Source organism: Somniosus microcephalus, chromosome 6, assembly GCF_052327205.1.
Source record: "Somniosus microcephalus isolate GS21.2 chromosome 6, FLI_Smic_1.0, whole genome shotgun sequence".
Taxonomy (NCBI): Eukaryota; Metazoa; Chordata; class Chondrichthyes; order Squaliformes; family Somniosidae; genus Somniosus; species Somniosus microcephalus.
Genome location: NC_140992.1, coordinates 42,660,812 through 42,732,900, shown reverse-complemented (window position 1 = coordinate 42,732,900; position 72,089 = coordinate 42,660,812). Strand labels below are relative to the sequence as shown.

General features: G+C 47.9%; 1 protein-coding gene across 1 annotated transcript; it reads left to right on the top strand.

Annotated features, from left to right (window-relative positions):
• Positions 1-15,379: 15,379 nt before the first annotated feature.
• Positions 15,380-53,270, top strand: LOC147115645 (NACHT, LRR and PYD domains-containing protein 12-like). The gene is made up of 9 exons (XM_085990077.1): positions 15,380-17,175; positions 19,169-19,255; positions 20,078-20,248; positions 27,214-27,384; positions 36,402-36,518; positions 38,666-38,836; positions 40,365-40,535; positions 47,808-47,975; positions 50,492-53,270. The coding sequence occupies exons 1-9, from the start codon at positions 15,554-15,556 to the stop codon at positions 50,598-50,600; spliced, it is 2,787 nt and encodes a 928-aa protein (XP_085846203.1). The 5' UTR covers positions 15,380-15,553; the 3' UTR covers positions 50,601-53,270.
• The last annotated feature ends 18,819 nt before the right edge of the window (positions 53,271-72,089 follow it).

Sequence of the window (72,089 nt, the reverse complement as noted above, 5' to 3'; positions counted from 1 at the left end):
AGCATAAGGAAATACTTTTGAACTCAACTTGCCTTGCTTCTTCGAAGAAATTTTACTTCAGGATATTTCTTCTGCAGCTTAGAAGAAGGTATTTTTTAAATGTTGTTATGATGTATGGTGAATTTGGATCATTGTAAAAGACAAATCAAGATAGTGCATGAATGTATGAATCAAACTTCTTAATGCATATGCATGTAACTAATAGAATTGTATGAGTTACAGTTTGGTGACCAGGAAGATGAATTCACAGAATCACAGAAACCCCACAGTGCAGATAGAGGCTATTTCAGCCCATCGAGCCTGCACCGACACATATCCCACCCGATCCCCGTAACCCCTACACCAACACATATCCCACCCTATCTCCGTAACCCCACGTATTTAATCCCCCTAACACTAAGGGTCAATATATCATAGCCAATCAACCTAAACCCGCACATCTTTGGACTGTGGGAGGAAACCGGAGCACCCGGAGGAAACCCACGCAAACACGGGGAGAATGTGCAAACTCCACACAGACAGTCTTAGCAGGCTTAGAAATGAAACTGTTTGAAGATTAGTGGGTGAATGCTTAATGACCCTGAAATTCCATGGGGTTCTACTCGTCTCCGGGAGTACAATTTTACAATTTTTTACAATTTAAATCGCTTTATTGGCATGATAAGTTACATCTTATGTTGCCAAAGCATCAAAATACATTTATGGTTTACCACATAAACGCAGTTCTATTCATACAGTGTATAAACAGGTATATCCCTGAGTGTATAAATATACATTCGCATTGTTTATATATATTTTTTTCTTAGTTTACTGGTTGTCCCTCTGTTCATGGCAAGCTGTAACATAGTGCGCCGCCAGTGTTATACAGCTTCTCTCCTCTCCCAGTAGGAATGGGAGTTTTTGGTTGTCATTCAGATTTCTGAAATCAGGGCATATTTGTGAGAATTTTTGGTAGAAATTCTCCCTGATGCCCTGATATTTTCCACAAGCTGTGAGGAAGTGCATCTCTGTCTCCACCACTCCCTGACTGCAGTGAGAGCATATCCTGTCCTCTCTTGGCAGCCTGGTCTGCCTGTGTCTGCCTTTTTCGATCGCTAGGCTATGTTCGCTAAGTCTGTACCTTGTCAAGGTTCTTCTCAGTTTGTTATCCTTTACCATGGTCAGGTAATCAGCTATGTTGTATTGTCTGTTTAGGGCCAAGTAGCAATTGAGTTTGCTTTGGGTTTTTGTTGTTTCTGCCCAATATGTCAGATATTTTTCCTTTTGCTTAGCGACGATTGTGTTGGGTCGAATTCTTTGTGTTACCCTGTCACTGTCCTGGGGCTGGTTATTGTTAGTATTGTTAGTAGTTACTTCACTGAGTCCCAGGACTAGTTGACTGAGGGTATTCTTCTTTATGGTCAGCTCTTGGCATTTCAGGGCGTCGTAGTGATAGCATTGGGGATTGCTCATTTGTAGGTGATTCCAAAATTTGGTGGCTCTTTTTTGGATAGTGATTATTAATGGATATTGGCCTAGTTCCGCCCTGCATGCATTGTTTACTGTTTTCCTTTGAGTCCGGAGGATACTTTTACAGAATTCTGCATGTAGGATCTCAATTGGGTGTTTGTCCCATTTTGCAAATTCTTGTTGAGTTAGCGGTCCCCATACCTCACTGCCATAGAGTGCAATTGGTTCAATTACTGATTTGAAAATTTTGAGCCAAATGCTAATTGGGATTTCTATTTGGATTGATTTTTTGATGGCATAGAAAGCCCTTCTTGCTTTCTCTTTCAGTTCATTCACAGCCAGTTTGAAGTTTCCCGTAGAACTGATTTTTAAGCCCAAGTATGTGTAGTTAGTGGTTTGTTCAATTTTGGTTGTTCCTACTGTGAAATTTATTTTGGGTCCCTGATGTTTGGATCTTTGCTGGAACACAAGGACTTTGGTTTTTTGGGGATTTATTGTCAGGGCCCAAGTCTGGCAGTACGACTCCAGCAGGTCCAGGTTTTGCTGTAGCCCCTCTTTAGTAGGTGACAGCAGAACCAGGTCGTCTGCATAGAGGAGGAATTTAACCTTGGATTCATATAGGGTGAGGCCGGGTGCTGTAGATTGTTCAAGTAGTTTTGCCAATCCATTTATGTAAATATTAAAGAGTGTCGGTGAGATTGGCGAGCCCTGCGTCACCCCCCGCCCCTGTGGGAAGTATTTTGTTTGTTTGTCTCCAATTTTAACTGCACATTTGTTGTTTGTATACATTGATTTAATTACATCATATGTTTTCCCTCCTACCCCACTTTCGATAAGTTTCAGGAATAAACCGTCATGCCAGATGGAGTCGAAAGCCTTCTGGAAATCTACAAAGCATGCGTAGATTTTGCTTTTGTTATTGTGAACGTGTTTGTCAATTAGGGTCTGTAGGGTGAAGATATGATCGGATGTTCTATAGTTTGGCAGGAATCCAATTTGGCTTTTACTCAAGACATTGTGCTCCTCAAGGAAGTTTATAAGTCTTTTGTTTATGATGCTACAGAATACCTTCCCCAGGTTACTGTTTACACAGATGCCTCGATAGTTGTTTGGGTCGATTTTGTCCCCACTTTTGTATATGGGCGTTATGAGTCCTTTGTTCCAGATATCAGGGAAATAACCGACACTCAGAACCAAGTTGAAGAGTTTTAGGATAGCCAGTTTCTGGTGAGTAACTGGTGAGAGGTTGGCAGAACTGCCTCAGTTATGGCAGGAGACCAGTGGAACTCCCACAGGAGTTCAGGGCTAATGGCCTAGAAATGGAGTTTGGGGCGGCCAGCTTGCTCGCGCCCAGAAATTACCGCTGCGCGCGGAGCCACTTGCGCCCGCCGGAAATTCAGTTTCAGCGCCCCAAGTCGAAGCCGGCCGCAAATCAAGGGTTTCGGCGCCCCCGCTTGGGGCGCTGAAACTGAATATCGGCGCGCTAAGTGCCGCAGCGCCACCCGCTGCGGAGCGGCAGGCTGCGGTACTGCAGGCCTTCCTCCCTCTCTTAAGGGGGAGGTGCCTGCAACAGCGAGATCGCCGCTCGCTAGTGCCGGCAAATGAGCCCGGCACCACGGAGAAGTGCCGGGCTCCCGGAAAACAGCCGGCAATGCCGCGGGGGGGGGGGGGTGGAGGAGGCCGGGGAAGGAGGTGCGGGCAGGCGGCCACCGAAAAAGCGGCCGGCCGCACCTCCGCCTTAACTCGCCCCACTACCGCATCAGTTCGGCCCCGTTTTCTGGTCGCTGTTTGCGGCCGCCGCGGAAGAGGTGGCCGCAACTCAATATGGCAGTCGGGCCGGTAGCGGGGCACTGCGCACACCGATGACGTCATCGGTGGCGGCGCAGCGCTACTGGCTAACGCCGCCATTACCGCAGCGCTGAATATCGGGGAAAGCTCAGCAAGTGGCGCAAAAGCCCTCTTTGGGCGAAAACTGGGTGCAAAGCCTACTGAATTTCTAGCCCAATGTGTTTGAGGCATTTTTGCCAACCTAGAAATCTAGCAAATCCTGACAAACAGCTTCAAAAAAGCAGACACGTACCTTAAAAATCTGCTGGCCCCAATTATAAGCCTGTGTATGACGTGTGGAAACAAGAAGTTATGTAGGCTTTGTAACTTATGTTTTAGTGGTAAACTGGCAAAACCTAGGCAGACAGTAGAGAAAAAAACAGACAGGGCTGGATTTTCCCAGCGGAGGCAGGTTCGTGGCGGGAGAGCTGGTTGGCAGGTTCCTGTCCTGCTCTCGGCTGCAGCCGCTCTGTCGAAAGGATTTTTTTTTGATTGAGCTTGTTAAGCCCGCCCTGCGGGGTTCCCGGCCAATTAAAAGGAAGTGGGTCGAATGACATCATCAGCTGGTTTCCTTAAAGGGACCATGGCCACATTCATTTTCACAGTTGTGCTGTCAGTGTTCTACAGCATTGAGGTGTTGCAAACACTGACAAGCACTGCACTAAGGTGCAGGGCTGCACTCAGGCTCTCGCATGACTCCCTCCATATGCTTATGGAGGGAGTCACAGCATGCAGGGAGGCTCTCTTCCCTTCTCATGGGCAGAAGAGACCTCTCCAGGACACCAACGCAGCCTGGTTGCAATTTGCACAGGAGGACAAAAGCAGGTATGTCGTCAGGAGGACCAGGCTGCAGTAGATCACGAAACGTTACTGCAAAGCCACACTCAACCTCATCCTGCTGTGCCACTCATCAAATCCCCATCACTCTGCCTTCCCTACCCTACTCCTGCACATCCTTACTCACACCAACTTACTTTGTACCTCCACCTATCCCTCTCTATCTACATTATCACTTCCCCATCTCAATAGCCACCCCTCACACTCACCCTCATCCTAGTGCAATCATACCAACTAACAACACACAAGGGTAGGCGCTTGGGTGTCTTATGCAAGGTTCATATAAATTTTCTGTTAACGTGTCAAACATTGAAATCTTTATTTTCAACACTTTGGCCCCGATTTTCTGCCAGCCGTCGGGCGGCTTTCCAGGCGGCCGGGGACCAAAAATTGCCAAAAAAGCAGGTTGAGACCCCACCCCGCCTGATTCCCCACCCCGTCCGACTTTCGGACTGCCGTTTCCCCGCGACCCTAATCAGTCCTGACCGCCGCTGGCGGGACTGGCCGTCGGAACACTAATAACCTTGTTTAAGTCGATTTTCAGGGGCCGTTGCGATTTTGGGGCTTTCCCCACATCAAACACGCCTGCGGGGAACCCCGCTGATGAAACCTGGCATGAAGCTTGCCGGCTTGCTTGCAGTCAGCTGCAGGTTATTCGGAAAAGCTGCGATTTAAAGGGGCAGCACTTGTATGTTGAAGGACCTTGTTGCTGAAGGCTTGGGGCTACTTCTTCAAGGCTTAGGCACAGCTGTGGAAGGTTGGAGCCTCACAAACTTCTCCAATATGGTCTCCTGGGAAGCCCCTCTCGCCACCCTCACTCAGCGCTTCCTCAGCGGAGGCATCTACGAGAAGCATGGGACGCCTTTTTTTCCTTCCCTTCTGGCCATTAGAGGATCTCCAGCAGCAGAGGCGGCAGCAGCAGAACAAGGAACAGCATGATGAGCACCAGGAGCACCAGGCTGCTGCTCACTCACCTGAAGCTGCACAGGCCAGAAGGGGCCAGCGCTTGGAAGTGGCTTGAGAGCACCTTGCTGTCCTTTAGGGGGCCATGGGGACCCGTTTCTGCACTGGCAGTCCTACTCAGAAGGACTTCCATGAAGATCTGGTTTCTCTGTTCAATAGATGGCCAACGCTCCTCAAGAGATGTCATTCTCTTATGAGCACTCACCATGTTTTCCGTACCCTGGCGAGTTATCTCCTCCATGGAGGTTGCCAACCTTTCCATGGTGATGCATTCATGTGCCAATGACTCCACAAAGGCTCTGCTCATGGTCGCTATGGACTCCTCCATTCGCTCCACACTCGCAGCGACCCTGGAGACAAAACCTGCCAGAGACTCCTGCATCTGTGCATGGAGATCCATCACCACTTCTCTTACGAATGGACCCAGAGGCAGAGGGTCGACATGCAACGCAGCTGAGCTGAGCTGGCAGAGTCCTGCGCCCTCCGACGAGGACTCTCCACTACTGTCCGTCTCCAGAATCTGCTGAGGCTCACTTGTGAGCTGTGAAACACCAGGTGACAACACTACTCTATGTCCCGAAGGTCCCCCCGAGGCGTGAGTGTCTGCGCTGGTGCTGGGTGCGCTTACTTTCTGCTGACGCTGTGCCTTCAGATGTTGGAGCTTCCTCTGAGGAGTCTGGCTGCACAGCCTCTTCCTCCTCCAAAGTGAGGACGGAGGCTCTGGATGGTACTGTGGGGGAGTAAAGGAAGGAGTTAGAGATGTGATGCCAAGGTGACATGCACATTCGAGTTGACATCTGCTGACACCTGCATCCATGCAGCCTTGGTCTCAGTGGGAGGCCTCTTCCTGCCTGACCTAGGGAAGAGGACCTCCCTGTGGGTCCTAACCCCATCCAATAATGCCTGCAGTGAAGCTTCGTCGAATTTGGAGGCAGCTCGGGGTCTGACATTAGCCACAGCTGCTGCAGGCTCCTCTGCCATCCTGTATGGTTCATTTGGAAGCCTTCAGAGGATGCAGTGCTTGCTATGGACCTTGAAAGCACCACAAATGATGACATCATACTGTGGGGCTTTCTGACTAGAAATGGACAATTAGCAAGGCTGCCTACATGCTGGGAATTAATTGGCCACTTGAGGGAAAATTGCGTGGAGCTGGCTGACACATTTTTTTGTGTGTCAGAATCCCACATTCGGGGGAATCCGACCATTTCCCACACAAGCCACAAAATCGGGCCCTTTGTCTTATTGTACAGATCTGTGCTCACCTTTGGAAGTGTCTTAGTGAGTTGCAGTGAATGGTGAGACATAACGATAACCCCTCCCCCGTAACGATAATGAGTGTGAAAGGAATGGCTTGGTCATTGTAGGGATGCTTTATGGTGCTGGTGTGGGGTGGTGTTAACCTGGCACATCATGTGGCAGCCAGGGTGTACAGCGTCAAGTGAAGTAAATCTGGCCATGGTGATGCCATCGCTGGCCTCCCGGGCAGCAATGTGGTCAGGTGCTGATGCCCTGTGTCCTATGCAGCATCAGGTGATTGCGGAGAAGGTTGGTGTTGTTGCTGGTGTGCCTGGTGATGTTGGTGTTGGTGCTGATTGTGGAGGGATTCAGAGGGTCAAGGTGAGATAGTTTCAAGAGCACCGATGTTGCTGAAATAGATGGCAGTTGAAGTTGAGATGACAGAAGTAATCTATCTATGGTGAGAAAGCTTGCTCCAAGGAGGTGACAGTGGATAGAGAGTTTACTCCAAACACTTCCAAACTGCATACAGCTCAAAAGTGTCTTCCAAGTCCAAGATCCAAGTTCCAGCTCAAGCTTCTGACATTGGAAAGTGACCAGCTGTGAAATGACAGCTTTCATACCACTTTTGCACCTGTCAGCTATTCGCAGCAATGGGGAGACATAGAAATCCCGACATACTTACCTGACATGACCTCCGAACAACGGGAACCCTTAAAAATGTGGGAAAATAGAAAAAGTCTGGCAAAATAGTAGTTAACAAGCAGTTAAATGCCTCTCCTGCCGCTTGGTGTCGGGCCTGTTCTGAAGTCGCAGACCCGAGACTTTGGAAACTGACATGGAGGCGGGTTCACGGCGGCTTCCCAACCCGCCATCAATCATTTTGAATTTAACAGCTGACCCACCTCTGAACCCGCCTTCTGAGCGCCGGCAAAATCACAGCCACGGTTTGCTGTTCTACAGCTTAAAAGCCCTCAAATTCCATGGGAGGTTCCGCCTCTTCACTAAATGCCATATTTGGGATTGATACATCCACCCAAATGAAGGGATGATGTAGGAAATTTAAAAGTTGAAGGCACAATATTCATGGTGCTTTCTTTGTGGGGGGCGCAATGGGGGGAAGGTCAGAGCCATGCTGCCCTAAAAATGTCTGAATTTTTACATCAACAATGATACATTCTGGTTGATTTTAAGCGCTTTTATATTACACACTTTATGGGCTAGAAATTGAGCCACATAGCACCTGGAAACCTACTAAGGCTCCAAAATGGCAGGCAGGAAGCGCACACACACTTCCAGGTGGAAATGAGATGCTTGCCATATTGGGTAAGGACAAACAAGAGGCGCCCTTTGCATATGCAAATAAGGGGCCTAACTCCTGCTTCAGGCCCCCCGCTACAACATTGGTTTGCCCTGAGGCAGCCAATGCCATCGCAGGCTGTACTCAGGGAAACCAGCCCTACAGAACACCTGCAACAAAGATGGTAGGCAACTTACCTAAACGTGGAGCCAGGAGGAGCAGGAGTGTTGCTCCCCACCCCACATTAAAGGACCTGATCATCGGCGCTTCCACCCCCCACCCTTCCGCCCCCTTGGTCCCCAACTGCCCGATCTCCTCCTCCCCCCGCACAACTCCTGATCTCAAAATCCCCGGCCCTGAGATTCCCAACTGCCCTATCTCCCTCGTCCCCCTGGGCCCTGACTCCTGATCTCCTTCCAACGGCCCCCGTGATCCCAACCCAGGCTCCGATCTCTGACCCAAGCCCCGCTCTTGAAGCCCGCTACTGCCTCCCCAGGTTTCCAATTCACCCCTTCTCACCCTCGGCCACTGATCCCTCCCCTCCCAAGGTCCACGAACAACACTCCCTCAGCTCCGATCACCCCCCAAGGCCCATGATCTGCCCCCGAGCTCTCTCTAACATGATCATATATTCCCTCCCCCGCGATCACCGATCCCTCTCCCGCTTCCGTTTCTCCCCCCCCCCCCCGACCTTCACTTACCTGTGGACCATTGCGGCACTGGGAACATCCTGATCGTCCCTCAATCTTCGCCGGAGGATTTATCCCGCCACATCACCTTCATGCTAATGAGGTTTGAGGCCCAATATCCGGAGCTCCTCGGGCCTCTCCATTCTGCCGCAGGGTATTTACCTTGTAACAAAGAAGACTGAGAGTGAGAGGGAATAAAATTAAACTATGACATGTTTGGACAAATTGGATACAAGTAAGCTTTTCTACCCTGTACAGAATTTAAGCAAATGTACATTGTATTTTCAAATTAAAGACAACAAAAGAACATAGGAAATGCTGGAGGAAATAATTTACTAAAAGGGTGATAAGTATGTGGAACAGGTTACCAGTACAACTGGTGGCACAAGAAACATGGAAGATAGGAGCAGGAGTAGGCCATTCGACCCCTCGAGCCTGCTCCGCCATTTAATGAGATCATGGCTGATCATCCAAATTCAGTACCCAGTCCCTGCTTTCTCCCCGTATCCCTTGATCCCTTTAGCCTTAAGAAATATATCTAACTCCTTCTTGAATATATTTAATGAATTGGCCTCAACTGCCTTCTGTGGTAGAGAATTCCACAGGTTCACCACTCTCTGGGTGAAGAAATTCCTCCTCACCTCAGTCCTAAATGGCTTACCCCTTATCCTTAGACTGTGACCCCTGGTTCTGGACTCCCCCGCCATCGGGAACATCCTTCCTGCATCTAGTCTGTCTAGTCCTGTTAGAATTTTATAAGTTTCAATGAGATCCCCTCTCATTCTTCTAAACTCTAGCGAATACAAGCCCAATCGACCCAATCTCTCTTCATACATCATTCCTGCCATCCCAGGTATCAGTCTGGTGAATCTTCGCTGCACTCCCTCCATGGCAACAACATCCTTCCTCAGATAAGGCGACCAAAACTGCACACAATACTCAAGGTGTGGTCTCACCAAGGCCCTGTACAACTGCAGCAAGACATCCTTGCTCATGTACTTGAATCCTCTTGCTACGAAGGCCAACATACCATTTGCCTTCTTAACCGCCTGCTGCACCTGCATGCTTACCTTCAGCGACTGGTGCACAAGGACACCCAGGTCTCGTTGCACTTCCCCTTTTCCCAATCTATTGCCGTTCAGATAATAATCTGCCTTTCTGTTTTTGCCACCAAAGTGGATAACCTCGCATTTATCCACGTTATATTGCATCTGCCATGCATCTGCCCAATCACCCAACCTGTCCAAATCATACTGAAGTTTTTCTGCATCCTCCTCACAGCACACACGCCCACCCAGCTTTGTGTCGTCTGCAAACTTGGAGATATTACATCTAGTTCCCTCGTCTAGATCATTAATATATATTGTGAATAACTGGGGTCTTAGCACTGATCCCTATGGTACTCCACTAGTCACTGCCTGCCACTCGGAAAAAGACCCATTTATTCCAACCTTAATGGGTTTCAAGAAGTATCTAGACAGGTTCCTGTCAACAAATGGGATTCAGGTTTATTAGAAATGTGCCATGGGAATACTGTGAATGGGTGGGGCTAGATGGACTGAAGGTCTTCTCCTGCTTGAAATGAGACATTTGGAATCCACCTGTGGCAAACGCCTTTGGACATTTCCCACTGTGCCAGATTAGGGAAAGGACCGGTAGGCCCAGATAATTGTAGGAAGATTCAGACCTCTGTCACCATTATTATCAGGTGTTGCTGGGTCTGTCAGCCTTTTCTTGGGGTCTGTGAATGGTGGAGGCTGTATTCTGGCGATGGGAGGCTGAGTGCCCTTGGTCTTCATGATCAGCCCTGGGTTGTGGGACAGGCCTGGTACCAGGCCACAATTGCCTGGAGTTGGCTGCCTGAGATTGGGAAAGCTGAGTCAATGCTGCTGCTTGGTGAGCTGCAGGATTCTGAGAGGTGTAGATGGTTTCTTATCTGTATCTTCGTCTGCTTCAAATGTTTATCTACTCTTCTCCTAAAAGGCGCAACTGTCCCTGCCTCAACCACCGCCTGTGCAAAGCACTCCATGCACCAACAACTCTCCAAGTAAAGAAATTTCTCCTCATCTCTCTCCTCATCTCTCTCCTCAGACTCGGTGATAATTTTAAATTGATGACCCTTTGTTACTGACTCTCTAACCACCTTATCATAATGCCTCATGTTTAAATTTCTTCTTAGTCTTCTCCACTTCAGTGGAAATAATTCCGATATCTTTAATTGTTTGGAAAAAATGGCAGCTCAACAGCAATGAAGACAAGTTTCCCAGGTCAACAGTACTGTTGCTCTTTGGCCACTAGATGGCAAATTTCTACCATGCCAGAAAAGTTACAATTAACATATCAAAATGTCACAGGCATTTTCAAAATTTGTGCCTTCTGATTAGATAATAGTCAACCTTGGTCTATTTCCTAGAAATAAAGAATAATAGAACAGCACTGTATCATAACCTTGGGATGTCCCATAGAGCTTGACACAAAATAATGATCAATACATAGAATGGACTTCCTGATTAAGTAGTGAAGGTGAAAGCCCTTGAACCATTTACACAAAAAATGGATGCGGCAATGAGGGGGCTTTCTGGATGGATGAATTAAGATGGGCTGAAAGGCCTTTCCAATTTGTAAGAATATTCCCGATTGAAGCCAATAGAAAGGAAAATCGGGTCGGACGTACAACGGGAGGCCGATTCAATCTGTCAGTTTTACGCTCCTGCTGCAGTTAAAAAACACCCCCTATATCTTTGAACGTTTACTATGATTCGTGAAGACAATTTGGGAGTAAATTGCTGAGTGTGTGTTGCTGCTGGGGACTTCAACTGCTGACAATCCACATCTAAATATTGCAGGTCCATTGAAAAGGAGCTGGCAGTGGCCCAGGTACCCCACCAGTAGCACGTGCTCAGAAAATGAGCCCATGCATTTCTTATCTTCTAGACAACAAGGACAACCACAGTGAAAAAGATTTTTGAAGTGAATTATTGGCTCTGGTCTACAGATCTGTTTTTTTCAACATCATGGAGAAAGGTAGGTGTAAAAAGTTGTATGATGTTAAAGAGGAATGAATTATAAGTAGAAAAGTAAAACGATGCAGCAAGTTACATGCAATAATTCCTATCTTCAGTGTTGTGTGGAAATGTTTCTGATGAGGTTTCAATAAAATTTAGGTTCAAATTGCCTTCTAAAGGTTTTCTCTTTGCATGGGGATATCAGGAGAAATTTGTTTAGCGCCGGAGACTGGCACGGAATAGGCGCCTGAAGGCACCAGCCCGAGGCTTGCTGGAAATTGGGCTTCAGGGTACACCCCCATAAAACCGGCGAGCTGCCGATACCAATCGGTCATCTCAATGCCGGTCGCCGATCATGACCGTAAGAAATTCTGCTGGGCCCGACACCGAGCCGACCTCCATGTAAACCCTGGGAGGGCGGCATTGGGGGCAGGAGGAGGGGGGTGGTGAGGTCACGATCGGACGAGGGGGGTTTGAGGTCACGATCGGATCGGGGTGAGCGGCAAGGTCACGATCGGAGTGGGGGGTGTGAGGTCACAATCGGACGAGGGGGATGTGAGGTCACGATCGGACGAGGGGGAGTGTGAGGTCACGATCGGACGAGGGGGGTGTGAGGTCATGATCGGACGAGGGGGGTGTGAGGTCACGATCGGACGAGGGGGGTGTGAGGTCACGATCGGATGGGGGTGGGCGGCGAGGTCACGATCGGAGTGGGGGCGAGCAGTGGCCAGCAGTAGCCCGTGCTTTTAATGTGGAGTCAGGAGGAGCACTTCTGCTGCTCCCAGCTCCATACTCAGGTGAGTATTTGGCTCACTAGATGTCACTTGGCCACTGCAGGCATAGTTGTACATACTGGTAGAGTACTGTTACTTGCTTCAGGATCGGGGTGTTTTGACATTGCTGTTTCGCCAACACAGAGGCATCAGAGGAATTGGGAGGAAGGTGACAATATTTGGCATCTGCCCTCTATCTACAGGTCAGGAGGCAAACCTGGGATTATATCATCAATGTGACCAATGTTGTGTTCATCACCCATAAAGCCTGGCAAGAAGTCAGGAAATGTTTCCATGATGCGGGAAAACAAAGGCAAAAACTGTCCTTTGAACATCAGGAACAGAAGACCATGGATGAGGGCCACAAAATAGATAGTCGCCGCATATACTATTTATTAAAAAAGCAATTAATTGATTGAATTAAAAACAGAAAATGCTGTAAATACTCAGCAGGTCAGGCAGCATCTGTGGAAAGAGGAACAGAGTTAACGTTTCAGGGCGATGACCTCTCATCAGAATGATGAAGGGTCATCGACCTGAAACATTGGGGGTGATTTTATCAGTGGGGTGATGGAGGCGGGACTGCTGCTTGTCGTGTTTTAGTCCTGCCTCCATCGACGTTCGGCCAACCCATGCTATTTTCCCTTGATTGACCTTGTTAAGCTCACCCAGCGGGCTTAGCAGGCCAATTAAGGGAAAGCCGGTGACAGAAAATGTCAGAGTATGACGTTTCATCTGTTAAAAAATTTTGACAGATGAATTGTCATCGTTTGACAGCTTTGAGAAACTGTCAAACACTGACAATCTCTGTTCTTTGGTGAGTCCTTGAACTCAAGACTCACCAAACCGCTTTCCTGAGCAGAAATTAGATGGCTGTTACATCGGAGAATGCAACAGCTATTCTGTCATCTCTGCTGTGGAGATGAGGCAGCTCCGCAGCCTAAAGGGATGAAGCCTGGAGGAAGAAGCAAAGGTAAGTAATCTTATTAAAACACTTTAGACTCACTTGACACACTTGCCTTTCCACACTTGCACTCATCACTCACCTGCACACTGGACATTTCGGCCCCTCTGACCCCCGCAGACCCACGGCTCGCCTCACTGACTCTGGTGAGGTTCTAAGCCGTTGGGGAGCCCACACTTTAGGGCTCAAAATAGGGATTAGCCAAAAAACTGCCTTGTTAACTACCTGTTAACAGGCAGTTAATTGGCACTAATCCCCTTCCCGCCTCGAGGAGACAGGACCCGGCACGGGTCGGGTACCCGCCTCCTGGGAAGATGGCACGGAGGCGGGTTGGGGGCGGAATGGGTACCCGCTCTCAGATTCTGCCATTTTCCCAGCAGTCCCGCTTCCATACCCACCTCCCCAGGGCTGGGAAAATCGCCCTCATTAACTCTGTTTCTCTCTCCACAGATGCTGCCTGACCTGCTGAGTATTTACAGCATTTTCTGTTTTTATTTCATGTTTCCAGCATCCACAGTAATTTACTTTTAAATTAATTGATTGAAATGGTTTGCTTTTGTCCTCGTTGATACATGTCCAATTTCTTTAAGTCTTGCATTTTTATTTTAAATGTTAAGGTGATGAAATTCCGCACTTTGTGGCACCTATTGAAGAAGATGAAAGTGTTTTAGTGAATCCACTTGAAGAGTCTATGAACAATCTTCTAGATGACAACCAGGGCTCGAATAACAATGTGGCCAATATGATAAATGGGGGTAAGAATATTTATGTAATACCTGAATATTATACTATAACTATGCCTTGAAAATAGTTATAATAATGAGAGAGAGAAGAGAATATAGTTGGAAATATGTGAGGCCATTTAGAATAGTGTATGTTAATGATAATATCTCATTGACCTGTGTACAAATTTCTTAAATGTAAGAAGATAAAAGCCAACACCATGGGCATCTACTGAAGCTTTTTACCTCAGTACAAAGAATCTATAAATAATCTTCTAGACCATAATCATGCCCTTTAGTACAATTTTTGTTCTCTTTAAAGCTCTGGTTTGTCCATTCAAATCTTAGCTGTCTTAAACAGCAGCTAGACATTTTGAAGTACAAATGGGGTCTTACAAGGATCAACAAGCACAAATAGAAAGGGAGAACAGTCAGTGCACCTGGATTTTTTGTTTCTTTTAGGTTTGCAATCAGCTGTGCTTCAGAGCATATTTATTGTGCCAGATGATGCTTTATACCGCTTGCAAAATAGAATTTTGACAGGTGAAAGTTAATTGCTTAGTGGGTGTCAGTTAGTAGACATATGGGGCCGATTTTCCCGAACCTGTCGGGAAGAAGGCGGGACTTCCCCTTTCGGGTTTTTGACCCGCCTACATCGACGTCCGGCCAATCCGCGCGATTTTCCCTTGATTGACCTTGTTGAGCCCGCCCAGCGGGCTCAGCAGGCCAATTAAGGGCCACCCGGCAACAGGTGACGTCACAGACTGCAATCTCATCTGTCAAGAGTTCTTGACAGATGAAATATCAGCGTTTCACAGCTGTTTGAAGCTGTGAAACACTGACAGTCTGAGTTCTGACATGAGTCTTTCTGCACCGACTCAGTTAGAACTCTTACCGGCACTCAAAGCTGAAGGCTGTCACTTTTCACAGATCACAGCCGTTCAGCTTTAAGCGCCGGCTGAGTGATGGGCTCCCAACGGCTACAGGAAGAAAGGCTGTTAAGGTAAGTACAGGTAAGTAAAAGTTCTTTACACACTTCACACACACTTATCTTTGCACTCATGCACCCATCACTCACCTGAGCGCCGACATCACGACCCCTCCAACTCCTTCAACCCGACGGCCCGCCTGCTCTAACCTGGCGTGGTTTGGAGCTGTCGGGAATCCCACACGAAACCCCTCAAAATAGGGATTAGGTTAAGAACTGCCTGTTAACTACCTGTTAACAGGCAGTTAATTGGCACTAATCCCTTCCCGCCTGGTTTCGGCAGGTCCCAGTGCGGGGCGGGTACCCGCCGCCCCTGAAACTTATGTGGGGCGGGGTTTTGGGCAGGATGGTGTCGGGACCCCCGAATTCGGGATTCCCCCCCCCCCCCCCACACGCCTGAAACCCCGCCTGATGGCTCCAGGAAAATCTAGCCCATTGTCATTTCAATTGGCTGATTATTTGCAAGACTTCTGATTGGATAAGATGTTATATAATATAATCAAAGTAGATGAACACCTGGAGGTTACAATTTGAAGTTTCAAGATGCGAACACTTTGAGACACATAAATAAGAATGATTATCTACCTGGAATTATACAACTTCTTATTTCTATTATAGGGGATGTTCTTTATGATCTCCGAAAAACCCACATCAATGTATTGAAAGAAAGGTGTGTGTACGTAAGAGAATATACAGCTGAGCCATCAAAAGGCCCCGCATCCAACAAGTTTACAGATCTATGGATTGTTGAAAGCAATGCATACTCTTTGCAGCATGAAGGCTCAAAACCTGTGGGCATGGGTCAGAATGCCACATCAGTCCATCCCCTCAGCTATACGGAGATTTTTAAACCTGCAACTGGAGAGGAAAAACCTCACAGAACCACCATTACAAAGGGAATAGCTGGGATTGGAAAAACAGTGTGTGTAGAGAAGTTAATTCATGACTGGGCTGCTGGTTCTGTACTGTCAGAATTTGATTTCATATTCATGTTCCCGTTCTGTAAGCTCAATATGCTGCCAGAAAAGACAAGAAGCCTGGTGCAACTTCTCCAGCATTACTATCCACACATACAGCCTTGTGAAGAGATTTTGACAAGCAAGTCAATCAAATCCTTGTATATATTTGATGGACTAGATGAAAGCAGACAAGGCCTAGATTTTGAAAACCAATTAGCTTGCTACGATGAGAATGAATCAATGTCACTTGGGTCTTTACTCACAAATCTCATCAGAGGCAACATTCATCCTTCTGCTTCAGTTTGGATAACTACCCGACCAGCAGCCATGGGGCAAATACCTCTCTGTTACATTGACAAACTGACTGAAATACAAGGGTTCTGCGAGCATGAGAAGAAAGAATATTTTCACAAGAAATATGAAAATAGGCACCTGGCAGAAAAAATGATTTCAGTAATGACCAAAGAAAGGAGCTTATCCCCACTATGCTACCTGCCCATTTTCTGCTGTGTTTTATCGACCATTTTGGAGGATGCACTTAAATCATTTCAACACTATGGGCTCGGTGATTACATACCAGTAGCAGCCACGTCAGTCTACACCAAATTCCTAGTACATATCTTTTCCCACCAACAACAAAAACTGGAATATCTAAGAGGCATGAAGCAAACCATTGCTGAATTGTTGCAGTCAAAGCAAAAAGCTATCATCGGGTTGGGGAAACTGGCTTTTGATCTGCTGAGAAGCCAGACACTGATATTCTATGAGAATGATTTAAAAACACACAATGTTGATGCTTCCCTGGCCGAGGGTGGACTTTGCAAAGAGCTTCTTGTGGGAAATGCAAATGGTTCGAAGAAAGCCTTCTGTTTTGTTGATGGGGCACTGCAGGAATACTTTGCTGCTTTGTATGTTTTTCTCTCCTTTAACAACAGCAAATATAATCCTTTAATGACTGCGTCTAAAGCAAAGACATTATGGCGATTTGAAAAACCCAGCTATTTCCATGTCTGTAAACAGGCCTGTAAAGAAACAATCGAAAGTTCCAGTGGTCACTTCGACCTGTTTCTCAGATTCCTTTGTGGATTAGGGACAAAAATAAACCAGCAAAGCTTGAAAGGACTGATGACAGGTTGTGAAATAAATCGTGATGATACAACAAAAATTATTCAATTTTTGAAAAAGAAATTGCAAGAAGACATTCCTCCAGAAAAATGCATTACTCTTCTACAGTGTTTAAATGAATTAGAAGATAATTCACTTGTGGTGCAGACCAGAGAGATCATAGCTGCTGGTACTGTAACTTCTCGGACTCTTTCACCTGCGGAATACTCAGCACTGGCCCTTGTTTTGCAAATGTCAGGTGGAGATATGGAGACATTAGATTTATCACAACACAAAATATCTACAATTGGTCTCCAGAGACTGGTGCCAGTTCTACATTGTTTTACAAGTTTAATGTAAGGACTTCTGCTTCCCTTAAAAAAACATTTAATTTAACAATCATTTATAAAGCAGTAATTTATAACTAAAAGAGGGAACTTATTTGGGTACTTTTCAGCCTTTGATTTATATGGGCTTAAATAAGGATAACAGGTTTGCTGTTGTATGTAGTATAAATCGCCAAATACACAGATTTAAAATTACATTTTAATTGTAATGTATCTGTTTTTAAAATTATGTGAATCATTTATTATATCTGTGAATAAATACATTTCTCGATTTCTTCTAGCTGTCAACCCCAGAATAGTGAAGAGACGAATTTAATAACACATCTAAATGTCTAAAAACGGAAGTAAAGGGAACTGGATGGCGCAGTGGATTTTTGACTGCCCTTCCTGGGACCAAGATTCCAATCCAGTCTACATGGATGCAATAAAAGCCTCCCCTCTCTCTTAGTTGTAAGGGTCCTAGACAAATTTAGTTTGAGTAGCCTGAACACAATTGATAATGGCTGCTGTCCCACAGCAAAAAACTGCCCCTAATTCAGTCCAAATTGGCACCCTCACTCAGAGAGGCCACAAGGATGGGTGGTGGAGGAAATGAAAATATCACATTTGTGCAGGAGGAGGGTACGTCATTAGAACAACGTAGATGGAGTTTTATTATATAATTAATACTATATCTATGGCTTCTTCAGTGCAGTGCTGAGGGAGCGCTGCACCGCCGGAGGTACCGTCTTTTGGAAGAGGTTTTAAACTGAGGCCCCATCTGCCCTTTCAGATGGATGTAAAAGATCCCATGGCACTATTCGAAGAAGAGCATGGGAGTTATCCCCAGTGTCCTGGCCAATACTTACCACTCAACCGACATCACTAAAACAGATTAGCCGGTCATTATCACATTGCTGTTTGTGGAACTTTGCTGTGCACTAATTAGCTGCCGTGTTTCCTACGTTACAACAGTGACTACATTTCAAAAGTACTTCGTTGGTTGTAAAGCACCTTAGGATGTCCTGAAGTCATGAAAGGCACTATATAAATGCAAGTCTTTCTTTCTGTCTTGATGCTGACAATGTGTGCCAAATGGAAAAGTGTTCCACTCTTCAGTAACCAACCAGTAAAATCCCTCACTTAATAAACACTAAAAACACAAATTAAAAAGCAAATGGTACAGAACTGATACCTTTACAAGTAGAATTCATCTTTCTACCACACACGAAGACATCATTTTCGTGGAATATTTCTCTATTTCATGCACTTGATATCATGGTTGAGAGAAGATAAGAGTGAAGGGATTCACAATAGCATCCTTAGAACCATTAGGTAATTATTTAGATGTTCATGTTCAGATACCTTCAAAACCTCACTCTGCCTGATCTGAGTGATGCTAGTTTGCTCCCTCTAGTTCTCTGACATTGGATTATTGCTCCACCATCAAAAGCTGATCACTCACTCATTATGCCTGTGTACTCTAGAATTCTCTTCCAAACCCACTTTTCCTTGGTATCTTTCTCCCTGTCCTGAAAAACCTTCTAAACTTTAACTTTCCTACCACTTATTTAGTCATTACTCATTTGACTTTGTACGAGGATAAACATATAGAAATTGTTTTTGTAGTTACCATTTAAGGAGAACATTTGCATCTAACATTTATTAATTTAAGCTTCATTTAAATGTGCACTGCAAAGCAGTGGCATAAAATCTGTGTCCCACTTGTGGCATTTACCAAAATTCATGAGTGACAAAGCAATTCTTGTGAGTTATCACGTCAGCCAATCATGAGGTATGGATTATATCCCACAGATCCTCACCAGGAAAAACAGAATCAGATTAGTGAGAATTCTCAGTAGCACTATTATAGGTTCTATATTATTAACACAGGATGAGAAATAATCTTTCTTTACAGAGTCAAACAACTGTTCTTTTCTACTAGAGATATGTATATCTTAATATAGGATAAATAAATGTTGCATTTTGGTTCCAAATTTTTTTGCAATCTGTTTCCATTTAGGATGATTAGATCGAATATAGGAGATTCTGGAGCCAAAATATTGTCTCAAATGATGAAAAGTCCAGACTGTAAATTGCAAAATCTGGAGTAAGTAGTGAAAACCCTGTGCTTAATACTGTATACAACTTGTCCACTATTCAACTTGTACTGGTGTATTAAATGAGTCATGTACTGCGAGTTAAAACATGCCGGCTGTGTTACCTAGGCAATAAGCTCTGAAAGTGGAAAGTAAGTTATGAAATAAAAAACAGTTTCTTTGGAAATGCTTATTTTTCAGGCATATAGCCTAAGAATATTAGATGGTCAGATACTTTTGTTGAAATTACTGATGTTGTTGTTGAGTATATTCAAGGTCAATGAGTATATTCAAGGCTGAGATAGATAGATTTTTGGACTCTAGGGGAATCAAGGGATGTGGGGATCAGCCGGGAAAGTGGAATTGAGGCCAAAGATCAACCATGATCTTAATGAATGGCGGAGAAGGCGCGAGGGGCCGTATGGCCTACTCCTGCTCCTATTGCTTATGTTCTTAAGTTCTTATGTTAAGTCCAAACTGTTTCTAAAGTCCCTAGGACCTGCAACAAAGAAAAGTATCAATCTATTGTGTACTTGTGTTCAGTCATCAAGTAAATGAGGCCTGACCAGTGTCGCCCACATTCTAAGTACAAATAAAATAAAAATGCTCCATTGGTCAGTACGTTGTACAGATATAACAGCATGCCATTTACACTTGTGGCAAAAAGCAGCAATACTGGGGTTAACAAGCAGGAAATTATCCTCCTAAAACTTTCACTAGCCCAATGACCTCCTGAATGGCACACCAAAAAGCAATTTCTAGACTACAGAATTTGAAATGAACTGTTCAGGATATATAACTTCAGCAAAGTTTGTTCTTTCCAAATTATATAGGTTGGAAAGAAATGATCTGACGCATAGATGTTGTGAGGCACTAGCCTTCATGCTGAGCAGTAACAGGATGCTGACAAATCTGAACCTGAGTAGTAACAATCTAGGAGATAGAGGGATATGTTTATTGTCTACAGCACTGAAGGAGCCTCAATGCAGAATACAGAAACTGAAGTAAGTGAAATATTCTGCACGTGTGATTTCAAATGCTTTTACATACAGAAAAATATGAGATTGTTAGTGGTACTGACAGAGTTCTGTACTGTAACTCCCTTCTGGCCAAGCCTCTGACAGCCCAAGTTCCTCTTCTCAGTCCCATGAGTATTGGCTAAACCAGCCTGTCCCTGTTTTCTGACTCGATTCTTACTTCATTTAAAACCAATGTAATTTCCCCTCTTCTTAAAGAATCTGGTCTAAATCCACTTATCCACTCCAAGTAGCACCCTATCCCTAACCTTGCCTTTCCTCCTAAAGTCTTGAAATGTAGTGCCTTGCAACTACTATCCCATCTCTCTCACCATGCCCTGTTTGAACTCTCCAATTAGACTTCCTGATGCCCACAACACTGACCGGGGGAGAAATTCCCATAGAGGGCCATTTGGGCGTTAAGTCAAAAATGTTTGAAAAGTTAGCGCCAGGCGCTAACCTTTTCAAACATTTGAGAAATTCGCATTTTTTGCTCCAAGAGGGAAGTGGAGCGCTAAATCAAGCGGTTAGCACCGTGGGGGGTGGGGGTGGTGGGGGGAAGCCTCCAGAGGCACTAACGATGGGAATTTCACCCCCTAAGACTGTACTTGTCAAAATCACCGACAGTATCCTTGTGATTGTGACCATGGCTTGCTACCCATCCTCAACCTTTAACATCATTGACCATTCCGTTCTCTTCCAATATCTCTCCTCCACAGCCCACCTACAAGGTACTGTTTTCTCCTGGTTCCACGTTTACCAATCACAGCCTAGATCTACATCTAGGCCTAGAAATTGAGTGGGGTTAGCGCCCAATTAGAGGCGCTAGAGGGCCTTGCGCCGGAATTATAGCCGCTTCGGAAATTGATTTGGGCCCTACCATCGGCGTTAGCCGGTAGCGCTGCGCCGGCACCGATGACGTCATCAGTGTGCGCAGCGTCCCGGTTGCCGTGGTAACGCGGCCGGACGCCAAAATTCAGTTGCGGCCGCCTCGCCCGTGGCAGCCGCAACCAACGATTTTTCAAAAGTTTCTTGCTGGACTTAGCGCCGGCGCATTAAGGTGGCGCGGCGGCCGGCCGCTTTCCCGGCGGCCGCCTGCCCGCACCTCCCTCCCCGGACTCCTCCACCACCCCCCCGCGGCACAGATGTGTGTGGGCCTCGAGCCCGGCACTTCTCCGAGGTGCCGGGCTCATTTCTCGTGCGATTCCACCGGCCAGCGGTCGGCTGCAGGCAGCTCCTCCTTAACAGAAGGAGGAGGCCTGCAGTACCCCAGCCTGCCGCACCGCATCGGGTGCTGCAGCGGGGGATTAGCGCCGCAATCCTGCATTCAGCGCCCATTGCGAGGCGCTGACACCCTCCATTAGCGCCCGCAGCCGTCTGGGCGCGGCGCAGCTGAATTTTTGGCGGGCGCAGCGGCAATTAACGCTGGCGCTAAATTTTGGGCGCTACAGCCCTGGCGGAGGCAAACTCAATTTCTAGGCCCTAATCTTTCTCCATCGACCACACAGCAGTTGCCATTCTCTGCAATTACCTGTCGAACATTAATTGAAACTCCTTCGATGGTTTAATATGCAAAACAGACTAGAAAGTTCCCAGATTTTACTCTGCTTTTATTTTTATATGGTTTGTTCTAATAGCATGGCAGTTACATCATAGCTATGAAAACTTCACCAAGTAGTATCATTTTTATTTCTATCGTGAAGGTTGGCTAGAAAATAAAGGTTATCAGTTTCATGAGTGGAAATGAAAATATATTACATTGAAAGTAATGGGCCTGGAATTTACAGTAAAAATAAGGGGAGGCCATCAATGCTCACCGTTATTAAGGAGTAAATCGGACAGCAACATCCAGCGTCCGCACATGTGCAACTAAATCAGGAAGTTGCTGTCCAAGTTGCCCTGCTCCTCCAGAAGCTTCACTATACCGGTATCTCACCAAGAGATGTGGCATTAAAACACATGCAACAGAATGAAGTTGGGGTACTTAGGTTATAGACACCCACTGAACTCACCAGAACAAGTTAAGGCTTGTCCATTCAAGTGTTAGTGAATTTTTAGTGGCATGCTAAGTCTTAATTACTGCCAAACAACCTCTCTGGCACTGAAAATGAACTTTTACAAGTGCGGAGCTCATTCCTTCAGATTTTAATTAATGTTGGAGATTTTTAAAAATTAGGGGCTAGATTTTCAGTTTAGGCAGTTTTGGGGCGCTAGCTTTAGCGCCCGCCCGAAGTTAGCGCCCGCCCCAAAGTAGCGCCCCGTTGCCGGGAATTCAGTGGCTTCGCCCTAAGAGGTTGGTGGAGCGCTAAAAGAGGCGTTCCACTACTCTCTTTAGGCGCTAAGCCGGCGGTCCAGAGGGATAGCGCCCAGGCGGGGCGCAGCACGGGTGCGGTCATTTTTGCACTGACAGCAGACCCCGTGGTGCCGACCAGCTCTTAAAGGGGGAAGGGACGAATTAGTCTGCTGCCACGCCCTGCACACTGCAGCCTTGCAAAGAGGCCTCAACACTACTGCTCAGCCCCAGGGAGTCATGGCAACGCCAGAGAAGGCCCGTCAGCGTGCCCTGCGCTTCTCAGAGGGTGATCTGGACATCATGCTCACAGCTCTGGAGGTGAGGCGCAAGATCTTGTTTCCAGACAGTGGGAGGAATCCAACCCACCACGACTACACCAAAGCCTGGAAGCAGATCGCCCAGAGGGTGACATTCACCGGCGAGGCCCCCAGGACCCACACACAATGCCGTAAGAAGTACAACGATCTGACCAGGATTGTGAGGGTGAGTAGCCTTTCCAGTCTCCTCCTCATTCTTGCATGTACACCTGACATGATGGGCAAAGGGACCTGAAAGTCCTTTTGGCCAGCCCTCAGCCAGCAGCATTGGGACAGTCATGAGCATCAAATGGCCATTCGGCACTCTACACTTTGGCCAAGCTATTCCACCATGGGAGGCAGTGCACACTACATCAGGGCTTCACTGCGCACTTACAGCCCGTCCTTTCTCTTGCAGGCTAAAGTAGCGTTTAATCGCCAGGCCCGTGCCAGGGGTGGCCGCGCCAAGCTGCAGGAGCTCACTCGGCTGGAGGAGCGCGTGTGTGTGCTCATGGGAGCACGTGTGATTGTCCCCACAGCGTGCGGTGTATCCGACCCTCCACTGCCCGGCAATGGTAAGGACCTCGCCTTTTGGCCCTCTCGCGTCGCACTGGCCCATCCGAGCTATCTCCTTTGCCACTGTCCCACCAATGCGCTGAATCCCACCAGTCCTAACTCCCTCGCTGACGCCGTCTCCTCACTCTGAAGCTACTCTTGTGCATTCCTGCTTTCAGCTGGTGACGACCAGGACCCTGAGGCTGCCAGTGACAGCACCTCCAACCAGGAGGAGGAGGAGGAGCAAGCCGGACCTTCGGGGGAACAGTCACGTCCCGCAGGAGAGGAGGAAATGCTCGACACCTCCTCACTGGACGAGTGCCTGGAGGAACTGTCGCAGGGCAATGCAGCTTCTGGGACCAGTGGCGTCCAGCCACCCAGCAGCCGTGCGCGTGGCCCGCGGCCTTCCCCCCAAAGGGGGGAAGGATCAGAGGGGAGTGCTGCTGCTCGGCAAACTCGCCGTCACCAACGCGGCAAGGGTCCCCTAGTTCGGCCCCCTCCTCCCCAGCGGGAGAGTCGCGACTCCAGTCCGGACACCTTCACTTCGGAGGAGGTGCGGAAGCTCGATCAGATGGCCGACGACTCGGACCGGCGCCACACGGAGCTCATGAGCGTGGTGGGGCGCATGCCTGAGGCCATCGAGTCGCTGGCGACCAGTGTGCGCGAGTTCGGGGCAGCAACTGCCGCGACTGGCCGCATGCTAACTGATGCCGTCAAGACCCTGGCGGATGTGATGCGCGCGCACACCAGGACCAGAGGGCCACTCACTGCTGCCACACGCGCTGTCTCAGGCAGGCATCGCCAGGGCAGGCGCCGCGCTGGACCATCCCAGCAAGCCGGCCGTCGGCTGATTGCTGCGGATCCTGCAGTGCGGGCCCGGCCGAGTGCCACCGCGCCACAGCACCAGCCAGCGCATCCCAGACGCCAGCTGGCCCACATTGCACCATCCGTCGCCGCCATTCCCCCTCTGGGGCGTCAAGGGCAAGCGGCTGCAGCTGATGGTGGCCAGGCTCAGGCGCGCCACTCAGGAGACGGCCCCTCGAGGCCCAAACGCCGTGTAGGCCGCCCCCCAGTGGCATCTGGCGGAAGGGCATCTGAGCCTCAGGCGCCTTCCCCCAGCCTCGCAGCAGCCACTGGGCAGAGCTTGCGAAGGAGCAGCAGGCAGGGCAGGGGAGGCAAAATGCTGGGCAAGGTCTCGCCCTCGCGGGCCACTCAGTAGAGGGTGTGGCCAGCTTTCCTTTAATATGGCGGTGGCCATCTTTATTTTGCCCATGGTTGTGCTTTTGGAGGGCTTTTTTTTTGCGTTAGGCCGACGTTGAGGCCCGGTTTCAATAAAGGTGGAGTGGCTCCTCCCCAGTTTGTGGGAGTGAGTCGTTTGTTGGGCTTTTTGTGGGGCCCGTTTATTGTTTTTGGGGATTCATGTGGGAAGGGCTTTTCATTTTTGTTTAATAAAAAATTATCTTTATTCATGCAGTCTCCATGGTTGTTCTTCTTAGTGTTTGTTGGCTTCGCCGGCTGAGGGCTTGCGGAGCGGCTGCATTCATCTTCCCTCATGGCCCCTGGCCATTCCCTGACAGGGGGCTTAGAAGTACCGTGTAATAAGGTGGCGTCGTGCGGCCCTTGGCCCTGGTCGCTCCCTCCTGGGAACGTACTCCTGCTCCTCCTCCTCCTCCTCCTCCTCCTCCTCATGCTCCTCCTGCTCCTCCTCCTGAGGTGCTGGTCCAACGTCAGGTGGCAGTGCCTGAGTCCTGCGGATAGCCAGGTTGTGTAGCATGCAGCAAACCACCACAAATTGGGAGACCCGGTCCGGCGAATACTGGAGAGCTCCTCCGGAGCGATCAAGGCAGCGGAACCGCTGCTTGAGGACCCCAATAGTTAGCTCGATGATGTTGCGGGTGGTTTGATGGCTCTCGTTGTAGGCCTCTTCAGCAGCGGTCCTGGGCGCGCGGAGCGGGGTCATGAGCCAGGTGCACAAAGGATAGCCTTTGTCCCCGAGTAGCCATCCTCTTGGGGGAGGCTGTGCCTGGAACATGTCATGCACAGTACTCTGCCGCAGGATAAAGGCATCGTGGCTGCTGCCTGGGAAGCTGGCATTGACTGCCATGATGCGCTGCTTGTGGTCACAGACCAGCTGCACATTCAGAGAATGGTAGCCCTTCCTGTTGCGATACTGCTCGCCATGCTCCAGAGGGGCCCGCAAAGCCACATGCGTACAGTCAATGGCGCCCTGCACCAAGGGGAATTCCCCGAGTCTGGAAAATCCCAATGCGCGCTGATGCTGGCTCTCCAGGGCCATGGGGAAGGAGATGAATTGGCTTCTCCTTCTGAACAGTGCTTCGGTCACCTGGCGGATGCAGCGATGCACGCCGTACTGGGAGATGTTTGCTATGTCCCCAGCAGCGTATTGGAAGGAGCCGGTGGCATAGAAGTTCAATGCCACTGTCACCTTCACTTCCACCGACAGAGACGTCCTGCACCTGAGCTTTGGCCGCAGATCTCGGCGAAGCAGGTGGCAGATCTCTGCAATCACCCCCTTCCGGAATCGGAGCCTTTTAACACATCGCGCGGCACTCATGTTTAGGTAGGAGCGCTGCTGGCGGTATAGCCTGACTGGGTAAGGCCTACGTGGCCGACGCCTGTAGCCCCCTCTGCCTCTAGCCAGGGCTGCCCCTCTCACAATACGTCTGCGAGCCCTACGGACATGGAGCTGCAGCTCCGCGTTGGCACCCCATGCAACCCCCATCAAATCCTGGCAAACACTCTAATTTCCAAATGGCCACTTGCAGCGCTGTTGCCTGAGTCCAAAAATACCTGGCTCTTGCTGCTTGAAACCAGTTAGCTATCCTCCTTGTTGTGTCTCCAGAAATGCGTTGCACAAGACTGTTTTCTGAAATAATGGATGGCCTTTATACTGGAGAGGACGTTCCCTTTAATTAGCGCCCCCCGGGGCCCGCGCTGGTTGTGTTGCGTTCCTTTTTCCAAACGCTCCGGCCGCCCGCCGCACAATGGGGCGGTCCGACTGAAGTTTGCAATCGGGGCGGCCAAAGGGCGTTGCACGAGGATGTGACGTCATTTTCTGCGCGCGCATCCGGGCGGGCGCTAAACTTTGCGCCGGCGCTAACGGGCAACTTAATTTGGGGCGGGGCGCAAACTGCGCTGCGCCCGGGCGCTACACGCATAGCGCCCGGAAATCACTTCTCTTAAGGCGCTAACTGCTGGCGCAAGCAACTGAAAATCTAGCCCTAACATTTTTAAATTAAACATTTTTCAAAACTTTTTTTTCCTGTCTCTTTTATCTTTCTCTCTTAATTCTATCTTTCTTTCCCTCTCGTTATTTATCTTTCTGTACATGATTTGGCATTGAATTAACTATTCTAACTTGCACTTCCTGGTTCAGACTCTGCGTGCCTCAGTAAGAACTTTTCAATTTGATTGGTTAAGGCGACACACCATTGCATGCCCTGTTCACACAGGTCCCAGATCCCCTGTAAAGGGCACCATGCTGTTTTTGATTTATAATAACCACAACTTCCAGTGCAAAAGCCCACAAAAATTCTGTAAGTAAGTATAAGTGTAATGAAAGGCAAGCGCCATTCCTTCGCCGATGACCGTAAAATCCAGGCCATTGAGTTTAAAACCAGAGTAAACCATCTGTTGATGGGACTGAGGCAACTTGAGTATGATTTTTATTCTGTTTAGGAGCCATGTGATTATTAAATGAACATTAAAATGATTAACCATATGACATCAATGAAGTAATTTGTATCATTTCATGTTCAAACATATTTACTGTTTTTTGATCTTTTTAGCTTGAGCAACAATAACCTTTCATCTGGAAGCTGGGAGAAACTAGTCTCTGTGCTTGTCACAAACCAATCATTGAGAGAGCTGAACGTGAGCAATAATAGAATGGGTGAAGCCGGTCTGAGAACACTGTCTACTGCACTGAAAGATCCACGTTGTAAATTACAAAAACTCGGGTATGTCATTATTGTGAATGAGCAACACATATATTCAATGATTACTCTGTAGTACCCTGGTACTATTCTCTCATTCAACCAAATATATATATAAACACACATTTCCCATACCATTGTACATGGGCGTTCAAGACCAAGTGTAACTTAGTGGGGTTAGAGGGCGAGGGGATAATTGGAGAGATGGGAGGGAGGGGATGTGAGAGAGGAGGCAGGAAGGTAAGGAGCAAAGGAGCAACTCAATGTTAACATCAAGCACCCAAAGATAATGTATAGCATGGGTGAGATGTAGGGCATAATGGCCTAGAAATTCAGTTGGTTGCGCCAGCCGTTAGCGCCTTAGGAGGAGTAGATTCCGGGCGCGAGGTGGCTTGCGCCCGGGTGAAGCACGAACTGCGCCTCGCCCCAACTTCAGTAGAGATTTAGCGGCGGCGCAAAGTCTTTGCGCGCGCTCAGCTGTGCGCGCAGATCATGACGTCATTTTCTCGTGCAACGCCCTTTGTGCGCCCCCAACCGGAACTTCAGTCGCGCCGCCCCATTGTGCGCCTGGCGCCCCTAGCGACTGTGAAGTGGAACGGTGCTCAGCCGATGCGGGGCGCGGGGGGCGCAAATTAAAGGGCACTCATCCTGCAATATAAAACGCTGCCATTTTGCAGCACACCTTCTTGCGAAACGGATCTTTGGAGAGAGACCAAGGTAGATAGCTTTCTGCTTTGGCCCAACACTCGGACAGGTACTTCTGGCTTCAGGCCACAGATTTCAAAAAGTTTTTGCCTTCATTGACATCTCATTGTTTGCCAGCATATTATGGGGGCTGCAATGGGTGTAAACGCTGGCTTTCTCAATTACATCCAAAGGGCTCAGAGACGCCATGAGAGACTGGCAGCCCTGGCTAGACGGAGAGGGGGCAACAGGCGTCGGCAAAGGAGGCCTTACCCACCCAGGGTATACCGCCAGCAGTTCTCCTATCTCCAGATGTCTGAGGAGCAGTGTGTTCGGAGGCTGTGATTCAGAAGGGACGTGGTCACAGAGATCTGCCAGCTGCTTGCCGGTGATCTGCAGCCACAGCTGAGGTGCAGGACGTCTCTGTCGGTGGCAGTGAAGGTGACGGTGGCTCTCAACTTTTATGCCACCGGCTCCATCCAAGCCGCTACTGGCGACATTGCCAATATCTCCCAGTTCGCCGTGCATTGCTGCATCCGCCAGGTGACCAATGCCCTTTTCAAAAGGAGACGTCAGTTCATCTCCTTCTCCATGGCCCTTGCCAAGCAGCAACAGCGTGCAATGGGCTTTGCAGCATTCACGGGCTTCCCCATGGTGCAGGGCGCCATTGACTGTACGCATGTGGCTTTGCGGGCACCTCTGGAGAATGCCAAGGATTACCGCAACCAGAAGGGCTACCATTTGCTGAACGTACAACTGGTGTGTGACCACAGGCAGCTCATCCTAGCTGTCAATGCCCGCTTTCCAGGCAGCAGCCACGATGCCTTCATCCTCCGACAGACTTCTGTGGCAGACATGTTCCAGGCCCAGCCTCACCCACGAGGATGGCTTATCGGGGACAAAGGCTATCCTTTGTGTACCTGGCTGATGACCCCGCTCCGTGTGCCCAGCACCCCTGCTGAAGAGCGATACAATGAGAGCCATCAATCGACCAGGAACATCATCGAACAAACAATCGGCGTCCTGAAGCAATGGTTCCGCTGTCTTGATCGTTCCGGGGGAGCACTGCAGTATTCGCCGGATCGAGTCTCCCATTTCGTCGTCGTTTGCTGCATGCTGCACAACCTGGCTATCCGCAGGACTCAGCCACTGCCACCACACATTGGAGGACCACCTGAGGAGGAGGAGCAGGAGGAGGAGGAGGAGGACCAGCACAGGAGGGAGGCACAAAGTGCAAGGGCCGCCCGTCGCCAGCTTATTGAACGTCGGTTCTAGGCCCCCTCTCAGGGACTGGCTTGTGCCAATGTCAGCAGATTAATGTCGCCGCTCCACAAGCCCTCCGCCGAGCAGGGCAACCAGGACTTAACCAAAAAACCATGCACACTGCAATTTAACAACAAAAATTTATTGAAAATCTCTGCCCTTCCCACATTACATGCTCATGTGGAGAAGCCCCCTCCAAAAACACAAAAATACCACTCTCGGCCTTACAAAAAGAAAGAAAGACACCAGTCTCGGCCTTACACAAATAAAGATATACACCAGTCTCGGCCTTACACAAATAAAGATTGACACCAGTCTCGGCCTTACACAAATAAAGATATACACCAGTCTCGGCCTTACACAAATAAAGATAGACACCAGTCTCGGCCTTACACAAAAACAGATAGACACCAGTCTCGGCCTTACACCCAAACAACTGCACAAGTGTCGGCCTTCCAACAAGCACCAGGCATTTGTGCATACCTCTACTTTTTGCCCTGCGAGGGCGATGCCTTGCGCATCCTTGCCTAGCCCCTGCCCGCCCTGCTGCTCCTCCTCAATGGGAGCCCAGTGGCTGCAGCAAGGCTGGGGGAAGGCTGCTGAGGGGCAGATGGCGAGACGCCAGATGCCCTTGGGGGTCGGCCTGCACCAGCTCTGGCCTTGGAGGGGCCGGCTGCTGACTGCTCCAACTGTGGCTGGGCGGCAGCAGTCTGTCTAGCAGCTCGTGGCAGCTGCAATGGCGGAGTGGCAGTGTCGGCTGCAGGAATGGTGGCAACCTGGCAGCTCGCAGGTGCTCGCTGGTCGCCTGACACATTGGCACTCGCACGGGCCAGCAGTGCAGCATGCGCAGCAACCAGCTGAAGGACAGATTGCTGGGCTGCTGCTGCGCGGCGAGTGCCCTGGCGAGGCCTGGCTGATCCAGCGAGGGTGGCAGCAGTTAGTGCCTGTGTGGCCCTGGTCTGTGTCCGCAATACACCAGCCAGTGAATGGACGGCACGACTGAGCACTTGGCTAGAAGCCGACTGTGCTGCCGTGAAGTCCTGCAGACTCGTGGCCTGTGCTGCCGCGATGTCCTGCAGACTCCTGGCCTGTGCTGCATTGATGTCCTGCACACTCCTGGCCTGTGCTGCATTGAATTGTTCCAGACTCCTGGCCTGTGCTGCACTGAATTGTTGCAGACTCCTGGCCTGTGCTGACCCGAATTCCTGCACACTCCTTGCCAGTGACTCTATGGAGTCAGGCATCCGTGCCACTGCAGCCATGAGCTCAGTGTGCCTGCGCTCAGCCTGGACGGCCATTTCCTCTAGGAGGCGCACCTCCTCTGCGCTGACCGTCGCAGGACTGGAGGCCGCACTCACCCTCTGGGGAGAAGTCCGCCGAGCTTCCCCACCCCTCCCGCGTTGCTGCAGGCCGCTGGGCCCCAGAGCTTCACTCTCCTCCGACCCTTCCCCCCGGCTCCCCTCCAGGGAAGACGTGTCCCCTACATCGGCATGGGCTGGCGCGGCTGAGGGTGGCACTGATGGGCCGGCTTCCTCTTCCTCCTCCTCGTCTTCCGAAGGGCTGACAGTGGCAGCTTGAGGGCCCGCCTCCTCACCTGGCGATTCACCATCTGAAAGCAGGAAGGCACAAGAGTAGCTTTAGAGTGAGGACAGGGCGGCAGCGAGGGAGGCATGAGTGGTGCCATTCACCGCATTGGTCGGACAGTGGCAAAGGATGCTGATCTGATGCGCAAGTGGAACGAGAGAGGTCCAAAAGGTCATGCCCTTACCATTGGTGCCCAGAACAGGGTCGGCATCTCCAGTGGCGACGGGGCCAATCAGCCGGCCTCCCATAATGCGCTCCACACGCTGGTCGAGGTCGGAGAGCTCTTTGATGTCAGGACGGCCTCCCCCGGTCTCAGTTTGGTTGCGCCGGTTGTGCGCAACCTTGGCCTGCAAGAGAAAGGACGGCCTCCAAGTACAGTGTGTAGCCCTGATCTTGTCTGCACTGCCTCCCATGGTCGAATAGCTTGTACAGTGTGTAGCCCTGATCTTGTCTGCACTGCCTCCCATGGTCGAATAGCTTGTACAATGTGTAGCCCTGATCTTGTCTGCACTGCCTCCCATGGGCGAATAGCTTGGACAGTGTGTAAAGTGCTGAATGTGCAAGTGATTTTCATGTCAGTCCCATAGCTGCTGGATGAGGGCTGGCCATTAGGGCTTTCAGGTCCCTTTGCCCATAATGTGAGGTGCACATGCAAGGATGAGGAGGACACTGGAAAGGGTACTCACCCTGACAACCCGAGTGAGGTCGTTGAACTTCTTGCGGCATTGCACAGCAGTCCTGGCAACCACGCTGTTGGAAGAGACCCTGTTGGACACCTCCCTCCAGGCTTTCCGGTAGGCGCTGGGCAGCGGCCTCTTGCCACCTTCTGGGTACAAAACATGGCGCCTGCGCTCCACTCCGCCAACCAGCACCCTCAGGTCACCGTCGCTGAAGCGCTGCGCTCTCTCCCTGGCCTTCTCCATAGTCCTGGGCGTTGTACAGGTGAAGCTGAAGTGGTCAGGCCTAGGTTGATGGCTGCAGTGTGCAGGGCGTGGCAGGCAAACAAATCGACCCTCCCCCTTTAAGAGCTGACCGGCGCCAGAGTGTCTGCCGTCAATCAAAAACTCGCCGCACCTGCGCTGCGCCCGGCCTCGGTGGTATCGCTCAGCACCGCCGGCTTAGCGCCTAAAGATAGTCGTGCATCGCCTGTTTTAGCGCAGCAGCAACCTCTTGGGGCGTTGCGACTGAATATCGGCGAAGGGGGCGCGACTTTGCGCCGGGCGCAAACTTTAGCGGCCGCCCGACTTTACCGCCCCAAAAGTGGCTATACTGAATTTCTAGGCCAATGTGCCCTAACCGTAACTGTGCACCTCTTAAAAGGGTGCAGGTAACTCTCACTGAAGGTTTCTCACAATGGTGGGCAAAGAAGATGCTACAAGGGCCCTCTGGTTCTCAGACACTGCACTTGGGGTATTGGTGGAGGAAGTCGACAGGAGGAGGAACACCCTCCTCCCATCAGGTGGCAAGAAAGTCTCCAGACAAGCTGCTTGGCAGCAGTGGTCAGAGGTGGCGGAATGGAGCAGTGGCATGAGCGTCACCCCATGGACCTGGCTACAATACTAGAAGGAGTTTAATGACCAGGCCTGAGTTGCTAAGGTAAGACTCCTAGCTCAGATCTCATATTTCTGCTTAACCCTGCACTTCCTGTAGCCCAGCACTCACAACCCTTCCTTCCTTGATTACCAGCATACTCCTCCAATGGAGGATCGAGAAGAGCGTTGGTGCAATGACACAGCCTTGCTTGACCCCGGTCCGTACGTGAATTGGGTCTGTGGTGGAACCGTTGGTCAGAATCACAGCTTGCATGTTGTCGTGAAGCAGGCGGAGGATGGTGACAAACTTTTGAAGGCAGCCAAATTTGAGGAGGACACTCCATAATCCCTCACGGTTGACAGTATCGAAGGCCTTTGTGAGGTCAAAGAAGGCCATGTACAGCGGTTGGTGCTGTTCCCTGCATTTCTCTTGTAATTGACGCGCGGTGAAGATCATGTCCATTGTGCCCCTTAGTGGGCGGAATCCGCATTGCGACTCTGGGAGGAGCTCTTCAGCAACTGGGAGAAGGCGATTGAGGAGGATTCTTGCGATGACTTGTCACCTTTCTTGAAGATGGTCACAATTACGGCGTCTCTGAGATCCCCTGGCATGCTCTCCTCCTTCGATATAAGAGAAATGAGTTCATGAATTTGCGCCAGTAGTGCTTCTCCGCTATGCTTTAGTGCCTCAGCAGGGATTTCATCTGCTCCTGAGGTCATCTTCTTCTTCAGTTGTCAGATGGCCTTTTCAACCTCTTGCCGGGCTGGGGTTATGCTGAAGTGGTGGTGGGTAGCATGCTGCGGGATGGAGTTGAGGACACTCACGTCGAAGACAGAGTCTCAGTTAAGGAGATCTTTGAAGTGCCCCTTCCAGCGGGCACTGACTGCCTCCCTGTCCTTGATGAGTACCTCTCCATTCTTGGCCCGCAGTGGGGTAGGACCATGGGTGCTTGGGCCGTAGGTGTTCTTGTCTGTGCTAAAGAATCCACGCACGTCGCGGTTGTCGGCTAGCTGCTGGATCTCCTGCACTTTCTCCACCCACCATCTGTTCTTTAGGTCGCAAGTTTTTTGTTGGACCTCAGCCTTCAGGTGTCTGTAGAGCTGCTTTCTTGCTCTCGAGCTCTGTTGCTGTTTCCAGATCAGGAATGCCTTGCGCTTGCGGCTTATTAGCTCCTGGATCTCCTGGTCGTTCTCCTCGAACCAGTCTTGGTGTTTCCTGGTCGAGTGACCGAGCGTCTCTTCACAGGTGCTGATTATGGAGGCCTTGAGTGCAGACCAGGTGCTGTGGACACTCTGTGTCTCTGCATCACTGGGAGTCATCAGGTTGGTTCTGAGGCGCAAGCTGAATAGGGCTTTCTTAGTGGGGTCTTTGAGTGCTCCAGCGTTGATTTTCCAGCGGCATTGCTTCTGTTGCTGCCGTTGTTTTGGGGCTACATTGATGGAGATGACTGAGCGGATTAGGTGGCGGTCTGTCCAGCAGTCGTCAGCTCCTGTCATGGCGTGGGTGATGCAGACGCCCTTGCGGTCCCTCGCTCGGAAGATGACGTAGTCCAGCACCAGTGTCATCGCACCAACGCTCTTCGCGATCTTCCTTGCTGCAATGCTCCATCTCACCCTCTGTAAGCTCCCCGCTGGAGTGGAGCTAATTTACAGAACAAACGGGAAACTGTTCAACCTCCTTCGCCTCCAGTCCAGATCCAAGGTCGTCCCATCTTCTGTCGTCAAATTACAGTACGCAGACGACGCTTGCGTCGGCGCACACGCGGAGGTCGCACTCCAAACCATTGTCAACACCTTCACCGAAGCGGACGAGAACATGGGCCTTACACTAAACATCCGTAAGACAAAGGTCCTCTACCAACCTACTCCCACCATACAGTACTGCCCTCTGATTATCAAAAGCCACGACAAGGCCTTGGACAATGTGGACCACCTTCCATACCTCGGGAGCCTACTGTCAACAAGGGCAGATGTCGATGACGAAGTCAAACACCGCCTTCAGTGTGCCAGTGCAGTCTTCGGTCGCCTGAGGAAGAGAGTGTTTGAAGACCAGGACCTCAAACCCAGCACCAAGCTCATGGTCTACAGAGCAGTAGTGATACCCGCCCTCCTGTATGCCTCAGCGACATGGACCATGTACAGCAGTCACCTCAAAGCACTGGAGACATACCACCAATGCTGCCTCTGCAAGATCCTGCAAATCCATTGGCAGGACAGGCACACCAAGGTCAGTGTTCTCGCTCAGGCCAACATCCCCAGCATTGAAGCATTGACCACGCTCCATCAGCTCCGATGGATGGGTCACATCGTCCGCATGCCCAATACGAGACTCCCAAAACAAGCGCTCTACTCGGAGCTCCGACACGGCAAGAGAGCCCCAGGTGGTCTGAGGAAACGCTTCAAGGACACCCTCAAAGCCTCCTTGAAAAAGTGTAACATCCCCACCGACACCTGGGAATCCCTGGCCCAAGACTGCACAAAGTGGAGAAGAAGCATCCGGGAAGGCGCAGAATATCTCGAGTCTCTTCGCCGGGAGCAAACAGAAGCCAAGTGGAGGCAGCGCACGTCAACCCAAGCACCCCACCCACCCGCCCCTTCAACCACCGTCTGCCCCACCTGTGACAGAGACTGTACGTCCCGCATTGGACTCATCAGTCACCTGAGAACTCATTCTTGATGTGGAAGCAAGTCATTCTCGGTTCCGAGGGACTGCCTAAGAAGAGAGAAGACTCCTCCAATCATTGCAACACACTTTACTCCACCTCCTTATCTTAATGCCACACTGTGTACCTGTTACTCTTCTCACTATTACTTCCTTCACATCCGCACACCTGTGCCACACTTCACACATGAACAATACTATTCTACCTTAACATACTCATCCTCAAAGCATCTCACTAGGCTACCACTAAAATTCTCCCTTCTTTCTTGCAGGACCAGCTCGTAAACAAAAACAGGGAGCAGATGAGGACTGGAGGAAAGAAACCGTCCATTAGTGTCCACTCCTCAGTCGAGGAGGACATCATGGTGATCATGGGGATGGGTCATGTCAGGGACGTGGTGAGTGGCGAGACTGGACGATGCATCCTGCAGGGTTCTTGGTTATCTTACACTCTTTCCCTTTTCACTGAAATCTCACCTTCACACACTACGCCTGACAAAGTGCAGCTGCTTTCAGCTGTCACTAATCTGCCTCTGCTTATCCTTGACACTAAATGCTAATCCTGTCCCTCTCTTCCCTTTCAGGTGAAGCAAATGTAGAATGCCCAGAGGTTGAGGAGCTGGAAGAGGGCAATACTAATGAAGACACAGCATCACACGACCTTAACCCTAACAATCACCAGCTCAGAGACTAGTATCACGCATTCTATACAGGGTAGGCTAGATGGGGCAGCACTGGGAGACTCACAGAGCACTAATGTGCAGGAGCATGGGCAGAGGCATAGGATGGCACAGGAAGCAGCTTGCTGGAGGGAGAGCTTGCATACTACCTGCTGTTGAAGGGTCAGATGAAGACCTGATATTGCTGATGTCACCTGTTGCAGCCTGAAATAAGTCTGTGGTGAAGGTGTAGAAGGGCCACGGCTACCTATATAGCCACAGGCAGTGCTGTGCGTGCCCTAGTCGCTCCCTTCATCACTTACTTGAGGCATCGCCGTGGCTTGACCTACAATCCCACTTCGCCCGTGAGCTGCCTGTTACTATCCGTAGCTCAGCAGCTCGATGGTAATGAGGCCTGAGGCCCAGTATCAGGTGCGCCTTGGACCTCACCATTTAGGTGCAGGGATTGTTTCCTGTGCCCCCCGCACGTTCCCAAAAATGGGCACACCTGAATTTCTAGGCCTAGGTCTTGTTTGCTGAGCATTATTATAGTTCTACTTTGGTATCATGAAGCACGTTAACTATTTCACGAGTACAAGGAAAAAACTGTCAGTAATTAATATTTTGTTCCAGAATTAATGTCTTTTTTGTGTTTAGGTTGAATAACACTTCTACACTCGATTGTGGGGTGATGGGCTCTTACCTGGAGGAAACTGGAGTGGAAATACTCTGTGATGTGCTAAAAGATCCTAGTTGCACATTAAAAAGCTTAGAGTAAGTTGGAAATATATATTGTTTGTCCACACAACACAACCCCACCTATTCCTACCAAGCTGCTGAAGTAGGAGACTTGAGGCCAAGACAGCAGTAAAAACCCATCATGTCTGTGCCAATGTTTTTATCTTTGTAACAATTTCATATTTACTTTGAAACTAGAATGAATAACCAGGATAGCGCATCTTTATTTAGTGTGTCACGTAAAAACATTCTCATAAGGATTTCCATTGCTGTTGTCCTTGCACGTTACAGTTTGAGGCACAGTTTTATTTTAACTATGAATCTCTGAAACCTGCTTAAGAATCATTTCAGTGAATTTTGTTTTCCCTTCAAGCAAACCTGTGCAGGAAAATATGTTGGAGTAGAAATTGGTATACGTTTCGCAAGTTATTCGGGTTCAAAACGAGTGCCACAAAGACGAATTTTGTAGCGTGGCGTCCCACATGGAGCGGCGCGGATGTGGACCCGGTGTCATTTTGGTTCGGGCGCTTCATAGGCGTCCCTGGCGACTGCCTGAAACAAATGCAGGCATCGTTTAAATATGTTAATAACAGTCCAGTGCCTGAATCAGGACCCTTTTGTAAAATAGGTACCTGCGTGTGCCTGAAATGTCACTCCCTAAACCTGCCCAGCAAACCATGCCGGGAAATGTTGGCAAGGAGCCTTTACAAGCACTATTTAAAGGGTGACTCACTTGCATTAGGTAAGTCTCTGGTTAGTCATTTTAGGCTTCTAGGGTGCTTTTGGGTCAAGGTTTTGGATATTTTGGCAAGTGTATGTCTGTGAGATACTTTTGCAGAGTGAGTTTGTGGAGGGCAAGAATTGTTTCACAGGATTTGCATGTTCTTAATTGCTGAACACGAGAACACTATCGGGTTTATCCTTGAGACTCCCAGACCAGGTGGAAGAAGAGCAGCAAGGAAGGTAGCAAAGACCTGCACAGGCTTCAATAGGAAGACTTAATGCTGGGCAGGATTTCCACCTGAAATTTGGAAAATGAAGAGTTTCACAGCAATTACCTCATTTTTATGCAACAGTAATGAAGCTCTCACGCATTCTGCTATCTACTCACATCTGTGGGAAACATGAACTGGGAAATGGTGGGGTGCACAGTCAGAGTAGAGAGCCGGCAAACATCCCAAAGAAACCATTTCTACGGTCCTTCCTTGCATGGTTAATGCCAGTGGAATGTTCCCACCTATTGGAATTTTCAGCTGCATCTCATAGAAACATAGAAGATAGGAGCAGGAGTAGGCCATTCGGCCCCTCGAGCCTGCTCCGCCATTTAATGAGATCATGGCTGATCATCCAAATTCAGTACCCCGTTCTGGCCTTCTCCCCATATCCCTTGATCCCTTTAGCCTTAAGAAATATATCTAACTCCTTCTTGAATATATTTAATGAATTTGCCTCAACTGCCTTCTGTGGTAGAGAATTCCACAGGTTCACCACTCTCTGGGTGAAGAAATTCCTCCTCATCTCAGTCCTAAATGGCTTACCCCTTATCCTTAGACTGTGACCCCTGGTTCTGGACTCCCCTGCCATCGGGAACATCCTTCCTGCATCTCGTCTGTCTAGTCCTGTTGGAATTTTATAAGTTTCAATGAGATCCCCTCTCATTCTTCTAAACTCTAGCGAATATAGGCCTAACCTCCCCACTCAACGGGGGTGAAATTTGTTTTGCGCAGCAACGCAAAATGGACGATAGTGAACGGGCAGCCCGTTTTACTCTCCGCTCGACTTTCTTTTCTATTTACTTCCATGACGAATTTCACCCCCAGTGTCTTTTCAATGAGAATTGATCGATATTCTTTAACTTCTTGTTTATGGTTCAGTGATCAAAAGCTTTGCTAGATGTTCTGCAGCTTCTTTCCACTGCCTCCATATCTATAATCATAGATCTCAGTGTGGATGCCAGAAACATGCTGTTACAAAATAGCATTAACGAATCAGTGTCACTTGATCAGCTCCATATACACAAGCAAATATTGTGGATCAAATGGTTTCTAATGCCAAATGGTACCTACCAAATAATATTTCCATCGCCAACAAAATCCTGAAACTTTAATTTTTAGTATGGAGAGCTTTTGTTTTAATTTCCTTGCACATGCACTTATAAAAAAAAAAAAATTTCTACCCTAAAGGTTGGCCAACAATTGTCTGACGCAGAAAAACTATGAAGAACTTACCTCTGCCATCAGAATCAATCGCACATTGACCCATCTGGATCTAAGTTCCAATGTTATTCAAGACGCTGGAATAAACGTATTGTCTATGGCATTGATGGACCGAAGCTGCTCAATACAATCACTGTTGTAAGCAGATTTATAAAAAGAAATCATAGCTTTACATACTAGTGTGATTATAAATTTTACTTTTTGAAGGGATATTGATGCAGTAAGTGTGGCGGCATAGTTCTATATACTGCTACATTAGTGTTGTATACTGTGGGACTTTTGTTGGTGGTGGCCATAGAGGGTGGCCACCTGGTCAAGGACACTCAAGAAAAACAGCAACAACAACCATAACATGCATTTATATAGCATCTTTAATGTTCCAATATGCCTTACAATGAAGATAGATAGAGAAAACAAACACTGAGCCAAAGCAGGAGAGATTGAGTGCTTGGTCATAAAGACGGATTTTGAAAATGTTTTTTTTAAGAGGAGGAGTGAGAAGTGCAGATGCAAAGGGATTTAGGGAGAAAGGGAATTTGAGAGAATGGGGTTGAGGTGTCTGAAGGATACGTCACCAATGTTGTGGCGAAGGGAGTGACGCACATGCAAGAGGCCAAAGTCAAGCCAAAGGTTGCAGGAGGAGATAGGTGGTGAGAGGTACAGCAGGATGAGGTTGAGTGTGGCTTGGCAATAACGTTTCGTGATCTACTGAGATCATTGAAAGATTTGTGCCACTGCAGCCTGGTCCTCCTGACGACATCCCTGCTTGTGTCCTCCTGTGCAATGGTAAACCAGGCTGGGTTGGTGTCCTGGGGAGGTCTCTTACGCCCATGGGAAGGGAAGAGAACCTCCCTGTATGCTGTGACTCCCTCCATAAGCATATAGAGGGAGTCATGGGAGAGCCTGGGTGCAGCCATGCACCTTTGTGCAGTCATTGTCAGTGTTTGCAGCACCTCAATGCTGCAGAACACTGACAGCACAACTGTCAAAATCAATTTGGACATGGCCCCTTTAAGGAAACCGGCTGATTATGCGTCATCAAATGACGTCAGCAGACCTGCTTCCTATTATTTGGCCAGGAACCTCGCAGGGCGGACTTAAGCCCTAATTACATAAGATCTTGATGGAGGCCAGGATCGAGACAAATGCAAGGCCCCCACACGCCATGGACGTCGCCCGCCACGGACCCGCCGAGGTGGGAAAAATCCAACCCTTAGTGTGGGATAGGATATGGGTGGTTGTACTTTGGAAAAGTTTGAGTTGATGGAGATTGGAGGATGGAAAACCAGCAAGGAAAGCATTGGAGTGATCAAGTGGAGAGGCGACAAAAGCATGGATATGGTTTCAGCAGCAGGATGGCTGAGGTTGTGTCAGAGATGAGCAATATTGCACAGGTGGAAATAGAGGGTCATGGTGATGGATAGGATGTTGGGTTTGAAACACGGGCTCTGGGTCGAAATTAATACCAAGGTTTTGCATGGTCGGTTTCAGCCTGAATGTGTGATAGGATATGGGCAGGAGTCAGTGGTAAGGGAGTAGAGTTCATGGCAGGGGCCAAAAAGATGGCTTCAGTCCTGCAAAATAAATATTAATGTATCAATAATTGATATTAAATGTGTGAAGATTGTCCAATATTTGTATGTAAGTCTAACATAATTTTTTGTAGGATGACTGATACAAAACTAACACCTACTTGTTGTGAAAAACTCGCCTCTGTGTTAGTCACAAACCAGACACTGAGAGAACTAGATCTGAGCATGAATAAACTGGGTAATTCAGGTGTGCATGCACTGTCTACTGCACTGAAGGAGCCACACTGCAAACTGGAAACTCTAGGGTACGTGCACATCCCCGAGGTTTGTCATTTAAACATTTATAAAATATTTTATTCCTATTATGACAATCAGTTTAAATTCAGAACACATTGTTTAATTCATTCTGTTTTATTCAAGCCTTTGCATTACAAAAACACTAGATTGTATGGACTCAGTGGGACAGTGTTATTATAACTCCGTTGTTACTGAAGGGGCAATATTTTCCCAAGATATTTTCTACTATTGTTTAACAATAGAAAATCACTTTTTTCAACATTCATAGTTCTTTGTCAGAGTTATTTGGATGTTTGTATTTCTCGAGTCTCCCAATGACATTGGTGAATAATTTAGTTATTCACTCGTGGCCCGATTTTAACTCAGGAACAGTTTTCGGCACGTGTGGTGTGAGTTAGACACTTGCCCGCTGCTCCAGAAATGAGGCCCGGGATATTTTAACTCCTGAGCCTCAGGGCCGACCCATACGGGTTTTGCGATCAGGAAGGGAGCACGAGACTGCAGCAGGGGAAACCTGACCCTACAAGGAAAGTGAAAGAACCTTTTTTAGAACATACCTTTTTGGGGCTCTTCGACATGCATCTGTAGAAAAGGATCCTGCCAGCTTTGTGTGGGTGTCCTTGCTGCCTGCTCAGTTCAGCAGGCATCTCCAGGGTGGGTAAGTAAACTGGGCAATTTTAACTGCCTGCCTGCCCGGCTTCCACTGGGCAGGTAGAGTTAGAATCGTTCCCAAGGTCTACGAGAGATCTTAGCCCAGATTCAAATTCAGTTATGAAAACAAAATGGCCCTAAAATTCCTTGGGCTGCGATCGCAGCAATTACACTGGCATTGCATCTGCTGGTGACCTCTGGCGATGACATTACCAGCATACGTAGGCCCAATGGCAGGCCACCTCATCTGAGACAGGCGGCAGGACACATCTCAGGCACTCACATGCCCCCACAGGTCGGAAAATGTGGCCTTGATGCTCAGGCCGGTGGTGTATACTCCAAGATGGCGGAGCGCACGGACGCAGCGGCTTTTTCTCTCCCGAGACTGAGCATTTTCACCCTCCTTCTGAGTCTCTTCTGGACTCTGCTGATTCGGGAATTAAAGGCTGACCTACCGTACAGCCGGCAGACGCTCCTAGACATCGGGGCCGACTGCGTGTGGCTTACACTCGGCGACATCAATCTGCCTCCCGACATCACCCGACCCCCGGGACCAGCGTGGCGTCCTTCCCCAGCCGGAAGTCAGCGCAGACCGCGCAGGGAACGCAAGCAGAAGCGGGGTAAGAGAGCAGGTATCCAAAACAGGCTGAAGAGGGCCCCACACAAACCCTCCCTCCCAAGTATTTTCCTGGCCAACGTCAGGTCACTGGAGAACAAAATGGATGAGATCAAACTGGATCTCTCCACACAGAAAAGGACAAAGGAATGCTGCGCCATGATCTTCACAGAGACCTGGCTGAACAACGGCATCCCTGACACCACCATACAACTAGAAGGATGCACGGTCTTCCGCGCCGACAGAACTGCAGACTCCGGTAAGAGCAAGGGAGGCGGTTTGTGCATTTACACTAACAATGCCTGGTGCACTAACACTGATATAATTGATAGATCCTGCTCGGCTGATTTGGAATTCCTCATGGTAAGGTGCAGACCCTTCTACCTGCCTCGGGAATTCACGGCTGTTATCATCACTGCGGTCTACATCCCACCACACGCTAATGCCAAACTAGCACTGAAGGACCTCTACAGGGCCATCAGCGAACAACAAACTGCGCACCCAGACGGAGCTTTTATCGTCGTGGGGGACTTCAATCACATAAACCTAAAAACTGTACTACCGAAATTCCACCAGAATGTCTCCTGCCCCACAAGAGGGGAGAACACACTGGATCAAGTCTACACGAGCATTGTAGACGCTTATAAGGCCATTCCCTGCCCCCACCTTGGGAAGTCTGACCACCTCTCCCTGTTTCTAGCCCCGGCATACAAACCGCTCATCAAAAGAGGGAGAACATCAGTGAGAGCAGTGAAAGTATGGCCAGAGGGGGCAGTATCGGAGCTTCAGGACTGCTTCGAACGCACTGACTGGGGCATGTTTGCCCATAATGACATCGAGGAATACGCATCCACAGTGCTATTCTACATCAACAGCTGCGTCGAGGTCGTCACGACCCATAAAAATATCAGGACATACCCCAACCAGAAACCCTGGATGAACGGAGAGGTCCGCTCACTGTTGAAAGCACGCGACGCAGCATTTAAATCTGGCGACGCGGCGGCTTACAGTGCAGCTAGGACCAACCTAAAAAAGGGTATCAGGACTGCCAAAAGGAAACAGACACTGTGGATAGAGGATCACTTCCGCAACAGCTCGGAACCCCGGCGCATGTGGCAAGGCATCCAGTCCATCACTGACTACAAGGGCAAAAACACCAGTCCCCCGGTTAGCGATGCCTCCCTTCCGGAGGAGCTTAACAACTTCTACGCTCGCTTCGACAGGGACAACATGGAGCCGGCTACCAAAGCCTTGCCACCCCCGGAAGACCAGGTGCTCACTCTGTCGACCTCTGACGTAAGGGGTGTTCTACGCGGAGTGAACACACGAAAGGCTGCTGGACCAGATAGCATCCCTGGACGGGTACTCAAGGAATGTGCTGATCAGCTGGCTGATGTCTTCACCGCCATCTTCAATCTGTCATTGGCCCAGGCAGTAGTCCCTACATGCTTCAAGACCGCTACCATTATTCCTGTGCCAAAACAAACGGCTGTGACGTGCCTGAATGACTATCGACCCGTCGCACTCACACCCATCATAATGAAGTGTTTCGAGAGACTGGTCTTAGCCCACATCAAAGCCAGTGTTCCTGCCTCCCTTGACCAACACCAGTTTGCCTATCGTGCAAACAGATCAACGGAGGATGCAATCACAACTGCTCTACACTCGGCACTGAATCACTTAGATGGTAAGGAGACCTACATCAGAATGCTGTTTATGGACTACAGCTCAGCATTCAACACTATCGTCCCCAACAAGCTGGCCACCAAACTCCAAACTCTTGGCCTGAACACTTCCCTCTGCAACTGGACCCTGGACTTCCTAACAAACAGACCCCAGTCTGTCAAATTAGGTAACCACACCTCCCCCCCCCGACCCTGAACACGGGGGCCCCACAAGGATGTGTGCTGAGCCCCCTCCTCTACTCCCTCTTCACCCACGACTGTGTGACTGTTAATGGTTCCAACACCATCATCAAGTTTGCGGATGACACCACGGTAGTAGGCCAGATCACCAACGATGAGTCAGCCTACAGGGAGGAGGTCCAGCATCTCGTGAAGTGGTGCGCCGATAACAACCTGGCCCTTAACACCAAGAAAACAAAAGAAATCATTGTGGACTTCAGGATGTCGAAAGGCGGAAGTCACACCCCCATCCACATCAATGGGGCTGTGGTGGAAAGGGTGGACAGCTTTAAGTTCCTCGGAGTCCACATCACGGAAGACCTCTCCTGGTCCCTCAACACCTCCTCTCTGGTGAAGAAGGCCCAGCAGCGCCTGTATTTCTTAAGGAGGCTGAAGGGATGTAATCTGTCACCCCTGATCCTCTCTAACTTTTACCGCTGCACTATAGAGAGCATCCTGACAAACTGTATCACAGTATGGTATGGCAGCTGTAGCTACTATGACCGGAAAGCCCTGCAGCGGGTAGTCAAAACTGCCCAACGCATTACCGGCACCCGGCTACCGACCATAGAGCACATATACCAGAAACGCTGCCTACGGCGGTCACGGTCCATCATCAAAGACCCTACCCACCCCAGCCACAGTCTGTTCGCCCTCCTACCATCTGGGAGACGCTACAGATGCATTCGCACCCGTACGACCAGATTTAGGAACAGCTTCTTTCCCAGGGCTGTCATCCTACTGAACTCCACAAATAAACTCTAAAGCCTGCACATCTGCCAATGCACTTTATTATGGTCATATTTATGTTAATATACTACAAGCCAAATGTATGTTGAATGTTTAAATGTCTTAATCCAAATGTACACTCTCGGGAGCCGCAAGCCTACATTTCGTTATACTGCACTTGTGCACTAACAATGACAATAAAAGTTGATTTGATTTGATTTGATTTGGTCAGGCCCAGCTAGAAATACTCTGCTACTGTCCCATGCTACCCTCTTTGTAAGGGTGCCACTGTAAAATACTTCTCAAAAATATGTTTTTTCCTATTCAGCGATCTAGGCCACAGTCCTGGCCTGGAATCGCAAGTGGGCCCCTTTGAAGAGATTGTTATGTCTCTTTCTTCTTGGCCTACCAGCCGCCAAGGAAACCGCTGGGTCCTCCCTCTCCATGTCAATAGCCTTGTTTGGGCCAGGTGGAGTCTGTGCCCCCAACCAGATTGGCACACAGCATATCTGGGTCCCAGCCTAGTCTGTAGCGCTTCCACCACATTCCCGCTGGACTTACAGCGGGAGTGCGGCAAAAGAACCGTGGATTTTGCCTCCAACATCACTAACTATTCTTCTGAAAAGGACTAGGATTAAATAAAGTATATAAAATAGTTAAGAAATGCTAAAAGTAGTACGTCGCTGGGATTAGTTTGCTCTTTATACAAATTTACCAATTTGCAAATCATACTTTTCCTTATATACTTCAAAATATAGTTGAATGTGGCTGTAAACTGCTGTGTGGCTGAAGCAATCACATGACTAGGATGCTAGTCACTTCAGAAAAACAGTTCCAATTCACCCTCAGAGTAGCTGCAGTACCATATGCAGAGGCCTAAATTCTCTTCTTTTGTATCCTGGGCCCTGCCAGGAAAGAATTCACAGAGAGAACCATCTTGCTACACCTGGCACCCTGCAAATAGACCACATGGGGGCGCCAGAGATAAATATCAAAATCCAGTTCTACGATCTATTCTAAAACTAGATTGAAATGACACTCACACAGAACACACACACAGAAACCCCACAGTGCAGATAGAGGCCATTTCGGCCCATCGAGCCTGCACCGACACATATCCCACCCGATCCCCGTAACCCCTACACCAACACATATCCCACCCTATCCCTGTAACCCCACGTATTTAATCCCCCGAACACTAAGGGTCAATTTATCATAGCCAATCAACCTAACCCGCACTTCTTTGGACTGTGGGAGGAAACCGGAGCACCCGGAGAAAACCCACGCAAACACGGGGAGAATGTGCAAACTCCACACAGACAGTCGCCCGAGGCCGGATTCGAACCCGGGTCCCTGGCGCTGTGAGGCAACAGTGCTAACCACTATGGGATAATAGCTCATGTACACTTAATGCATTCATATGAAATTACGTTTTCTGCTATTATTTTAGTGGAGGCATTTTTCAATTTAAAATAAATGAGTTAATGCTTCCATTAAAATAGCAGACAAAGGAATTTTGATGAGCGTTGTTACAAATTTCGAGTCTGCCTCAGAGATTCTTCCAGGACAGTGGTTTTGGTTATTCCTGGAAGCAGTCTGAATGCCTTGTGTTCAGGAGTGTGCCCATACTGTCCAATATCTAATTATATGATAGCTTAACCCAGGGGTGTAACAACAGGACCTCTTTGTGATCTGATCTGGAGATTGTGGGGTCGATTTTCATCTCCATTCCACACAATGTTTCAGCGTGAATGGGACAGTCATGGAATGAAAATAAAAAAATAAAATTGCTGACTTACCACTGAAGGCCCGTGATTGCCGGAAACAGGCAGGAGCCTGATAAATATATTTAAATTATTGTTCGGTGACATGATTAGGACCTGGACACCTTTTCGTCAGACGTAGCGCTGTCATCGCTACTTTCTAAATTCACCCATAAACCGTGGACAGTATATGGTGGGAAATGGCCAGTTCCAGCAACATTTAAAGGGACATTCACCTGCTCTAATTCAAATCGCTGTAAATGTTTGGGAGACATCGTGCTTGTATTTGTCAGTCATTTTTAGGTGAAAGGTAGCTGGAAAACTTTCAGGAAGCCCAATTTTGGATGCACCGCTGTTTTCTGGAGGGGCTGCTGGGCAGGTCTTGTGTCCATCCCCTTCACTGCTGGTGTAAGAGAAAAAGGCAGGACTGGGGGATGAAGACATTGGCGGAATTCCCACGAGTGCTGCCAATGTACTGAACGTCTACATGAAGCAGGCATACAGTATAGCAAGGTGTGGGAGTAGGGTATCAAATTTGCAGTTGGTTGCTTGTAAGAAAAGTGACTTTCTTGGAAAAAGGTCAATTCTCTGCAGTTGAAAGGATGTCAAGGCCTTAGAGAGGGTACAGAGGAGATTTACTAGAATGGCACCGGGGATGAAAGTCTTCCGTTATGTGGAGAGACTGGATAAGCTGGGATTGTTGTTCTTAGAGCAGAGAAGGTTAAGCGGAGATTTAATAGAGGTGTTCAAAATTATGAAGGGTTTTGATAGAGTAAATAAGGATAAACTGTTTCTACTGGCAGGAGGGTCGATAACCAGAGGACACAGATTTAAGGTAATTAGCAAAAGAACTAGAGGGGAGATGAGATTTTTTTTTTTTTACACAGCAAGTTGTTATGATCTGGAAAACATTGCCTGAAATGGTGGAAGCAGATTCAGTAGTAACGTTTAAAAGGGAATTGGATATATACTTGAAGAGGAGAAATTTGCAGGGCCCTGGGGAAAGAGCAGGGGAGTGGGACTAATTGGACAGCTCTTTCAAAGAGCCACCACAGGCACGATGGGCTGAATGGCCTCCTTCTGTGCTGTATGGGTCTATGATCCTATGAAAGCTTCTTTGGCTGGAACTATGAGCATTTGGGCCTAGTGACTGATTATTATCGCAATTCTCTCCCTCTCCACCCGGCAGGCACTCCAGCTGTGCTGATACTGACATAGATGCCCACCCACTTTATGCAACTATTCTGACCCTGGGAAGTCTGACAGGGCGAGGAATGTCTGTAGCTAATCCTGGACTCTGCCCCACTGTAGTTATGGCAGCGGAGTCAGATTGCAGTTTGCAAGAGCTATAAACCTGCATGCATTGGGACTATTTTGCAATACTGAATGGGAACCAAAATATGCTTGCTGCAATTCCTGGATCTATCAGAAATCCTAGCCCAAATCATGCATAAATTCTGTAAAGTGGCATGAGGTGAAGATATTAAGAAATAAAGCAAAACCAGGGAAAGAAACCCACAGACTCCATCATAGTCGCTTAAAAAAATTCAGTGCTACAAAACAATAACCCGAACACCAGCCCTAATTACATTCTTTATCTATTTCTGAACTCTTTAGGTTAAAGCGAACATCTCTCACTGATGAATGCTGCAAGAAACTTATGACTGCTCTCAGCACAACCCAGACAATAACACATCTTGACTTAAGTGAAAACTCACTTACAGACAGTTCCATAAAGAACCTCAGCAGCTTCATTCTGACCTGTGGCAGCCTGAAGGTTATAAGGTTAGTTTAACAAGTATATATTTATTTTGGGTGTACTATGCACCAATTCTGACATGTGGTTTGAGGTGCAGATCCTATAGAAGAAAAGCAAAACAAAAGAATATGTGGAGTGAAATTGTGCTGTGCACTATTACAGTACTAATACAATGCGTTTATTTGCAACCAGTTATCATCTCTGTTAAAATAGTGGACAAAGGAATTTCATACAGATGTGTTAAGTATTCAGACAGTATTTCTGCATAGTGCAATTTTGCTCTAAAAAATTCAACGGAAATCCAGTGTTACTTGATGCATTTCGCTGACTATCTAAGGGGAGAATTTCTGACACATAACCTGAACAAATAGCTTCTTGTGGCAGGATAATGGGCCGTTTACGCCAGCTTTCCACTGAAATCTAATTCCACGCGAGGAATGGGAATTTCCTTGGAGCTGCCCGTAGTCCGAAACCGTAACTTTGCCGGAATTGTGGTGGAGACCTAACTCATCCGGCAGCTGCGAGAAAATTCCCAGCCTACAACTAAAACTTAATTGCACCCTCATGATCTAAAATAAGAAGGTCTGAGCTATCCATAATGCACAGAGATGTTTTTTGTCATGTAGAAAGCGTCACAAACTAAACACAACCTTCTTTTCCAAACTTGATAATATTGAAATGACTATTTATTTCTATGAAATTTTGCTTGCCATTTACTATTTTTAGTTCAGATAAAATCTGACTTTATTAAATGTTGTGCATTCTTTTTGTCTACGTTTACTGATGAGTGTAACCATAACATAAATAGAAAGCTGATTAAAGGAGTTGATAGAGTAGATATCCCTTGAATATAGAAGATTAAGGGGTGATCTAACTGAGGTATTTAAGATGATTAAAGGATTTGATAGGGTAGATAGGAGGAAGCTATTTCCTCTTGCGGAACAAGGGTCATAACCTTAAAATTAGAGCTAGGCCATTCAGGGGAGATGTCAGAAAGCACTTATTCACACAAAGGCTTTTGGAAACCTGGAAACTCTCTACCCGAAAAAGCTGTTGAGGCTAGGCCGATTCAAAATGGCAAAACTGAGATTGGTAGATTATTGTTATATCGAGTTACATTGAGCCTACAGCACAGAAAAAGGCCATTCGGCCCAACTGGTCTATGCCGGCGTTTATGCTCCAGATGCACCTTCTCCCACCCCTCTTCCTATAACCCTATCAGTATGCCCTTCTATTCTTTTCTCTCTCATGTGCTTACCTAGCTTCCTCTTCAATGTATCTATACTATTTGCCATAACTACTCCTTGTGGTAGCGTGCTCCATGTTCTTACCACTCTTTGGGTAAAGAAGTTTCTCCTGAATTCCCAATTGGATTTATTAGTGACTATCTTATATTTATGGCCCCTAGTTTTTGAATCCCCTATAAGTGGAAACATCTTCTCTATGTCTACCCTATCGAACCCCTTCATCATTCTAAAGACCTCCATCAGGTCACCTCTCAGCCTTCTCTTTTCTAGAGAAAAGAGCCCCAGCCTGTTCCGTATTTCCTGAAAGTTATAACCTCTCAGTGCTGGTATCATCCTTGTAAATCTTTTTTGTACCTTCGCCAATGCCTCTATATCTTTTTTATAATATGGAGACCAGAACTGTGCACAGTATTCCAAGTGTAGTCTAATTAAAGTTCTATACAAGTTAAACATGACTTCCCTGCTTTTTAATTCTATCCCTCTAGAAATGAACCCCAGTCCTTGGTTTGCATTTTTTATGGCCTTATTAACCTGCATCACTACTTTTAGTGATTTATGTATCTGTACCTCTGGATCCCTTTGCACCTCTACCCCATTCAGACTCTTATTATCCAAGCAGTATGTGGTTTCCTTATTCTTATTCCAAAATGCACCCCCTCACACTTACCTATATTGAAATTAATTTGCCAATTAAATGCCCATTCTGCAAGTTTATTAATGTCTTCCTGTATTTTGTCATAATCTTCCTTTGTATTAACTACACCCCCCAATTTGGTGTCATCGTAAATTTAGAAATTGTACTTCCGATTCCCAAGTCCAAATCATTAATATAAATTGTGAACAACAGTGGTTTCTGTGGAACACCACTTTTGCCATTTGAGTAGCTGCCCTTAACCCCCACTCTCTGTTATCTGTTTTGTTGCCAGCTTGCTATGCTCCTAGAAGGCAGATAATTCACACTGCATATGCAGTTATAGTTAGATTGCCACAACAATATTTTTTTCAAAAAGTATAATTCCACATATTTATCACTCACATTGATCATTTAAAGTCATCCTATAAATAGTGAAGAAAAGTTTCAGTTGCTTGAAAAGCAAAGTAGAGTTAGTCAGACTGAAAGAAGCCTCGCTGTTAATATAATATTTCTGTTGTAACTCAACACTTGTGCTAGTTAAAGGTGTTTTATATAGAAAGGTAGGGGGAGGTAGAGTGTAGCAATAAAGAGTAGACAGTAGCTACCTAATATCCAAGATGTACAGCTTGTCAGTATCTCCTAATATTTCTCTCTGGTATAGGTTAGAGCAGAACCAGTTCACAACAAACGGACAGATGGCGATAAAGAAGCTGCGCCTGGAGAAATCGGGAGTTCAGATTGTTGTAGAAAGAAGAAAAAATGTTGCATAATCTTTAAATTACAATCTTTTGGTGTCATTTGCAATTGATTCTATAATTCCTCTGATAGCAAAAACATATTTTGAATATATATATTATTTCTATTAATAAATAGATATAAAAGCTAAGGTGACTTCCTCTGCTTCCTCGTTACATTACATGCCTCGTTATATTAAGTGCCACATCAATTTATGATTAATGATATTTATTGTTTGTAAGATTTTCCATATTATAATTCTTGGAAAGAAATTGGATTTATGTATTTAGCATATAATGTATCTTGATTTTAGTGCAACAAAAAGGGCCTAGAATTTCATTCATGCTGGAAAACAGGCGTTCAGGGGCAACGGGACGCAAGCTGCACGCACTGGTTCACGTGGTCATGGGAACTTACTGTTATGAGGCAGGCGTGCAGCCAGCGCTACCCATGCTGCTTGTTGGTTGTGCGCCTGTTTGGGGGGATGGACGTGAAATCGGGTATCACTGATGCCACTTAAATCCAGCCTGCACTTCTTAAAGGGGAGATGCACCGTGGCTACAGGCAGCAGTAAAGGCATAAAACTAGGCTACATGGCTGGAAGAGCTGCAGATAGGTCTCCCCGAGTCTCAGACACAGAATTGAAGGTCTTTGTTCAGGCAGTGAGCAGGAGGAGGGAGACCCTGATCCCTGAGGGAGAGCAAGCTCCCTCGCCACCCACTCCATCAGTGCCCTTGTCAGTGCCACACAGCCAGCCGTGCCAGTCTGCCCCGGCACATGCTGAGATGCTGCAGTCTGCCGTCGGGTCCTCACGGCCCAGAGGTGCTTGAGGTCACCCACCATGGCCATCTGAAGTGTTCTCAATGGAAGCTCAGCAGCTTTCCACCTCCCAAGCCATAGCCACTGGGGATACACTTCGTAGGAGCACTAGGATAGTTAAACAAGCATCGAAGACAGGCACTAGGGATTTGCACAAGGGTGGTTCTTAATTCTGCAAGTTTTGTATGACCAAATATAAAGCGAGTTGTTGCAGTAAACTTTATTTTTCTGGATTTTCTGGTTCATGGATGGTTTGCTCAATGAGATTTCCGGTGGCGACTCTTATTACAAACCAGCTCTGCACCTCTGCCCACAGGAGTCATGAGCCATGTCTGGAGGGGATAGCCCTTGTCACCAAGTAGCCAGCGTCTGACCTGATGGTTAGGTTGGAATAAGGTAGGATAGAGAACCGGCACAAGATGAAGGCATCGTGGCTGCTGGCATGATGAAATCGGGCACAGACCTGCACGATCCACTGCTGCTTGTGGTTGCAAATGAGCTGGACGTTGAGGGATTGGTATTCCTTTCTGTTGAGAAGAATGCCAGGCTGCTGCAAGTGCAGTCTATGGACCTTTGCACCTTTGGGAAGCCTACAATGTGGGCAAAACTGAGTGCTCTCTCGTCGTGCTACGTTTGGTCTACCAGGAAAGAATGGCAGCTCTTCCTGCTCGGGTAGAGAGCCTTGGTCACCACCCTGATGCAGCAGTGAAGAGTGAACTACCAGATGTCGCTATTGTCACCTGCTGCAGCCTGGAATAACCCTGTGGCATAGAAATTCAGGGCCACGGTGACCTTAACAGGCAATGCTGTCAATGCCCTGGTTTGAGGCTCCAGTTGTTGCTGCAGCCTCATTCCTCCTGAATCAGGTGGAGGTACGGAAAGTGTTACCTGAAGACCCTTTGTGGGTAGAGCCACCTGTGCAGTGCAGTGCATACCCACCCCGCCCACCTCCTCCTCCCTCTTCCAGCTCCAATGTTCTTTGGTGCTCTCCCTCCTTGTCCAGCCCCAAAGGCAGACCTAACAGACCAACTATGAGGTAATTCAAATGTTTGGAAGGTAGACAAGGAGTCTAGCAGCTGCAAAACATTCTTCCCAAAACTCCCAATCAGTTGTGCAAATGAGAATTGCCAAAAAAAGGTTCAGAAGTTGACCAGCAGCCTAATAGGATAAACCAGCCCTTTAAATAGTGCTCCCACAGGGTCCTTTTTGACAGTTTGCACCATGATTTGCTACACAAGTTTATCATATGTCGTGTCAGGCACTTGGGCAGCTCAATTTCACAAAATGGTCCTACAACCAGCATAAGACCCTTATTTAAATGTAATAATGAAATTTCTGCCCTAGGTCCCTACAGGACACTATTTCAATATGGTGGGCAGTGTGCTTCCGGCATGGGCCGAGTTCAGTGCAGCACCCGCCATATTGGACCCCTAGCGGCCCATTTCACGCCTGAGAAACGGGAATGGTGCAATCGAATTTCTAGGCCACTATCTCTAATCTGTAAAGTAAAAGAATCTTTGGTTTGTTACTAATGGTCCATCTGATGATATTGTCATATTGATTCTTTTATTTTTTTAAATATAGATGCATATTGGTAATTTTCTTTCAATTCCTGAAACAATGTTTAAAAAAATCAGCAGAGGTCACACTATAAATTGTATATGGTGACGTTGTGTATAATGGTAACATCTATGACATTTATAATGTTAGTTATAGTAAAGCTTTTGTTGTTTCAGCACATTTCTACTTTATTACGATACCTTATGCTGATAAAAATTTCCCTGTGATTTTTGTACAACTGGACAGTGATATTCTGCTTTGCTATTTATGAATGAGTGGATTTTACTCTGAGCTCCATTCAAACTTTATTAAACACTTACACTCCATCTGTTTGTCATTTCTTCACATAGTCTAGCAAGAGATTAGGACAGGATAAATGGTAAAGTAGCTTGAATATTTGAAAGTGTTCTGATTGTTCGCACCAATGAATTTTGTTAATCAGTCGTTTAATGAAAAATTGAATCTGTAAAAGTTTTTCAGTCCTAAGTTCTCCATTTCCCATTTGATGTTCCTGGGTGCAGATTGATGCTCTGGTGGATATTTTCACGTAACAATTATTTTGGTGTGAATTTCCACTGTACCTAGGATGGAAGTGTGGCAGAAAGCCTGTTGTGTGTGCGTGAGAGGAAGACGGCGGAAGTGCATGCCTGCACTGGCTTGTGTACTGGGGTGTGTGCATGTGCAGTGACGATATTACATTGTATTGAATTTACTAATAAAAGGAAACAAATCCTTTTTTAAATTAGAGATGACGCTGCTGCCTGCCAGGCATGCCTCTCTTCATTAAAAAATTTATAAACAAACATGTTCCTGCTTGAAGGATTTCATCTTAATATCATCACAGTACCTGAATTGATCACAGGCAGAAGGCAGCCCATTAATCCTTTGATGACAGTTGTAGAATTTCTTTGGCTTCTGAGGATTGAAAAAGCTCTCAGGCCAGTCAAAATCATAGCATCTCCGACTTATTATTGGACTGCTCTGGGATGCTCCCTATAATTGATGCCACTGCAGCAGGCAAGCAGAGAGAGAAACCCTACTCAGGGTGACCATGTTGACAAGAACATTTATGGTGAGACTATAAAAAGGGAGGAGCACACAAATGTTCTTCCTACACTTTCCTTCAGTGTTCTGCAACAGCTAACTTGCATGCTTTATTTATAAGTAGCCAATAGCTCATACATTAACTGTCAGCGTGAATTACCCTGGCACTGATTGACTTCCTCGCTCTCAGTTGATAAGGCTTTACAACTAATGTATCTGCATTTTTTATCTATATTGCAACAGAATATTCTTATAATCTTGTTAAAAAATATTTTAAAGCAGATGCATTTTGATTTTTTAACACCTAAATTCCATGGTAATAAACAACATAACAAATGACTCAGAATGAGATGCCTGCCATGTCTCTTAAATAGCATGTATGGCTATGTAGTGAGTCAGATATCTTTCTGGGCTAATTTGTCAGGCCCTACGGCATTATTCTGTTGATCCACTTAGGCTGGGGAACACAATACCTGGATCTTACTATCATATTAACAAGCATCCATGCGTGCAAAGATGCTGGTTGGAACAATGACCCATGTGGATAATGCACGGTGACTCCCATCTTAATCTTCTCTGTTCATTCTCCATTATCATCACTATTGCCACACATGAAAGGTGTTCAAGTTAGGCTGGTGGGCCTGGGATACTTGTTTTGGATTTGGCTAACAGGAACTGTGATACCTTGGTAAAGTAGGTCATGTAGTTCACACAGACTACATATTCCATCTGTTGTCAGATCAAACTTGAGACTTACTGTATATTGCTGTGGTCACACGCCCTCCCACCACTGGCCAACTATAGGGATGACCCACTGTAGGAGATCAGTTGAAACTTCTATTGATGCAAGCAGATGATCCCACGTCAATATAGTACTGCAGTCTTCACATACATGAAGGCGTTAACTTCTACTTCTTATCATTGTCAGTCAGTTTTCAACCCCTTCCCCAACAATTTTATGCTTGATAGGTGGCTACCTGCTGGTACTTATGCATTGAAACCCTAGACATTCCGATCAGAAATTCAGGGCCCAGAGTTTCCGCTTTGGGTGCAATTGGCGATCCGGACACAAATTGCTCTCAAAATTGCACTAGTTTTGAGAAGTGTTTCTTTCCCCCAAATTTCTGCTCAAGCTCATTTGCATATCGCCAAATGTAAAATCTGCCATGAACCAGCGCACCGGGTAACGTTTTAGATTGTCATTTAAAAGAAAATTTTGCATTAAAAAATATTCCTTGATATATTTAAGAGTGGAAACCTGGTGCAGCATTAGTAATCCAGCTGGCAATGGGTTTGTCACAAAAAATAAGCCTTGTTAATCAGAGTGTCTAGTCCACCACCTGTGAGTAACACGATTTCAAATCACTGAAAATAACTTCAAAAAACCACACAGAATGATTTACTAGTTACGCTGGAGTACAGTAGTCAGTTTCTTAGTAAAGTCAAAAAAAAGTTTAAAGTTTTTAAAAATGTGTCCTTGCACCGAAAAACACCCAGCCTAATTTTAAAAGCCTCCTCCAAGGACCGCAAACAGGCACAATTAGCAGAAACTCGCCATGGTGATTCATTCGATCGGGGGTGTGGTCAGTTTTGTGGGCGGGTCCGGTTTCTAGCGTGATGTTTTTTAAACTAGCGTAAAAAATCGCGGAACTCGATTTGTACAGAAAGTAATTTGTGCCTAAAATTCCTCGATCAGTTATGCAGGTTTAGCCGATTTCGGGCAAATTGTGCTGAAATAACCAGCGCAACCTAGCGGAAAATCCTGCCCAAGGTGCTTGTTTTTCTGGATGTATTTAGAAGTGAAGGGGTTAAAAGTTAGGTTAGTGGCTTAACTGACTCCCTGGCTGATGTAATAAAGGAGAAGTCTGGCAGAACAAAGACAGCTGGAAAAAACATATTACACGACGATTGGGGGAGTAAAAGAAGGCAAGGGGGCCATACATTGAACAATGGGCCGCCAAGATGTGATTTGCGAAGATGTGGTTAAGCGTATGTAAATTGGATAGAAGAATGGCAGATGCGGAAACAGGGCAAATGAGATAAACAAGATGTGTTTTGTGGAGATGTGATTAAGTGTACGTGACTTGGGCAATTAATTGGCCAAGTCCCGAAGATGTGAAGGAAACAAGATGTAAGATTGTATATAAGCCAACTGCTCGAATGTAAAAATTAGACTCCTGTCTCAGCTCAGACTGAGAGGACCTCTCCCTGCACGTGCTTGAATAAAGATCACTTGGAACCAGTACACACTCGTCTCTGTCTGCTTTGGGGCAGAGAGCAATCCCACAACAACTTGGTGCAGTCGGCAGGATTCCCAGGACGCAGTCAAACGACCAACCATAATGGGACCGCAAGTCGGGTGAGAACCTTATATTACCACCCATAGTTAGGTACGGAACCCCAGAAGGCTGGACATGAGACCATAGGGAATCAGAACAGGAGATTAGCGGGTACTGGAGTGATCTCTGCGCAGTAGAACCGCGAGCCGCCGTAGGTAACCAGAACCACGTTGTAGCAGGAAGATCCGAGTTACCGTTTGCGCAGGCCAGAGGAACAAATCAAAAAAATGGCCACAGGAGGGGAAGATAGGGGACTGGAAGGGTCCATAACCAAATTTATAGCAGGAAAAAATAAGAAACTAATCGAGAAAATGAAAAAGAAAGGCTGGAGTCCGAACGACAGTCTAGACAGGCAAAGGGAATGGGGGGCGCCAAGTGTAAAGGTAAGGAAGAGAAGGGAATACTTATAATTATTAGCAGCTACTTAGGACTCAGTAAACATGTACAAAGTTATATAGAAAAGGAAAAGGTTAAGGTCTGTGCGGTGCGGACACCGGGACCAAGGTTTAGAACGACAGACGATAATGACGACGTTGACTGGGGAGAATTAGAGAAGGAAGCTGCAGATTATGACAGACAGGACGATGAGGGGGGTTTGGAGCCCCCACCTAAATATGACGCAGAGGGACCATCGGCCCCGCCACTGCCGGAAACCGGGATGAAGGTCGTAATGGCCATGGCCCCTATTACGACGGAGATTAGACAAGTGGGAAATGGGCAGGCTCAGACTACAGTACGATATGTCCCGTTCACCCCAGCCGAGAAACAGATGATGACGAGGTACCGCCCGACACCTAAAACAAACCATGCAAACACCGACTTTAGGAATAAGTTGGAGGAGATGATAGATGTGCACTTACTTCACCCGGAAGATATACACGTCTTCATAAAGTCCAAGGTGTAGTGTATGTACCTTTAAGAGGAGAACTACTTTTACAGCTCCTGTATACTGTAGTACCGGCAGTGACCACACCTGTATATAAACCCTGAGTAGGGATCTGTACTGTTAGTTTTTAGAATACCCTCATCCAGTAAACACCTGTTGATTGTTCATCTGCAGTCTCTGTCTATTTATTGAAGAACACCATACCTCAAGATTCACGGATTTAACACAAGGTACCCCGGCAAACCTGGCTACGGATGCCCAACTTAATCCTTAGTGGAAATTGGAAGGATGCACGGGGATTGAATCAGCTAGGAAGATACAACTGTTTTAAACGATTGGTAAAGGGAGGACTAGGGGAAGCCCGATCTAACTGGTCAGCGGTGGTGGGACTAACCCAGAATAAAGGCGAAAGGGCCCATGAGTACGTGGAGCAAAAATACACCACGTATTGCGACTTCTCGGGAACAGATAACCCAGGCAGAGACGATCCAGTGTTTCTAAAAATGTTGAAGGACGGACTTATTGCAGAACACCAGAAGATCCTTGAATTAGGAATACCGGTGGGAACTGACTTTGAGGAAGTTGTGGAGTGGGCCACCGACGTAGATACGAGAAGCAGAAAGAGTAAGGAAGCACACGGCGGGAGGGTAGCGGCGGTGACCTGTTCTGGGAATTGTTACAATTGCAGCAAACCCGGACACAGGGCCCGCGAATGTAAAATGGAGAAAGGGAACAAGGACCAGAGGTGTGGTAACTGCCGTAAGACGGGTCACAACCGAGCAGATTGCTGGGCCAGCGGAGGGGGCAAAGAGGGCCAGGGACCTAGACAGGGGATAGTACAGTCTAGCACGCCCCTGACCTGAGAAGAAGTCAGGGAAATGATAAAATTAGCTGCAGAGAAATAGGTCGTACCGGCCCCTGGAACGACTGGAGTGGGGGGTGCCACTGTAAATAGACTCAGAGCAGGGAACACACTTCACTGGCAAAGTCATCAAGCAGACATGTGCCCTATTAGGAGTAAAACAAAAGTTACACATACCATACCACCCACAGAGCTCGGGAATGGTTGAGAAAATGAATAGAATCTTAAAGGCATCACTCACAAAGGCCATTGCCGAGACCGGCAGGGGATGGGCGGACCTACTACCTAGCATCCTAATGAGGTTGAGGGCTACGCCCAATCGCACAACCGGACTAACCCCTTTTGAACTAATTACTGGGTGGGCCCTGAGACTGCCCGAGGGCAAGATCACAGGTAGTTAAGACGTGGGACCAGCCCAGGACAGGATTAGGCAGTTTATTAAGGAACTATGCAAACAACTGCATGATCTGAGACAGGAAGTCAGGGACCAACAAATAGTCAGGGATACGGAATTGGAGGAAGAACAAAATTTACCAGTAGTAGGGGACAGGGTGATGGTAAGAGTCTTACCCGCCAGACCAGGATGGACACCTCGCTGGCAGGGACCCTACGAAGTCCTAATGACCAGCGACACTTGCGCATGTGTAAATATGAAAGGAAAAGGTCAGTGAAAACACTGGACACAACTTACGAAATTCGAAAACACAGTAAATAATAAGGACTAAACCGGTGACGACCGGCGTCCACTGTTTATCTCCCTCTACAGGACTCAGATACGGATGACCTTACTGATATGCCTGGCCACAGCGACCACAGAAGGAGCCACATCGGTCGACCGAAGGGAGCAACGAGGCCTGTATTACAAGAACACGAGCAACGTCAGTTGCGATCGGGAACGTGGGGCGTTAACTGTCACGGTTGATAAAACAGTGTATTTAAATTGTAGCTCCGGGTTAACGGGCGTAAACATATTTGACAACAAGCCAGGCGATACAGGGGATAGGGGTAACACGGGGATAGCTGTTAAATGGACAAACATGAGCATGGTATGCTTCAGGAAGAAGAGTGATGATACATTAACATGCGGACAGGGAGGAACTATGCAAGTAAGATGTGGGAGGGATTTCACTCAGATGTCCGGGGTAGCCCAGCAGGAAGGAGGAGGGTGGGAACTATGCCCAACCTCCAAGTGCACCAACTCTGATGATTGGTGTTGGAAGCTGAACCCCCAGGATACTCCCACCACCACAACCACACTGACCACCCCAGTAACAGGAGCCCTGAAGCCCACCACTTTGACTACGGAGGAACCCTTGAGGTGTCCGCAGCCTAGCTCGGGACCCAAAGGGGGGCTCGTGATCTGGGATTCTGTACCCAGTCTGCAGGAATGGGAATCCTAGCCCCTCTACGAGGTAGAGAATGTTGTGATCATAAGAGATGGCAATTGGCTCAGAAACCACCACGCACCCAGTTATGCAACCCAGAAAGGTTCCTTCTTGATGGGGATCTCGCTAGAGGGATGCAGAGAAAGGGGGAGTAGCGTAGTCTGCCCACATCCCATGGGGACGGGGCCAGGAGCCATGTGCGGCTTCAACACCCTAAACTGTACCCTTGAAATTTCCAGCGCCCGCCATGAGCCAACAAGAACAGCACACTGGGGAAAAGGAGAATACTGTGTGACCACCAGTGAATCCCAATACCAGTATGGTAACATCCAGTGCCCAGTGATCAGCTCAAGTTTCTACTTCCACCCCCGGGCCCCAACAACGATCGGACATGCAACCATAACCTACCTACGGTCACCCCGCGAGGAATGGGTGAGTCCAACTGAGGACCTAAAGGACAGCATGCTCGAATATGTACTCCCTGAGGGGAAGGACATCCCAAAACTATCAGAACACCTACTGCAACTGAGGAAAGAGGCCAGGGCGATAATTAAGCAGTGTCACCGAATTGAGCAAGAGGTCAAATAACTGGGGAAGGATGTGGAGGCCAAGCTGGAAGATGCCTTATAGTGGCAGAGACTTGGGGACTGGGGTATTAGGGTTGACATACACCCCTGGATCAGAATTGCATCTCATGTATTGGTGGTGGTGCAGTTGCTAATTGTCATTATACTTATGTTTGAGTATTGTACTCGATGTAAACAACGCTGTAACCGAACCGTTGCTAAAACCGTTGTTAAAACACAGTATAGATTAGTAGAGAAGCAGGGAATGTTAGAGCTAGTTTAAGTAGCCACACCTGTGCGAATCCAACCACCTGCCTGGCCAGCAATGATGGGGCGAGGAGCACGGGCAGGTGAAGTTAGTTGGCCATCTTGGGCTATCAACAAGGGCCAAAAGGGGGGGCTGAAGGGGTTAAAAGTTAGATTAGTGGCTTAACTGACTAGCTGGCTGATGTAATAAAGGAGGTCGGGCAGAACAAAGACAGTTGGAAGAAGCATAATACACGATGATTGGGGGAGTGAAAGAAGTCAAGGAGGCCATACATTAAACAATAGGTCGCCAAGATGTGATTTGCAAAGATGTGGTTAAGCGTATGTAAATTGGATAGAACAATGACAGATGTGGAAACAGGGCAAATGAGATAAACAAGATGTGTTTTATGGAGATGTGATTAAGTGTACATGACTTGGACAATTAATTGACCAAGTCCCGAAGATGTGAAGGAAACAAGATGTAAGATTGTATGTAAGCCAACTGCTGGAATGTAAAAATTAGACTCCCGTCTCAGCTCAGACTGAGAGGGCCTCTCCCTGCACGTGCTTGAATAAAGATCACTTGGAACCAGTACACGCTCATCTCCATCTGCTTTGGGGCAGAGAGAAATCCCACAACAGAAGCTTACATGTTCCATTGTGATTGATAGCGTCCAATAATTTCAATGGTCAATGCTTCTAACAAGCTGGAGCCAACTTCCTGCTTATTGCTAATCGGAAGCTCCAAACTGCAGTTAATTAAAGTGCGGGTGTATTTGCTGCTAAAAATGTTACTACCTCAATCTCCATGTGCTCATGACAATGGGAAAAACCAGTTCTGCAACTGTATTTATCTAAACTCCCTGCACTACACATTTGTTCTCCTTTGCAGACATCTCAAGAAAGTTGCTATTGCACATTTTCCAGTTTCGAGGATTACTCAGTGCTGGTTATGCAGCCTGCAATAAAAATATGTAATTTATTTACATACAGAGAGTGAACAAAATGAACTGTCAACCAGGAGTAATCTGGGCTATAGCGATTCTGTCCAAAAATGAGAATATAATATTTTTAAGTGTAGATCTATTTCTGTATGTAATTCATTTATTCAAACATAACAACACATCTACACAGCCCAAATTGTTTGCTATAGCCATAGCGGATCTAGATCATAATTATGTACCATAGACAGGAACCAATTACAAAACAACTCTAGCCTGCCAATAGGGAAATTGAAATCTGAGTCTAATTATTTAATACTATTAAAATGTTTCTATTCTATCATCAGAGTATTGTAGCATGCTTTCAGAAGCAACGCACGTACTTTCGTTTGTAGAAATTAGCCCAAAAATCAGCAAAAAACTATTTTTGGCACTTCTATAGCTAACAATGCACAGACTCCAGAGAGGAATGTGGTACATTCCAAAAAGAATTTACCAGGTACGGAAAAATGGTCTGAATCTTGCTGGAAAAATAACAGCATTTTAACAACACACGTTAGTAATGCACAAAGCGGCTAGCAGGTTCAGGGGATTAAGGGCTACGCTGTGAGTTGTGAATCTCCAGAACTTGCTGGTCGATTTATGCTGCTCCACCATTTGCCATGCAAAAACGGCATCTCGCTCTTAGCCTCCCCGCTATTTTTAAGAACTTGCTGGATATGCACATTAATTCCCCATTAAACTTGCTGCAGAAATTTAGGGCTAGAGCTTAACAGCGTAAGTACCTGTTTAATGATGTGCTAATTGTTAATACAATGCCAATCAACCTCTCTGGCCCAGAAAGGCAACATTTCTAACTATTCAATTTAATTTCTGCATATAGTAAATTGTTGTTAGAGATTTTAAAAAAGTCAATTTTAAAATGGTTACTTTTCCTTTCTGTCTCTTTTTTCTCTCTCTTAATCCAATCTTTCATTCCCTCTCTTTATTTCTCTTTCTGTACCTGATTGGACGCTATTTCATCCTTCTTCTCTGGTGTCCCTCTGTTTCTTTCTCAATCCTTAAATCTCATTGGTTAAGGAGATACACTGTTGGTCCCATCATTTACTCAGGTCCCAGATGCCCCGTTGTTCTGGCCACAACGTTATCAGCTCGCACTTCCAGCAAGTTATGGCGCAAAAATCTTTCGAGCTGAAGGGTGCTGGTAAAGGTCTAATGAATGGCGTACACCGCCGGATGACTCGCTCCAGCAAAATCTGGCCCAATATATTTGTCTCTTTCTCAAGTGTTATGCCTAAAATGTTAGTCCCAGCAAGCATGATCAATGTGAAGAATCAATTACCATCTTCATTTATAATTTCATCACTGCTGAAGTTCTTCAGGGCAGCATCCTCAACCCAACTGTCTTCAGCTGCTTAATCAATGATCTTTCCTTCATCATAAGATGAGGAGTGGGGCTGTTCACTGACATTTCCACAATTTTCAGTTCCATTCACAACTTCTCCGACAATGGAGCAGCTCATGGCAGTTTACAGCAGAATCTGAGCAACATCTAAACAGGGGCTGACATGTGGGAGGTAAGATTTGTGCAATAGAAGTGCGAGTAAACGATCATCTCCAACAAGAAAAAGCCCAGTTGCTGCCTCCTGACCTTTAATGGCACCACCATTAGTGACTCTTCTACCATTGAAGTAGTTTAAAATAGTTTAAAACTCACAGGTAATGACAGCGAAATGGCAGAAATATTGAATAATGACTTAGCTTCATTATTTACCAGGGAGACTAACAAGGTGGGCATGACATTAGAAGAAGAGAACACAAAAGATAGAAAGACATTTAAGATACAAAGGGGGAGATGATTGATAAACTAATCAAACGTAGAGAAGATGAAACCCCGGATGGGGACTAATAGGATCATCACCTTCAAATTCCTCTTTAAGTCACACACCATTCAGACTCAGACATATTGGCGTGGGTTCCCTGATCTCCAGCTGTAACTTTGGCATAAGATTGAAATAAACTCCAGAGCGATCGAGTAAATGGCTGGTTAAAATTGGAAATCGGAAGTACCTCTGCAGAAATTGCAGGAAATTGCAATTTCTTCATCGCTGGATTAAAATCCTAGAATTCCCTACCTAACAACATTATAAGAAACATAAGAAATAGGAGCAGCAGTAGGCCACTTGGCCCCTCGAGCCTGCTCCACCATTCAATAAGATCATGGCTAATCTTCTACCTCAACTCCACTTTCCTGCCCTATTCCCATATCCCTCGATTCCCTTAATATCATGGGGTGCATCCCAGTGTAAGTGCCGGAATGCACCCCACCCAAGGCATCTGCCCCACTAAAGTTAACGGTTCTAGGTCCCCCCCTCAAAAAGGTGATGAAGTTACACCCTGCAACCCCTTGTGTCAGTGGGTTCCTTGTAATTTTAGAAGAATTATATGCCTCTGTGTTGTGGGTCCAGACCCTAACCTTGGCTTGGACCCCCAGGTGGGTCCCTCTTCCCCACTGCCATTTTGCTGTCATTACCATCGGGTAGGTATGCCTATTAAGACCAAGCATATCTCCTCCAATGCTAAGCTGGGTTCCGACTTAGGGACTCCATGGCCCCAGCCCTGCCCACCGCCCACCAGCCTCCCTTTCTGGTGATGACTTTTTAGGAGCAGGCAGAGACTCCGCCCCCAAAAGGGCTTACAGAAATCAGTGAACATAAGACTGGGACCTGGCAATACTCGAGTACTGGCCAAACTTGCAGGTTTCCAGGAGGCCCCTGCTGAAATTGTAGGAGTCCAGTGAAGTGGCTGCAAATTTTCAGCCCCTTTATATTTTGGACTTTCTAAGGATTGTCCAATGCTGCATCAAGGAGAAAAACGGCAATTATTTTGTTTTCTTAGCAACCATTTACAAGATAGAAATGACTCATTTCTAGGGACTTGGGCACATATAGCTAGGCTAACACTCCAGTGCAGTACTGAGGGAGTCTGTTGGAATGTGCCGTCTTTCAGATGAGATGTTAAACCAAGGACCCGTCTGCTCTTTCAAGTGGATGTAAAAGATCCCATGGCACTATTTCGAAGAAGAGTAGGGGTGTTATCCCCGGTGTCCTGGCCAATATTTATCCCTCAACCAACATAACAAAAACAGATTATCTGTTCATTATCGCATTGCTGTTTGTGGGACCTTGCTGTGCGCAGATTGGCTGCCGTGTTTCCCACATTACAACAGCGACTTTACTTCAAAAGTACTTCATTGACTGTAAAGCGCGTTGAGACGTCCAGTGGTCATGAAAGGCGCTGAATAAATGTAAGTCATTCCTTCTTTCTTGCTCACTGAATGTAGCTCCAACACAATACGTGGTAAGTATGCGTCAGTGTTATGCGGAATTATTTCAGTGTCTTACTTACCATTGTCTCTGATTCTATGTTCGCACCCATTTAAGGGAACAGAGGTACCTCTTGTAAAACCTGACCAACAAGAATCATCTACACTCTGTCATTTTAATCTATATTGTAACATGAAATTCTTATAATCTAGTTAAAAATATTTTAAAGCTGACGCCTTTTGATTTGTTACATGCAAATCCTATGGTTTGTCAGGCCCTACAACAGTTGATCCTCTTAGTAAGATCCAGGGCCTAGAAATTCAGTTGCATTCACCAGCCGTTAGCGCCATAAGAGGAGTAGATTTCGAGCGCTAGGCACTTTGCGCCCGGGCGCAGAGCGATCTGCGCCTACGCCCAACTTCAGTTGACATTTTGCGCCGGCGCAAAGTGTTTGCGTGCGCTCAGCTGCGCGCGCACCTTATGACGTCATTTCGTCGTGCAACGCCGTTTGTGCGCCCCAAACCGGAACTTCAGTGGCGCCCGCCCAATGTGGGTGTGGCGCTGTTAAGAACTGTGAAGTGGAACGCAGCAGAGGCCCTGCGGGCCTCGGGGAGCGCTAATTAAAGGGCACTTAGACTGAGGTATAAAGGCCAGCCATTTTGCTGCAATGACTTTAGTGCTTTGGATTTCTGGACAGAGACCAAGGAACAGACCTTACTGATTTGGGACAACATGGGAGAGGTATTTTTGGCTTCTGGCCAGAGCTTGGAAATTTGACTCATTGTGATTTCACTGTTTGCAAGTATATTATGGGGGCTGCATGGGGTTCCAACCCTCAGTTCCAGCATTATGTGCGAAGGGCTCGCAGACACTGTGTGAGAGGGGCAGCCATGCCTAGATGCAGAGGGGCCATCAGGCGTCGGCAACGTAGGCCTTACCCACTCAGGGAATACCGGCAGCAGGTGTCCTATCTCACCATGACTGCCGCGCATTGTGTTAAGAGGCTGCGCTTCAGAAGGGAGGTGGTTGCAGAGATCTGCCAGCTGCTTCACAGAGATCTGCGTCCACAGCTGATGTGCAGGACGTCTCTGTCGGTGGAAGTGAAGGTCACGGTGGCTCTGAACTGTTATGCAAGCGGCTCCTTCCAAGCCGCTGCTGGGGACATAGCGAACATCTCCCAGTTCGCCGTGCATCGCTGCATCCGGCAGGTCACCGATGCCCTTTTCGCAGGGAGACACCAATTCATCTCCTTCCCCATGACCCTAGAGAGGCAGGAGCAGCGTACAGTCGGATTTGCGAGGATCGCCGACTTCCCCATGGTGCAGGGCACCATTGACTGCACGCATGTGGCTATGCGGGCACCTATCGACAATGCCAAGGATTACCGCAACCGGAAGGGCTACCATTCCCTCAATGTACAGCTGGTGTGTGACCACAGGCAGCGCATCCTAGCTGTCAATGCCCGCTTTGCAGGCAGCAGCCACGATGCATTTATCCTGCGCCAGACTACTGTGGCTGACATGTTCCAGTCACAGCCTCCCCCAAGGGGATGGCTTATCGGGGACAAGGGCTACCCTTTGTGTACATGGCTCATGACCCCGCTCCGCGCGCCCAGGACCCCTGCTGAGGAGGCATACAACGAAAGCCATCAAGCCACAAGGAACATCATAGAGCAAACGATTGGCGTCCTCAAGCAACGGTTCCGCTGCCTGGATCGTTCCGGCGGATCGCTACAGTATTCGCCGGATAGAGTCTCCCAGTTCGTCGTCGTTTGCTGCATGCTGCACAACCTGGCTATCTGCAGGACTCAGGCACTGCCACCTCACGTTGGACCACCACCTCAGGAGGACGAGCAGGAGGACCATGAGGAGGAGGAGGAGGAGGAGGAGGAGGAGGAGTATCAGCCCAGGAGGGAGCCACAAGGTCCAAGGGCCGTCCGCCGGCGGCTTATTGAGCGGCACTTCTAGGCCCCCTGTCAGGGAATGGCTTGTGGCAATGAACGCACCTGAATGCAACCGCTCCGCAAGCCCTCAGCCGGTTAACGCAACAACCACTTGAAACATGACACATGGACAAGCTGAATAAATAAAAAGCTTTATTTAACAAATTCAGGGCCCTTCCCACATGAAACACAAAAACAGACAAGGCCCCCAAAAAACAGTCAAAAACATATCTCACTCCCACAACCTGGGGAGGAATAACAAAACTTGTCCATCCAATTGGCCTTCATCCTCGGCCTTACCAAGACAAACCCCCCCATACAGAACACAAACACCCCCATCTAAAAAAACATTTGCCATCATCTTCGGCGTTACCAAAATAAACCCCCCCCATACAGAACACAAACACCCCCATATAAAAAAACATTTGGCAACACACTCTACTTGGTGTGCCGAGAGGGCGAGTCCTTGTGCAGGCTTCTCCGGCCCCTGCCCGACCTGCTGCTCCGCCTCAACCTGGGCCCTGTGGGTGTTGCAAGGCTGGGGGAAGGCTCCTGAGGGGCACAAAGCGTGACGGCAGATGCCCTTGGGGGTCGGCCTAGACGAGGTCCGGCCCTGGAGGGGCCGGCTGCTGACTGCTGCAGCTGTGGCTGGGCAGCATCAGTCTCTCCAGCAGCTCGTCGCAGCTTTGCTGGGGGAGTGGCAGTGGCGGCTGCAGCAATGGGGGCAAGCTGGCTGATGCCAGGCGCTCGCTGGTCGCCAGAGACACTGGCCCTCGGCCGGGCTGGCACTGCAGCAAGCGCGGCAATCTGGTGAAGGCCAGACCGCTGTGCTGCAGCAGCGCGGCGGGTGCCCTGGCGATGCGTCCGTGACACAGCGAGTGTGGCAGAAGTGAGTGCCCATACTGCCCTGGTCTGTGCCCGCATCAGACCAGCCAGTGTCTGCACGGCACCACTCATGAACTCTCGACTCGCGTCCTGTGCTGCCGCGAGTTGTTCGACACCCCTGGCCTGTGAGTCCCCGAAATCGGCCACACTATGAGCCAGGGACTCAATGGCCTGAGGCAACTGTCCCACAACCCACATGAAATCGGTGTGGCGCCGCTCCGAATCCGCGGACATTTGATCAAGGAGGCGCACCTCCTGGGCGAGGACCGTCTCCGGACTGGAGGCCGGACTCTCCCTCTGGGGAGAAGGCCGCCGAGCTGGCCGACCCTTCCCGCGTGGCTGGACGCCACTGGGCCCAGCAACTGCCCTCCCCTGCAACACTTCCCCCCTCTGGGGAGAAGGCAGCCGTGCTGCCCGACCCTTCCCGCATGGCTGGATGCCACTGGGCCCAGCAACTGCCCTCCCCTGCAACACTTCCCCCCTCTGGGGAGAAGGCAGCCGTGCTGCCCGACCCTTCCCGCGTGGCTGGACGCCACTGGGCACAGGAGCTACACCCCCCTGCAACACTTCCCCCTGGCTCTCCTCCAGGCAAGACGTGTCCCCTCCATTGCCATCCCCTGGCGCGGATGAGGGTTCCCCCGATGTGCCGCCTTCCTCTTGGTCCTCGTCGTCCTCCTCTTCCGAGGGACTGACACTCGCAGCTTCAGGGACCTCCTCCTCACCAGCTGAAAGCAGGAAGGCGCAAGAGTAGCTTTAGAGTGAGGCGCAAGAGTAGCTTTAGCGTCAGCGAGGGAGGCATGAGTGGTGGCATTATGCGCATTGGTGGGACAGTGGCAAAGGATGTAGATCTGAAGCGCAAGGGGAACGAGAGAGGTCCAAACGGTCATGTCCTTACCATTGGGGCCCAGCACAGGGTCGGCATCTCCAATAGCAACGGGGCCAATCACCCGGGCATGCATGAGTCGAGCCACGCGCTCCTCCAGGTCACTGAGCTCCTGGAACTGGACACGGCCTCCCCCGGTGACAGTCCGGCTCTTCAGATTCTGCGCCAGCTTGGCCTGCAAGAGAAAGGACGGCCTCTAAGTACAGTGTGGTGCCCTGTTGTTGTGTGCACTGCCTCCCATGGTGGAATAGCTTGGCCAGTGTGGTGCCCTGTTGTTGTGTGCACTGCCTCCCATGGTCGAATAGCTTGGCCAGTGTGTCAAGTGCAGAAAGTGCTACTGATGATCATGCCAGTGCCATAGCTGCTGGAGGAGGGCTGGCCATTAGGCCTTTGAGGTCCCTTTGCCCATAATGTGAGGTGCACATGCAAGGATGAGGAGGACACTGGAAAGGGTACTCACCCTGACCAACCGAGTGAGGTCGTTGAACTTCTTGCGGCATTGGTCACCAGTCCTGGGGACATCGCTGTTGGCTGTGACCCTCTGGGCGATTTCCCTCCAGGCTCTCCTGTACAGCCTCTTGGGAGCCTTCTTGCCACTGTCCGGGCACAAGATATCTCTTTTCTTCTCCAAACCCCTAAGCAGCACCCTCAAAGCATGCTCTGAGAAGCGCTGCGCTCGTTCACGGGCCTTCTGCATGGCTTCAGGCGCTATTTGGGTCCAGCATCAGTGTTCAGGCCTAGCTGGAGGGCTCCACTATCCAGGGCGTGGCAGCAGACCAAGTCGACCCTTCCCCCTTTAAGAGCTGGCCGGCATCAGGGTGTCTGCTGTCAATCAAAACATGACCGCACCTGCGCTGCGCCCGGCCTCGGCGTTATCACTCTGCACCGCCGGCTTAGCGCCTGAAGATAGGGGTGCAACGCCAGTTTCAGCGCTCGCCCAAACTCCGTGGCCAAAGCTACTGAATATCGGCGAAGTGGCCTCCACTTTCTGGTGGGCGCTAACTTTAGCGCCCGCCCGACTTTACCGCCCCAAAAGTGGCTATACTGAATTTCTAGGCCCAGGTATTGTGTTCCCCAGCCTATCATATCCACAAGCATCCATGCGTGCAAAGATGCTGGTTGGAACAATGACCCATGTGGATAATGCACGGTGACTCCCATCTTAATCTTCTCTGTTCATTCTCCATTATCATCACTATTGCCACACATGAAAGGTGTTCAAGTTAGGCTGGTGGGCCTGGGATACTTGTTTTGGATTTGTCTAACAGGAACTGTGATACCTTGGTAAAGTAGGTCATGTAGTTCACACAGACTACGTATTCCATCTGTTGTCAGATCAAACTTGAGACTTACTGTATATTGCTGTGGTCACACGCCCTCCCACCACTGGCCAACTATAGGGATGACCCACTGTAGGAGATCAGTTGAAACTTCTATTGATGCAAGCAGATGATCCCACGTCAATATAGCACTGCAGTCTTCACATACATGGAGGCGTTAGCTTCTACTTCTTATCATTGCCAGTCAGTTTTCAATCCCTTCCCCAACAATTTTATGCTTGATAGGTAGCTACCTGCTGGCACTTATGCATTGAAACCCTAGACATTCTGATCAGAAGTTAAGGGCCCAGAGTTTCCGCTTTTGGGTGCAATTGGCGATCCGGGCACAAATTGCTCTCAAAATTACACTAGTTTTGAGAAGTGTTTCTTTCCCACAAGTTTCTGCTCAAACTCATTTGCATATCACCAAATGTAAAATCTGCCATGAACCAGTGCACCGGGTAACGTTTCAGATTGTCATTTAAAAGAAAATTTTGCATTAAAAAATATTCCTTGATATATTTAAGAGTGGAAACCTGGTGCAGCATTAGTAATCCAGCTGGTAATGGGTTTGTCACAAAAAATAAGTAGTTTAAAATAGGTTAAAACTCACAGGTAATGACAGCAAAATGGTAGACATATTGAATAATTACTTAGCTTCGATGGCCCAGAAATTCAGGTCGGGGGCTTCCCGCGGGTGGAAGACCCCGACCTGCACTTACCTACCGCGCCGGCCGTTGAGCTCTGGGCCCACATGGGATTCCGATCCTGGGCCTGCTCCAACTGCCGGCACGCAGTGCTTGCGTATCCCAGGGGCGCATGTTAGTTCGATGCGTTCCCTGGGATCACGTGGGCCATGGAGAGCCAATGGTAGCAGGGAATGCTTCATTCATAAGTTTGACAGGAAGACCTGTCAAATCTATAAATACTATAAGCCCCAAAACATCACTAAATCTTCAAATAAATCTAAAAAAAATCACATTTTTAAAATAGCTATAAATTACATGAAAACTTTTTTAAACAATAATTTTAATTTTTGAAAAAGTTAATTACATTTTCTAACAGGGCTTAAAATAAACGTACGTTTCTTTAAAGTATTTAAAAATAATTACCCTGTGGAAAAAATGTTTTAATTTTAATTAATTCACCATTTACCTTGTAAAAAGCAGGCCTTGCACCTGCTTTTTAAAAGTGTAACTCCTGGAGACTTACCCTCGCGGAAAAACCTGAAAAAAAACCGTAAGTTCGATGCACACGCGCTGCCTCTCCTGCGCACGCGTTCCACCTCAACCCCTTCTTTCAGGGGAATGGAAGTGCCGGTTTCCCGCGCATGCGCAGTGCATGCACGAAACCGGCACTTCCATTGGGCTTACGGGTGAGAGTACCCCGTGCGTACTCTCCCGTGGAGACCCGAATTTCTGGGCCATTATTTACCAGGGAGACTAACAAGCTGGGCATGACATTAGAAGAAGAGAACACAAAATATAGAAAGACATTTAAGATACAAAAGGGGAGATGATTGATAAACTAATCAAACTTAGAGAGGATGAAATCCCGGATGGGGACCAATAGGAACATCATCACCTTCAAATTCCCCTTTAAGTCACACACCATTCAGACTCAGACATATTGGCGTGGGTTCCCTGATCTCCAGCTGTAACTTTGGCATAAGATTGACAAAAACTCTAGAGAGATCGAGTAAATGGCTGGTTAAAATTGGAAATCGGAAGTACCTCTGCAGAAATTGCAGGACATACTGCAATTACTTCATCACTGGATTAAAATCCTAGAATTCCCTACCTAACAACATCATAAGAAACATAAGAAATAGGAGCAGGAGTAGACCGCTTGGCCCCTCGAGCCTGCTCTGCCACTCAATAAGGTCATGGCTAATCTTCTACCTCAACTCCACTTTCCTGCCCTATTCCCATATCCCTCGATTCTCTTAATGGCCCTGAAATTAGGATCGGGAGCTTGCCGCGCGTGCAAGCCCCCGATCTGCACTCACCCTGCGCACCGACATCTGAAGCCTGGGCCTGCTTGCATTTCCTGTCACAGGCCCGGTTCAGCTGTTGGCGCGCTGTGCTTACCTGATCCAGCGGCGTAGTTAGTGCGATGTGCTGGCTGCGATCAGGTGAGCACTGTGCAGCCAATCAGGGGAGGGGAAGCTCATTCATGAGTTTGACAGTAAGAGCTGTCAAACTCATGAAAAGTATGGGCTGCCAAAACACTACTTTAACTTTAAATAACATTTTTTAAAAACCCCGCTGATTATATTAACTATAAATAAGTTTTTTAAAAATGTTTTAAACAATTAATCAATTTTTTGTAAAAAATAAAATTTTAAAAAATAGGGTCTAAAACTAAACTTACCTTACTGTAAATTCTTTAAAAATAACAAACTTGTGGAAAAAATTTCTACATTGTACTAAAAGCCCACTTACCTGTAAAACTAAATACTTATGTCTGGTTTTTCCACGCGTAAAGACCGGAGACTTTTACACTCGGGCAACTCTGG

What these genes read in the sequence shown, in the direction of transcription:
- LOC147115645 (XM_085990077.1), top strand. Translation starts at nt 15,554, where the DNA reads ATGGGTCAGAATGCCACATCAGTCCATCCCCTCAGCTATACGGAGATT. An exon ending in TGCTCAATACAATCACTGTT is followed by an intron (nt 38,837 to 40,364) that starts GTAAGCAGATTT and finishes AATTTTTTGTAG; the next exon opens with GATGACTGATACAAAACTAA. An exon ending in GGCAGCCTGAAGGTTATAAG is followed by an intron (nt 47,976 to 50,491) that starts GTTAGTTTAACA and finishes TCTCTGGTATAG; the next exon opens with GTTAGAGCAGAACCAGTTCA.